This window comes from Engraulis encrasicolus, chromosome 3 (assembly GCF_034702125.1).
Source record: "Engraulis encrasicolus isolate BLACKSEA-1 chromosome 3, IST_EnEncr_1.0, whole genome shotgun sequence".
Classification (NCBI taxonomy): domain Eukaryota; kingdom Metazoa; phylum Chordata; class Actinopteri; order Clupeiformes; family Engraulidae; genus Engraulis; species Engraulis encrasicolus.
This window is the reverse complement of record NC_085859.1, coordinates 5,999,411-6,071,499: the sequence shown is the minus strand read 5'-3', so window position 1 is coordinate 6,071,499 and position 72,089 is coordinate 5,999,411. Positions and strand designations below refer to the sequence as shown.

General features: G+C 43.3%; 2 protein-coding genes across 2 annotated transcripts in view; both read right to left on the bottom strand.

Moving 5' to 3' along the window:
• Positions 1 to 31,344: 31,344 nt before the first annotated feature.
• Positions 31,345 to 56,631, bottom strand: LOC134446481 (E3 ubiquitin/ISG15 ligase TRIM25-like). Its single transcript, XM_063195851.1, has 8 exons — positions 56,053 to 56,631; positions 43,116 to 43,211; positions 42,623 to 42,856; positions 42,364 to 42,535; positions 42,225 to 42,257; positions 38,085 to 38,171; positions 34,991 to 35,061; positions 31,345 to 31,845 (listed from the first exon to the last, which is right to left on the bottom strand). Exons 1-8 carry the CDS (start codon positions 56,629 to 56,631, stop codon positions 31,345 to 31,347), a joined length of 1,773 nt encoding a protein of 590 aa, XP_063051921.1.
• Positions 56,632 to 64,493: 7,862 nt separating this feature from the next.
• LOC134446480 (tripartite motif-containing protein 16-like) overlaps positions 64,494 to 72,089 on the bottom strand; it is a 43,821-nt gene continuing 36,225 nt past the window's right edge. Inside the window, exons 6-11 of the mRNA XM_063195850.1 lie at positions 69,425 to 69,520; positions 66,289 to 66,522; positions 66,028 to 66,199; positions 65,882 to 65,917; positions 65,130 to 65,186; positions 64,494 to 65,011 (exon numbers count right to left, since the gene is read on the bottom strand). Of these exons, the coding sequence (XP_063051920.1) occupies positions 64,494 to 65,011; positions 65,130 to 65,186; positions 65,882 to 65,917; positions 66,028 to 66,199; positions 66,289 to 66,522; positions 69,425 to 69,520 (1,113 nt within the window). The remainder of the gene's footprint in view (positions 65,012 to 65,129; positions 65,187 to 65,881; positions 65,918 to 66,027; positions 66,200 to 66,288; positions 66,523 to 69,424; positions 69,521 to 72,089) is intronic.

Below are 72,089 nucleotides of genomic sequence, written 5' to 3'. Positions count from 1 at the left end.
ATAGGGCAGTCTTGACCGACCTGATCTCACGCTCCCATGCCCCGCCAAAGTGAGGAGCTGCAGGCGGGTTGTAATGGAAGCTGATCTGTCTCTTGGCCAGGAGCTGTTGCAGGTCATGGCTCAGGTTGCTGTAGGCTTCTTTGAGTTCGGACTCTCCTCCACGGAAATTAGTGCCTTGGTCAGAGTAGAGTTCGGCAGGCTGACCACGACGGGCAATGAACCGTCTAAGGGCCATGAGGAATGCGTCGCTGTCAATGGATGTCAGGATCTCTAGATGGACCGCTCTGGTTGTCAGGCACTTAAAGAGCAGGCCCCACCTCTTCTCATTTCTGCGGGAGAGGGCCGAAGCAGTCCATGCCAGTAGAATGGAATGCTGGTTTGTACAGCCTGAGTCGAGGTGGCGGAAGGTCCATCATTTTCTGGCTGGCTGGTTTGGACCTCCATTTGCAGCAGTCTAGACAGGCTCGTTGGTGCCTACGTACTGATTCCCTCCCTCTGAGGATCCAGAACTTCCGACGAAGTTCCGCGAACACGCGTTGGGGTCCTGGGTGGCACAGCTGAACATCGTAGGCTTTTATGAGGAGACGAGTGTTAGGGTGGCTAGGATCGAGAACTATGGGATGGATTGTGTCCGCGTCCAATCCTTCTACGTGTCTCAATCTACCTCCAACTCTGATGAGCTGGGTGACATGGTCAAACTCAGGGGATAGACAGAGTAGTCGGCTACTTGAGGTGACTGTTTTTCCCTCTTGTAAGAGCTGATAGTCTTCAGGGAAACAATCTGTCTGGACTCTCCTCAGCACTAGGAGCTCTGCTTCTCTGAAGGTATCTGCAGGAGGATGACCAGTCAAACCCGCCGCCCCATGAAGCTCCTCCGCTACTGCTTGCAGCAGGTCTTGCCAGCTGGAATGCTTGCGCCCATCGGTGACAGGTGGAAGGGTAAGGGTTAGCCCACAGAAAACTGTCTTCCTCAGTTCTGTGTCATCATCTCCAGCTGGTTCGACAGGATTTGAAGGCCATTCGCTTGGTGGCTGCAGGAGGAATTGTGGTCCTTGGATCCACCGGTTAGCGCCTAATAGCTGCTCCAAGGGCTTCCCTCTAGTGACATCATCTGCAGGATTTCTGGCAGAATCTACGTATCTCCATGCTTTCAGATCAGTCAACTCCTGTATCTCTGCCACTCGAGTGCCTACAAAGACCTTGAAATGGCAGGACTCAGAGTGCAACCAATGGAGGACAGTGGTAGAGTCTGACCAGTAGGTGACTTCTTGGATGGGCAGCGTAAGCTCTTTCAGGAGGACAGCGGCTAGTTGAGCACCTGTGAGAGCCGCACAGAGCTCCAACCGAGGCATGGAGTGCTGTTTTCTTGGAGCTACACGTGATCTTGCCAGGAGGAAGGCTAGGTGTACATTGCCATCAGTATCTGTAGACTGCAGGTAAGCCACAGACCCATACGCTTTTTCTGAGGCGTCACAGAAAACATGGATGTTGTGGGTCGCCTGTGGATTGTCCAGTGTGGATGGTAAGTAGCACCTTGGCAGGACCATTTGAGGTAGGTACTTCAGCTCGGATTCCCACTCTACCCAGGCTTGCAGGAGGTGTTCAGGGAGCAGGGGGTCATCCCAATCTCGATGCTTGTCCCAGAGCTGTTGGACTATGACCTTTGCTCGTGTGGTAAAGGGCAGGAGGACTCCAAGCGGGTCATATTGAGTGGCCAACACTCGGTAGATGTTTCTCATTGTAGGGGCATTGTAAGACACAGGCCTGTGTTTGAAGCCTAGGGTGTCGGTGTCACAGAACCAACTCAAGCCCAAGGTGGATTCTCTTGCTTCTGCTCTGTCCTGTGAGAGCCATAGCTCCAGCTTGGCCGATCTAGCATCAGGTGGGAGGTGGCTAACAACCTCTGGCTTGTTGCTGGCCCACTGTCGGAGGTCAAATCCTCCCGATGCTAAGAGGTCTCGCAGCTTGTCGAGCAGATGGCGGGCTTCTTGGCTGGTTCTGAAGCTCTGGAGACAATTGTCAACATAGAAGCACTTCTCCACAGAGAATCTGACGTCTTCTTCTGCCGTGCTGTGGGATGTGACATGTCTCTGCAGAGCAAAGGTGGCACAACAAGGGCTGCAAGTTGTCCCAAAGGGCAACACTTGCCACTCGTAAATGTCAGGGGGGTCGTCTCTCCTGCTGTCGCGCCATAGGAAGCGTAACAGAGGCTTGTCTTCAGGCAGGAGTAATACCTGGTGAAACATACCTCGTATGTCTCCGCTGATGGCCACGCTATGCTGCCTGAACCGAAGGAGAACTCCCAGGAGGGAGGGGCTGAGGGTTGGACCAGGCAGCAAGGCTTCGTTGAGGTTGAGACCCTTGTATCTGAAGGAACAGTTGAATACTATCCGATCTTTGCCATTGTGATTGACAATGAAGTGGGGAATGTACCAACTTTCCCCTGTAGGGGTGTTCTCGGAGGACAGCTTGGTCACCACTTTCGCGTCCACTAGCTTCTTGACCTCTACATTGTAGATTTCCGCTCTGCCAGGGTCTTTCGCGAGACGCCTCTCCATGCTCCTGAGGCTGGGCATGACAGCTTCCTTGGGTGCCTGGAAGCAGGGAGTGCTGGCCTTGCGCAACAACGGGGTGGCATAACGAAGGACTCCATCCACCTCTACTCGGGTTGTCTTGGCCTCCAAACAGCTTATGGCCTCTTGATCCTCCCTTGACCTTGTGACTTGCTTCTCGCAATGGTAAGGCAGGACATCAAGTTGCCAGAGGCGTTCCACATCCCTTTTGAGTTCCAACTCGGCAGGACTCAAGGAAAGGAAAAGGCACTGTGGCGACTGGAGCTGTGTTTGGAGTAGACAGACTGGACCCTGCAACACCCATCCAAGCCGGGTTTGTACGGCAGCTGGGCCACCTGATGGTCCGAGACGAACAGGTGTGATGGGTGTAATCAGATGGGGGTGGTCCGCACCGATGAGTAGCAGGGGTGATGCATGTTCGAAGGGCTGCAGAGGCAGGTTTTGAAGATACTTGTACTTGCTCTGAATGGCGGCAGGATAGGAATGGTCAGCTAGTCCAAGGCGCTCGGCAGTGAAGGCTGCTTTAATCTGGTATGTTCTCTGAGGCTGGTTTGCAGGTGACAGTTGGAAGGAGACTGTGGAACCAGTAAGGGTTTGTACATCCTGACGTATGGTTCTCAGTGTCAAACTCTCTTCTGAGCCTTGCATGCCCAGCTTAAGCGCAGCAGCTGCGAGCAAGATGGTTCTCTCTGATCCATCATCGAGCACTGCGTAGGTTTCGAGAGTTTTCCCTTGGTAGCGAATCAGCACTTTGGCAACCTTCAGGAGGACTCTTTTACTGACTGTAGGCTGGTCCAGGTAGAGGGTTTCAGTGGCTGACCTCACCTGGCTTGGAGGCTCTTTGGGGCTGGCGTCTTTGGCATTCACCTCATGTAGAATCTGGAGGTGCTTACCTTTGCAGATACTGCACGGCTTCTTCAGTGTGCACTGCGCAGCCTGGTGAGTGCGTGCACACCGCCAGCATCGATGGTTGGCTTTTATCCAGTTAGCCATCTGTTCTTTATTGAAGGCTTTAAACACTGTACACTGGCTGAGGTAGTGTTCGCTACTATTACAGTATGGGCAGAATGCCTGTGATGTGGCTTTCTTCTGGGCGGAGTCAGCTGACGTAGTGAATGAGTCAGCTGCTGGTTGCTTGGACACTTCATTGGCTCCATGCAGTACTGTAGCGGAGCGAGCTGTGAGTTTGGCTTCGCGCTTGCGCTCAGGTTTTGGGACTGTTTTCTGCCCTCTGTCTGGGTTCGTAGCAGGCGTCTCCTGACACCATGCCTCATAGTGCAACCACTGCGACAGGTCATTGAGTGTGAACACTGTTCCTCGTCCTCTTCCCATCTTGCGACGGAACTCTGACCTCATCTCTGCTGGTAGTTTACTCAAGAGACGATCCACATGGGAACCACATCTCAGTTCCACTGCGCCTTCTGGACCCAGAGTAGCAAGCATGCCGACAAGAGCTCTAATTTCCAAGGCAAATCTCTCAAAGGCAGCAGTGTCTCCTCTTCGCACATCTGCTGAATCCATCACGCTGGCAATTTTCTTGAGAGCTAGCTTATGGGGCTGGCCATATCTCTCAGTCAATGCAGCCATGGTGTGAGAGTAGGGGAAGGGAGAGTTCATGTAAGAATCTGCCACCAGACGTGCTTCCTCGAGTTTCAAGTGATCCAGGAGAATTTGGTATCTGAATAACTCTGTAGAGTCAGGCGGTAGAAGATTGTCAAGGGCTCTCTTTAGACGAGTGAACTCGCCAGGATCTTTGGTGACAAAGTTGGGTATTGTCGCTTTAGGACCCCTGTACGATTTCTCTTGGCTGGGGTATGTAGGCGCTTGTACGGGATGTGTAGGATATGGCTGCTGTGGAGGGTATCGAGGCTGCGGTGCTAACAGTTGAGGTTGAGCATACGCAGGTCTGGGTGGTGGCATCTGTGGTTGGGAATAACCAGCAAATGCAGGCTGACTGGGCTGGAAGCCAGGAGGTGCTTGAGTAAATGACTGGTGAGGCTGCAGTCGGTATGGATTGGTTGGCTTAGTTGAGGAGTGACCATACAGTGGGATACTAGCTGATGGAGGTGGATGTTTAATGGGAGAAAGGGATGCAACTTGGTCTTTCACTATCTGCAGCTCTGACATCATTCTCCCTAAGAAGTCAGTCAACATCTGGTCTCTGTCTGTGGGTTCTCCAGGATTCGTAGGCTGAGAGGAGGAAGGATAATAAGGCTGTTGACCAGTTGTCTGAGATGACTGCATTGGGCGGTTGATGGTGGGCTGAGAAGGTGGAAGCGTCCGTTGCACTGCTGGAGTTGAATGAGGTCGCTGAAGTGTTAGTTGAGGTATCGGGGATGCATGTCTGGATGCAGGATGAAGAGAATTTTGCTGTATATGCTCAGTAATGGGCTGGAAACTGTGTTGGCTAGTAGGCACTAATGGTGGCTGCAATTGCTGCCCTTCCCATGGTTCGTGGTAGGGAGACATGGGTGGATGATGGTCAATCTGTGACAGAAAAGGACTAGGACGGCCTAAGTCAGGCAGCATTGGATCCACGTTGTGCTGTAGCGCAGGATGCAACCCGTCTTCGTCAAGAGGAAGCAACAGTTCACCATGTCTGTGAGGCGTTTCAGCTCTTGAAGTATGCCGAGCCTCCATTAGGTCATCTGGCATATATTGTAGCGTCTCTTCAGTACCCTGTGCTTGCTGGTGCTGTGCTGCTGAGGGGAGCAATGGGAGGGAAAGTCTTCGGCCACCCGTCAGATCATAGTCTTCAAGATATCTAGGTGGATGAATCTGGCGTTTAGGCCTGACGACTTCTGGTTGGGGTGAATCAGGATGCATATCTTCAGGATATAACTCTTTCCAAGGCTGACACGAAAATCCGGCTCGAAGGACCTTTATTGCAACGGGCGTAGCTCAGGAACTAGAGGGTGGACTGTATTATAAACTTGGGAAATATGTGCGTGTCTCCTTGGTGTGTCGGTCAGAACACAGGACAACAATGTGAAATGAAAGGGGGTTTAATGAAAGTCTCTTGGTGGTAAGGCAATACAGTGAATGCAGCACAGCAAAGCACCAGGGTACACTTGAATGTAATTCCAAATAAATCTTCTTGAATAGGTCTCCAAATTATTCATATTTTAAAGGTAACAAAAAGGCATTTGGATGTGTGTGGTCTACAAGGGAAAGAAACAACAGGAAAATATCTCTCAGTTAAAGCTATACTGGTGCACTAACACATACATATACAGGACACATGACAATCATGGAGTAAGATCGCCCTCTACAGACAACTAGCGGTAATACAGGCAGCTGGCAGCTCTGGAAAGTTCCAGCATCTCCACTTAAATGAGTACAAATACCCAACGAACTTTTGCATCAACATTATAAGCTCAAAAATGGTTAATAAAGGACAGATTCATGACACACTACACTCGAAATTACTCTACACATACATAGGTAGCAAATATCACCGAAAATCAGCAGTAATTACACAGTATAAGTCAAGCTAAAATAAAGGAAACTTAGCTGGAAATGAATAGACAAAAAACGATCTCTAAAACTTCTATCATTCATCTCACACATTACATACACGGTAAATACAGGCTAGACATTTAACATTTCAACAGGATTACTCACATTTTCTTCATTTACGCACACAGGAAAAGGCAAACTTCGGCAGGACTTCTGCAGCAAGCGGCATCAATTCAACTAACGGACTTAAAACTCGTGCCCGGGAACATGAATAAACTACCTACCACACTCTGTGCACGTGAACCATGAATATTAATGAGGATCACGACAGGGGCACATGCACAAACCCTGGCCTTTCCAACAGTGTGTGTGTGTGTGTGTGTGTGTGTGTGTGTGTGTGTGTGTGTGTGTGTGTGTGTGTGTGTGTGTGTGTGTGTGTGTGTGTGTGTGTGTGTGTGTGCGTATGTGTGTGTGTGTGTGTGAGAGAGAGAGAGAGAGAAATAGAGGCCCCACATGAGCAGCATTTACCCATTGACCCTGTAGGGGCCTCACAACAGCTTCACTGATGATCCCCAACCCCAATATAAACCAAACCCAGGGTAGAGTGTGTGTGTGAGTGTGGTGTGGACTCTGTGCAGGAGGGTCATTGTGTCTCCAGAGATGCTGTAGAAGGCCAGAGTTCCTGCCCTGTGATCCACATACACTCCTATTCTGGAGCTGGTCACTAGAGGAAGTTCAGTCTCTTCAGCATTGTGCCCACAGACATCATATAGGAAGACTAGATGCGTCGTCAGCGTTCCCGTCATCCAAGTCGAACGTCCGCGCATGGCGGCCATGTTAAAGCAGCCTTCTGGCTCAACCAGTTGCAGTGAGTTTTGGGTGTTGTATACTCTTCAGATGGCCATAATTCCCTCAAATTTATATCGATTTTCGAAAGGGTTGTTTTTTTATACAGTATAAAAAATTCCAAACGAAAGTATATGTTGATACTGCATAGTGATGAATATTCATAATATTATTATATTATATTACATTATATTATTATGTGCATAGGTCTAAAATCATGTATAATATAGTTCAGTAGGCTTATTCATGTAATTAAATAGATCCCATAAACAAATGCACACCGAACCTTATATATTTTCAGTAAAATAACAAATAAACGTTATTTGTAGTAGGCCTATATGCTTTGGTTTCGACAGCTCCACCTTGTGTTCAAAATGAGTCGTGACGCTAAAGCCATCCAGATAGAATGAACTTGTTGCGCTGTACATCTCTCTTCCAGTACGTCATCTCTGTCGTCTTTAATTTGGTGCAATGAATATATCCATGCCGTCAACGTAATGCACAGCAATGGTTAAAATGTGTATTTGCTGTAGGTCTATCTAAATGTTTGGACAATAGGCTAGAGGGATGCATCTCTTGGGCGTTTTACCCCAGTCTACACTTAAGTTTTAAGGAGCCCTACCATTTATATACACGTGTCAATATTTCAGCGAAGCAACAGTATACATTTTTAAGTATCTCGACGTTTCAATTCTTCAGTTTACTTCAGGTGTAACGGGGGTCTGTGGAGAGTTTAGGCTGCGCTAATATGGCCGACCTGTGCGGACGTGCTTGAAATACGCGATGACGTATCTAGACTTCCTATATGATGTCTGTGATTGTGCCAGAAAGAGGAGCTGGAGCTGCAGAGGTCCAGACACCAGGACTGATCATTACGCCCAAACACACACTCAATACCCGATCCTTTCCTGCTGATGCTTTTAAATGACACTGCTATATCAACCCTCTTACTCCTCTCAACCTCCCAGTAGCAGCGTGCAGACAAACCCTCTCTACACAGCACTTGAGCATACACATCAAATCTATCTGGATGATCAGGATATGACTGGGGGGCCCCAGGTCTCCACTCCACCCTCCTGTTCCCCTCAGACAGACGGAGCCATGTGTTTTCTGTGTTTGGATCCAGAGTGAAGTGACAGGAATCTGATGGAGGAGAAGACAGGAAAAGAACAAGGTTATGGATGGATAGCTTAGCTCTGTGTGTGTTTGGTGGGGGTTACATGTGTGCCTGTGTTTGGGGTGGGGGTTGCGTGTGTGTCTGGGGGGGGGGGGGAGTATGTGTGTGTATGTGTGTGTGGGGGGGGGGAATTACAGTATGTATGTGTGTGTGTGTGGGGAGGAGATTATGTGTGGGTGTGTGTGGGGGGGTACCTGTGTTTGTGTGTGTGTGTATGTGGGGGGGGGTGTTACCTGTGTGTGTGTGTGTGTGTGTAAGGGGGCAGTTACCTGTGTGTGTGTGTGTGTGTGTGTGTGTGTGTGTGTGTGTGTGTGTGTGTGTGTGTGTGTGTGTGTGTGTGTGTGTGTGTGTGTGTGTGTGTGTGTGTGTGAGAGGGGGGGTGGGTTACCTATGTGTGTGTTTGGTGGGGGGGGGTTACCTGAGTGTGTGTGAAGCATGCAAGTGACACCCTTTCACATTGATCAAATTTGCTAAAATGTGTTTTACAAAGACTGTATGTTGGTATAAAGGAACAGCACTGCAAAGGACTGAAGTATGAAGTGCCTGTGTCTCTGTGTGTGTCTGTGTGTGTGTGTGTGTGTGTGTGTGTGTGTGTGTGTGTGTGTGTGTGTGTGTGTGTGTGTGTGTGTGTGTGTGCTTTGAGGTGTGTGTGTGTGTGTGTGTGTGTGTGTGTATGTGAGGGCAGGAGATTTTGTGTGTGTGTGTGGGGGGGGGGTTACAGTACGTGTGTGCTTGTGTGCGGGGGGGGTGTTACCTGTGTGTGTGTGTTTGTGGGGGGGGGTGTTGGGTTTACCTTTGTGTGTGTGTGTGCGCGGGGGGGTGTTACCTGTATTTTGTGTGTGTGTGTGTGTGTGTGGGGGGGGGGGGGGGGTTTCGGAGGGGGTTGGGGTTACCTGTGTGTGTTTGTGTGTGTGTTGGGGGGGGGTTACCTCTGTGTGTGTGTGTGTGTGTGTGTGTGTGTGTGTGTGTGTGTGTGTGTGTGTGTGTGTGTGTGTGTGTGTGTGTGTCATATGGAAGCATGCAAGTGACACCCTTTCACATTCATCAAATTCGCTAAAATGTATTTTACAAAGATGTTATGTTAGAACTAGATTGCATTCTCACAGAAAATGCTGGAAGCTGGCTTGCCTTTTGGGGCAGAGATGAAACAAATAGGCCGTAAGGTGACCCTCGAAAAGTGCTTCAGAAACCGAACTTCGCTCCACAGCCTCCGAACAAACAGACATTCAGTTCATAAAAAAGAAAGACTTATATAGAGGATTTAAAACCTCTGTTCGGAATAGTCCGCACTGCAAGGCTATTCAAATTCGCAACGTGTAATGACGAACTACTGTCTCCGAGGCGTATGTAGATATTCGGCCGGCGTAATAATACTTTTCGCCTCGAGAGGTGCCACGGTTGAAGCGTCATCAGAAGGAACGAATCAGCTAACTGCTATGTCAGCTGAGATGAGGAGTAAACGGAAGTAGCATGGCTACCGAAGGAGCTGGCATACATCTATGGGAGCTGGCCGATCATACCGAGGAAGACGAAATCTCGACCGAAAATGTACAAAAAAAAGACATCTTCGAAACGCAAGTTGTGTTACATGCATATATCTTCGGTCAAGCATGAAGAAACACAGCATTTCACCAATATACGGTGGAATACATATCGAAATTTTCGGCAGCGGCTAGAATTGAAGGGTGAGTGCAGAGACGTAGCAGAACATTTTAAGCAATGTATTGAGTTGGAGTTTGACGAAATTCCCGAGGATGCGGCTCTCCATCCCACATGCTACCGGAGGTTTATTGACAAGCGGGAAATTGAACGAGTCACACGGCGTGTCTTGCGAGAGGCAGAGAGGGGAGATGGCCAACAAGACCCCCGAACTAGCCAGGCTACCTCCGCTTTATCGGCTGTGACCACCACACCGACCAGGAAACTGCGATCCAGATCAAGCTTGGCCATCACGAGCTCTGGCCCCGTTCTTCCTGCTGTCTGCATGATTTGCAAGAAAGACAGCAAATTTATCGTCGCGAGTGGCAGACGTCAAAGAGAACGAAAACACAGACTTTAACCGCAGGTAAGATTACTCTCACCCCCACCACACAGTCTATGCGAATGCATCCCATCCCCCAAATCACACACACACACACACACACACACACACACACACACACACACACACACACACACACACACACACACACACACACACACACACACACACACACACACACACACACACACACACACACACACACACACACACAGATGTTAGTAGAAGTTGACTGACTATCTAGCCCACACTGCTGCACAATCATTGTTTTTTTGTCTAATTCTAATATGAATGCACGTGTGAATTGGCATAATGTGTTATGTGTGTGGGTGTGAAATTACATTCCAATAGCCTGCAAAACATCCCCATGCCTATAGTACCCCCAGTGTTTTAGGTTTTAGATGTTTAAATGAATCACACTTTGTCTTAAATAGGATAGGGTATGTTTATATGGATGTCAAAGCATGCCTGATGTTGATATGACTCTGAATATCTGTTCAGAAATGTGGCTCCTCAGCCTGATGACCTGTCTGGTTAAGACACTGCTTCTGCCATCCCATCCCCCGTGCCATTCCCCTACCCCCCACTGCCCCCCTCTCTCACTTGTACACTTGGGATTTTTCCGCTTCTGTCCCTGGGCAGCCTCAGTGACCAGGCTCAAGAGGTGTGTCCTGGCTGTGCTGTACATCTGTGTGCTTAACCCCTTAGCACAGCACCTATGTTATAACCTTACTGTCACCAAAATTTTAATATGTATGTCTTAATCTGTTACTCTGCACTGTCATAGCAATGTTGTTATGATGTAGTTTTCAGCAAATAGTGAATAAGCCCGCTGGCAACCCCATCTGCACTGCAGTAAGAGGCTACGGAATGCTTTTTTGGGGGGTGCAACACCCATCACCATTTTTTTTTTTACAATACCACTCCACCAGGAAAAATGTCTAATTGTTTGCCTGTCTATTTATTCATTCTTTTTTCTTTTCTTTTGTACAAGGCAAGTTGCAGGAAGCAGCTGAAGTAAAGGAAGCCAAGAGCATCCTCATTCACATCAAGGACAGAGACTGTGTGGCTCTGGAGGTGCAGGACCACAGAAGTTGCTACAGAGAGTACACAAGGTTTTTGAGTGAGCCTGTCAGAGCAGAGAAAGAACAGTAAGTCGATCTTAATTTTATATAGAAACACAGTACAATGTGTGTCCTATGATTGAGACAGTTTGTTCTCACAACATGGATCTCACAAAGAAAGCTCTCACAACACACATCTTCTTCTATATTTTTGTAAGGATTGGGCCAACATTTGATCTGAGCTACAAGTTATTCTGCGAGAGGGTAATCCGCTAAAGGCTACTGATCAACCAAGAGGTGCAGTCAAGTGAAGGTGTTGATGCTTCAACCTACAGGTAATTGCAAGTCAGTGTATTACGAATTTGTCAAATCCAAGGGAAAGTTCACGCATGTGACTTAAAGGACCACTTCAGTCAATTTCAATATGCTCTTGTATTGCTCATACCCTTAACTTGTCAGTACCCGGTGATGGCACATTTTTCGGCTCAGCCCTTTCCGAGATATGAGCTATTCTAATGGGGGCAGCATTTGTTTACATTGTTTACAACATAGGCCTACTCCAAATATTTAAAGGGTGTCGCTGTTTGCTAGTTGTCGGCTGATGTTGTATAACCTTTTGGATGTTTTGGGAATAAATAAAAATGTTTTTTGAAATGTAAACAAAGCGCTGCCCTCATTACAATGACCAGAATCTCGGAAAAGGCTGAAGAAGAAGAAAAAAAAATCTCTAGTACTGACACGTCCAGGGTAGTGTGAGCATTACAACTGCATGTTGAAATTGACTGAAATTATTCTCTAACACTCTGCTTGTCATCTGCACATACTGTACTTGTAATATTTTGAAATAAGGAGGATGGCAGTATTCTTGATAGTGTGATGTTCGTTACAGTATGTGCTTCCCTTGGGAATACTTGGTATTATATCTGTTGCATAGCAAGTAAACTCCACCAATATTATTTATTCACTCCGAGTTAATGTGTGAGGGTGGCTATTGCATATCAGCGACTACATGAAGCCCCACTATGCTTGTACTGATATGCCTCTTTTTTTGTTGATTTGTGTTTACAGACAGGATATATTGAAGAAGAGGCTCAGTCGTGATTTTCCTCAGCTAGTGTTCCACACCCCCGCCAAACGCAACACATCTGAACTGGTTTTTGCTGAGAACTTGTCGACGAATGCAGTCTTGGACTTGTTACCATCAGGTGCGGAGACGACTCAGTCCAGCGAAATGAGCCAGACAGACAGCGACACAGAAAGGAGAAGTCAAAGCAACCAACCACAGCAGAGGAGACACGGACACTTTACACAGCAGCTTTGCTTTTGAAGAGGCTGCTTAGTCACAGTCCTGGCATGTCATGCCCATGGCCCCCAACTGCAGTAAACTTCAATCTCACTGAAGTCATTTGCTGTGGCATGCGCAAAAGATGTGTACCTGGATGCTTTCACACAGTTCATGAAAATGCCAGTTCATGTGTATGCCACTTGTTTTGATTTTTTTATTTGTTGTATAGTTATTAGTGAATAAATGAATACATGAATACCTGAATGGTCCTTATCATTGATCATTAGATTATTTCCATTTATTAATGTGAATATGAAAAGGTAACCTTATCATCCACTTGCATAATAGTTGTTGGTGCTATAAACAAAGCACTGTTACAATCACTTAGAGGGTTATCAATAGCCTGGGTTATCTATAGCCTACTTATTGTAATTGTTTCCATTAATTGCTCAAAACCACAGTATGAAATGTCAATTGCAAAATTGGGCCTTGTGCTGTAAATAAAGCACTGTTTATGATTTATTTAGAACTTATCCCAATCCAGAGATATATGCATGAGTATTATTTTTGATAATTGTTATTATATGTGAACATGAAAAGGTAACCTTATCATCCACTTGCACAATAGTTGTTGGTGCTATAAACAAAGCACTGTTTGGAGTTACAATCACTTAGAGGGTTATCAATAGTCTGGGTTATCTATAGCCTACTTATTGCAATTGTTTCCATTAATTGCTCAAATCCACAGTATGAAATGTCAATAGCATAATTATGCTTTGTTCAGTAAATAAAGCATTATTTATTATTTATTTAGAATTTGTCCCAATCCAGAAATGTAGGCACGAGTATTATTTTTGATAATTGTTATTATATACCCTCTTCAAAAGGGTATTTTGGGAGATTCTTATAGGTAGGTCAGACAGACGGCTTGTCATTATTTTCAGTTTTTCAAACGGCTTGCCACTTTTTCGCCGTAAATCGGCTACGTGATTGGTTTAAAACGGTCACATGGTGTCCAGTGACGTAAAAATCGTCATTCCCTACAGAGGGTAAGATTTCTTACTAAAATGTCACCGTTTTAATTACGTGCACGATTACATGAAGCGGACATTTCACGGTAAGTTGAACATAGCTTTGGTCGTTTCATCATCTAAGGGACCTGCTGTTCGGAAGCTGTGGAGCGAGGTTGAACGAAAAGGGCTGTCACCCTACGGCCTAAAAGTACTATTGAGAAAATAAAGCTAAAAGAAATGTTGGGAAAAATCCATCCACCCAGTCAGAAGTTATGGGCCAAACAATTCAGCCATCTTGGATTCAGCCATCTTGAAAGTGTTGTAGCTCTGCGTTTTGGGGATATACGAAATGACATACATGGTATTTTAAGTTGGCTAAGGAACACTGCATATGATATAATTTTGAAAATCAACACGGCTTTGAGCGGGATTCGAACTCACAACCTCCATATCTGTAATCCAGCCCCTTTGCCATTGATAGTAAATGACATACAATACATGATATTTGAAGTTGGCTAAGGAACACTGCATATGATATCATTTTGAAAATCAACATGGCTTTGACTGGGGTTCGAACCCCCAACCTCCATATCTGTAATTCAGCACATTTGCCATTGATGCTAAATGACATACATGGCATTTTAAGTTGGCCAAGGAACACTGCATATGATATAATTTTGAAAATCAACATGGCTTCGACTGGGGTTCGAACCCCCAACCTCCATGTCTGTAATTCAGCACATTTGCCATTCATACTAAATGACATACATGGCATTTTAAGTTGGCCAAGGAACACTGCATATGATATAATTTTGAAAATCAACATGGCTTCGGGTGGGGTTCGAACCCTCAACCTCCATATCTCTAATCCAGCAGCATGCATTCCTGTTAGGTTCAAACCCTTAACATTTGTAAATATGAAACACCTGAAATGAAAGACACAGAGAATCCTTAATTAAGTTTCAAACCGGCTTGGAGAGCGGATGGGGAGAACCGTCAGCTACCATTTTCCCCACTCGTTCTAAACGATGTAATAGCCATAAGTCATATTTATTGAAGGATTTTCCCTGATAACAATTATCTCTATCCGCTAAGGGGAAAAGGGGGCGTACCCGGATAGAGATTAATTCATTCACACACACACACACACAAACACACGAACACACGAACACACTAGCCAGGCTGCGCCCTCCTAGTGACGCAACACCTTCGGCGGCGCTGCAGATCGAATCTCGATTGCAAGTCTATGATAATCAGGCAAGGAACACACAGTCCTTGGCCTGCCATGTGGAGATGCAACTCTGTTGTTTGGGCATTCCATTGTTCTGGTACAGATAAAGTCCTCGCACAGTCCAGTAATCTTCTGCAGCCTTGAATAGGAATTCTTGAATGCGAAAGGGCACATTTGTGCCACGGCAACATGTTTGCTCTCATATAGAATAAAATACAGTTCCAACAATTCCCATTAAGCCAAGCAGCTAGCTGTCATGCACAGTCCAGCAAGACTATATCACATTGCATTGAAGAGCTGAACAATAGACTTCTAGAATGGTTGCTCGCACCTGCTCGTTAAGAATAGAATCTTGAGACAGTGACAGTTGAAATGGAACCCTTCATTGGCTGCACCTGTTGTGATTGACTGAAAGACAGTTAGTATTGTGCTCTAAATAGGGGATAGAATGAGAATGAGTTTTTTGTCTTTACACGGAGAAGCCTATGACTATACGGGATCTCCAAGCCGAGCCGGTCGTTTTAGTGTTTGAACGGTGTCTCTATCTCGAAAGGCCTAGGAGGAGAACCATTTTCTATTTTACTGCCCTACACAAGAGAACCAAGAAATAACTAGATTGCATTCTCACAGAAAATGCTGGAAGCGGGCTTGCCTTTTGGGGCAGAGATGAAACAAAGTACTATTGAGAAAACAAAGCTAAAATAAATCTTGGAAAAACTCCATCCACCCAGTCAGAAGTTATGGGCCAAACAATTCAGCCATCTTGGATTCAGCCATCTTGAAAGTGTTGTAGCTCTGCGTTTTGAGGATATACTAAATGACATACATGGTATTTTAAGTTGGCTAAGGAACACTGCATATGATATAATTTTGAAAATCAACATGGCTTCGAGCGGGATTCGAACTCACAACCTCCATATCTGTAATCCAGCCTCTTTGCCATTGATATTAAATGACATACAATACATGATATTTGAAGTTGGCTAAGGAACACTGCATATGATATAATTTTGAAAATCAACATGGCTTCGACTGGGGTTCGAACCCCCAACCTCCATATCCCTAATTCAGCACATTTGCCATTCATACTAAATGACATACATGGCATTTTAAGTTGGCCAAGGAACACTGCATATGATATAATTTTGAAAATCAACATGGCTTCGACTGGGGTTCGAACCTCCAACCCCCATATCCCTAATTCAGCACATTTGCCATTCATACTAAATGACATACATGGCATTTTAAGTTGACCAAGGAACACTGCATATGATATAATTTTGAAAATTAACATGGCTTCGACTGGGGTTCGAACCCCCAACCTCCATATCTGTAATTCAGCACATTTGCCATTCATACTAAATGACATACATGGCATTTTAAGTTGGTCAAGGAACGCTGCATATGATATAATTTTGAAAATCAACATGGCTTCGACTGGGGTTCGAACCCCCAACCTCCATATCTGTAATCCAGCACATTTGTCATTGATAATAAATGACATACATGGTATTTTAACTTGGCTAAGGAACACTGCATATGATATAATTTTGAAAATCAACATGGCAGGGGTGGGGTTCAAACCCTCAACCTCCATATCTCTAATCCGTCAGCATGCATTCCCATTAAGCCAAGCAGCTACCTGTTGTGCACAGTCCAGCAAGACTATATTACATTGCATTGAAGAGCTGAACAATAGACTTCTAGAATGGTTGCTCGCACCTGCTCGTTAAGAATAGAATCTTGAGACAGTGACAGTTGAAATGGAACCCTTCATTGGCTGCACCTGTTGTGATTGACTGAAAGACAGTTAGTATTGTGCTCTAAATAGGGGAGAGAATGAGAATGAGTTTTTTGTCTTTACAACATCGTTGTAAAAAAACTAAAAGGAGTTGGCACGTGTCCTTTTCACAGATCGGAGTCATGCTTTTGATCTCTCTAACAGTCTTTGAATGAAGTTTATAGGTTAAATGGTTCAGGCACAAATGGACCTCCGTGTGGGACATGCGCTGATCTCTTGAAAAATGCACTTTTGGAAAGACTGGGATTCTCCATAGACCCAGGCCTGTTTTTTTTACAAACCTGCCATTTAAAAAGTATTGGGAGTTGGGAGATGAAACTTTCACAATTTGGAGACATCCCATAGAGCTCGCTAACAACGCGTCAACTAAACTTCTAGGTGAAAGTGTTGATGTTTTATGACCGAAAAAGCCTCCTACACTCTAATCTCTAGAGTGGCGGAACCTTGGTTCATGAAGGTTCCACCATTGTTTTCAATGGGGACCCAAGCTTTCACAAAATCGCCAAAAACGGGAAAACGACAAGAGACACGGAAAAGCCTATTGATAGAAATGATCTCCAAGCCGAGCCGGTCGTTTTAGTGTTTGAATGGTGTCGAAGGTCTCGAAAGGCCTAGGAGGAGATCCATTTTCTATTTTACTGCCCGACACAAGACAAATAATAAAATAATAAAGAAACAGGACTTAGAGATTACTATAATCGGGCCTTGCTCTGCAAGGGCCATGCTCTGCATGGTCCTTGCTCCGCAAGCCCGCTTAATAAAGAAACAGGACTTAAGCCTGGCTCAAACTACACGACTATCGCGCCGATTCTCGGCTGAAAACCCCCCTTACGACAATCGCTGGAACGTTACCCCCCAGGACCATCGCAAGCGATTGTCGGGAAAGATTTCCTCGTCGTGTGCGACGTTCTAAGATAGAACTTTGGCAGAGTCACCGATCGCAAATCGTAGAAATCAAACAGTGTTTGATATTTGCGACTGGAAATAGAACGTCGGGCATTGTCTCTGTGACTGCAAGCAGCGACAAGATTGACAGTTGCGATTCTCTTCTATTGTGCGGTGCACCCCGACGCCAAAATCGGACACACAATCGCTAGTCGTGTAGTTTGAGCCTGGCTTTAGAGATTACTATAATCGGGCCTTGCTCTGCAAGGTCCTTCCTCCGCAAGCCCGCTTAATAAAGGAAAAGTACTGCAAAGAACTGAAGTATGAAGTGTGTGTGTGTGTGTGTGTGTGTGTCCAACTCACACTGCAAGAAGTCATCTCTGGTCACTGGTTCAGCAGCAACAGCCTGGCCATCAGACACTGAGAAAGAAAACATCACATTGGCCTAAATAAGTGCATCAACACCACAATATGAAAACATCACATTGGCCTAAATAAGTGCATCAACACCACAATATGAAAACATCACATTGGCCTAAATAGGTGCATCAACACCACAATATGCTCAACAATCAATCAAAGCAGTGAAGATCACATGACAAAGTGACACTAAGAGCCTTCATATTTAGACATCTTACAGGACAGTATCTCCTGTGAAACTGACAGGTAAAGACATCAGGGCAGCATCTCCTGTGAAACAGACAGGTAAAGACATCAGGGCAGCATCTCCTGTGAAACAGACAGGTAAAGACATCAGGGCAGCATCTCCTGTGAAACAGACAGGTAAATACATCAGGGCAGCATCTCCTGTGAGACAGACAGGTAAAGACATCAGGGCAGCATCTCCTGTGAAACAGACAGGTAAAGACATCAGGGCAGCATCTCCTGTGAAACAGACAGGTACAGACATCAGGGCAGCATCTCCTGTGAAACAGACAGGTAAAGACATCAGGGCAGCATCCCCAGGTGAAACATTACATCACTCCTGTTTTAGCCTCACTGCACTGGCTCCCAGTATGCTTCAGAATTTGACTGACATTGCCCGGCAACTGTGCTAGCAACTTGTTGGCATGCTTGAATTAAAGTCTGACACTGCGCTGTGGAGGCTGTTAGAGGTCCTCAGTAATGACTTACTGTCTGGTGGCAGGAGACCCTTGCTGTCTGCTCTTCTGACTGGGAGTTCAGGATCAGTATCTGCAGACCAACTCACAGACGCACATGCCTTCACCCACATGCATCTCACATCCAGTGACTTGGGAGGTCTGGGCTCCACTGGCTAAATGTAGATGAAGTGTTTGTAGCCTCCTACATGACCCTATATCACCCACATGCATCTCGCATCCAGTGGCTTGGGAGGTCTGGGCTTGACTGGGTATGAATACTCACAAATGTATACATGAAATATGATTTCATTGTGTTGTTTCTGAATATATTGCATTGGAATATTTATTAAATTGTTCAATTACATCCTTCAAATCATGCTGTATCATCATGCATACTCTTTCCTTTTCCCCATTGTTTGACTCTACTGCAGCAAGCCAATGTGTGTGTGTGTGTGTGTGTGTGTGTGTGTGTGTGTGTGTGTGTGTGTGTGTGTGTGTGTGTGTGTGTGTGTGTGTGTGTGTGTGTGTGTGTGTGTGTGTGTGTGTGTGTGTGTGTGTGTGTGTGTGTGTGTGAAAACCCAACACATGAAATATTTCCAATAATAGCATAGTTGAAATAACCCAGCATTTAATGGGTATATTTTGATATTTTATATCATAACTAAGAATGATTTACACAATGTATTGGGTTCAAATATAACTCAAAAGTGGGGTTATCATTATAACCCAATGATTAAGTACATTCTATGTAATTGTTTGGTTAGAATTGAACCAACAGTTGGGTTAAATGTTTTACTCAATCTGTTGGGTTAAAATGCATGACCCAATGCCCAACCCAATGTGAGGTTGGTCCATTAGTTACCCAGCTCAGGTGTTAAAATTGGGTTATTTTCTACCCATCCTTTTTTAGAGTGTGGTGACTTAGTTACATTGCAATTAAATCCTATCAAGCAATGTAACAGATGCTCTTCTTCTGGCAAACAGCATTAGAGCCATGCTTGTGTCCCAGCTCATCATAACTACTATCTCACTGCATAACCAGAAACCTGCTGCAGATTGTCTCCTCTGGTCAGTTCTCACCTTGAGAGTCTCCACAGCCTTCCTCAGCTCCTGCAGCTCCTTCTCCTTCAACTGGATTATCTGCTGGCATCTCCTCTGGCTCTGCCCCAAGTTCATCCTGGACCATCAGGAATCAAAATAACCCATTTTGAATTGGTGATTTATTTCAAAGGGTGCATCGTTGAGTGAGGTGAAGACATCAGTGGTTGATGCAACGTGACCTCGGCTATGAGACAGACTGGCAGAACCTGTATGACAGGTGTGTTGGGCTCAACCGCTGGGGTCGGGTGTCACTGACCCTAGCAAGACAAAAGGACACTTCTGGTGTGGGGGTTGCAGTATTTGAACTCACCTCAGAAATTCCTCTAGGTGTCACTTCCTACCTCTGAAGGGGCTCCAATCTCTGTCTTTCTCTCCCTCCCTCCCTCGGTCTCTCTCTCTCTCTGTCTATCTATCTTGGGTAAACTGTATTTGATTTCACTGTATCCCATGTAACCTACAGTAGCATTGAGTTAAATGTAATGTTACCTTGCAGTTGATAATTAAATTATCTCCTCATCTTTATCATGCTATTTGCCTTTCCTAAGTTAACACTGTTTCTGTTTCAAATGCCCTCTCCTGGCCGTCATTGGTTAGGATTAAAGTGGAGGGAAAAGTTATATACTTTTACACAATCATTAGCAAACCTGAGGAGGCCGGGTCAACCATGCCATTTGGGAAACATTAATTGTTATGCTCTTGGTCAGACCAAGTCTCGACGACATTTGAAAGTCGATGATAATCAGGCTAGAGGCTACACTGAAGTTGGCCTGTCAACAGCATTTATCTAATATACAGATGGGGTCTGTTTTAAAGGAGGCTGTCTTCAATATGGGCCTAAAGTGCAGGTGCCTCGAAGGACTTTTTAATAGCCCTCGGATGAATTTTAAGTGGCCCTTCAAACGGAAAAGGTAGTGCACATGACAAGTCACTCTACTATTATTCAAATAGTGCACATGACAAGTCACTCTATATTCAAATAGTGCATTTTAACCCATAAGTTACTATAAGCCCCTGTGTTATATAGTTATAATAAAATGACATGACTGACTCACTGACATATGACTCAGAAACTGCACTATATTTTATATCACAATGTCTATACCCTTGCATGGAAAATTGGAAATGTAATTTCAATACTTTGTATGGCTATGTAAAAATAAAGCCGACTTGACTTGAAGTGTAAAATAAGATGAGTTCCCGAATACACTTGCACTTCCTAGTCTTACCTTACCCGCTGACGCCATGTTGTAGCTCTTCAGAAAACCAAGTGCACACTCTGAGAAGCAGCAGCGGAGTGACAGCTGACTTCCTCAGACACTAAGGAGGAGTCCAGGGAGGGAGGGGTTGGGGTATCAGCCAATCAGAAACATCCTTGTTATCAGGAAGAGGGAAGGTATAGGACCAGGTGAGGATGGATGTGGGTGTGGTCAAACAGGTGACTTCCTGTGTGTGTGTGTGTGTGTGTGTGTGTGTGTGTGTGTGTGTGTGTGTGTGTGTGTGTGTGTGTGTGTGTGTGTGTGTGTGTGAGAGAGAGAGAGAGAGAGAGAGTGTGTGCGTTTGGGAGGGGGAGGGTGGTCGACCAGGTGATTTCCTGTACACTGCAAACCCCAACAGTCTATGAATTTATAAATAGTTTAATAATAGATTAATAATAGATTAATAGTTGAAGACGGAGTTCTATACAGCTTAAATCAGTAGCCAGGACAACGCACCTCGTTTTTTACTTTTATGTGCAGCTGCACTTTTTTGTGTGTAACGGAGGCTAAGTAGCAGAGTTGGCGTGGAACGTTAGTAAACCTCCCTCCCAAAGCCTCTTACAGTGTCGATGCCATTGGGCTGGAGGACTGATTCTTTAGTCCAGCGGTATCGTACTGTGCCTCCCATTTCCGAACCGATGTAGTTCGCAGGTTCGCATCCCCGAGGGGGGCAAACAGGTGCAAGATGACCTTCGTCACATGTGTAGATCAGTATTTCTGCTGTAACACTCACATTTCACATTCAAACTCCTTTCTATGTCCTTGTTGCAAACCTATTACAATTAAAATATGGGAATGAAACATAAATCACCAGGACAACAGGTATGGGGAAAAAGGTGGCGATAGCTTATTTTTCAAAAGTCAAGGTTTAACAAAAAATGTCGTAGGACGCCTGGATCAACAAAGAACTAAGAACGTTTCTTGAGGAGAAAAAAAGAGCCCTATTGTAATACCTGAACTGAAAATCCAAAACAATCTAGCTTCCCCTTCTCGAAATAAAATAACGTGAATCTTCCGGAGCCTTACCTAACTCCCTAACCAAACCTGACTTGTGCACTGTAACGAAACAGAAAAACAAAGTTTTCCACCCTTAGAAAGATTAAAAAAATCTACAAAATAAAAGACAACAATAACAAAAAGATGGGTCTAAGAGTTTAGTTTGCCAACAGCCTCTGGAGCGACGTGCAGCGTGGGAGCAGCGCGCAGAGAGAGAGAGAGAGAGAGAAAAGTGGAGATTGGGCCTGGAGCTTTTATGCCAACCTCTATCCACGGCTCGGCCAATCACACAGCGGCTTCCACGGGCACACCTGCACACATTCACTCAATCACACCAAGCAGATAAGAGTGCCAAGCAATCATAAACTAGGAAGTAGAGGGCGTGACTTAGGTGCCAAGTAGATAAGAGTGCCAAGCAATCAAATGGTTAGCGACAGTCGGCAGCACAATGAGTGGCAATTAAGACACAACACTGGTGGCAAAGCAGGGCCTCGTAACACTCCTGGAATGTAATATTATGGCACGGACAACTGAACAGTGTGTGCACATACCAGGAAGGTTGTGTGTGTGTGTGTGTGTGTGTGTGTGTGTGTGTGTGTGTGTGTGTGTGTGTGTGTGTGTGTGTGTGTGTGTGTGTGTGTGTGTGTGTGTGTGTGTGTGTGTGTGTGTGTCAATTGGCAGGGCTACCCTTTGCTAATCAGGCACTCTCCCACTCTGTGCTGTCCAACCACGCAGTTGGGGAGGACATAGTCATTTTTGCTATTAAAGCACGCCTTCAGATCCTCCCGACAAGATATAACTTGGCTACCTGGTACCCCTTAAACCATGACCCACACTGCATTCTCCACTCTTCCACAAATGAAAATGAAACAATAGCCCATATACTGAACGGCTGCAACGTTTACAAAGGGCTTTACACCGCTAGGCATGACAGACTGGTTGACTTGGTTGCAGACAGTATTAAAGAAACGCTTGGGGAGTCAATAAACATGTATAAACACAGTGCAGTGCAAATCCACTGGTTTAATACTGAAAACATCAATGTGGACATGAATAACTTTCCAAATAGCCCTGACATAACCATCATTAATGAAGACAATAGAACTGTAACACTTATAGAAATAGGATGCTCTTTTGACCTGTATATGGACATATGTTTTAACTCTAAAATGTTGAAATATCAGCCATTACTCGATACCATTGTGGGCCTTGGGTATCAATGCAGATTAGTTGTTTTAGTATTTGGGAGCCTTGGGCATGTACACAAACTTGTCTTAACAGGACTGCAACTATAAAAGAATTTATCAATTGCCAGTCCACACATGTTGTGTACATGTTGAAGTGTCCATGTGGATTACTGTATGTAGGTCAAACAAAACGCAACCTAAAAATGAGAATTGCTGAGCACAAAGGGGCGATAAGAAATGGCAATATGGACTACGCCATAGCCAGACATTATAAAGCTATGAACCATGGATCAGCCTCTACTTTAAGATTCATTGGCCTTGAACGGGTACAACCTAGCCCACGAGGGGGCAACCTAATTAAACAGCTTTTACAGAGAGAGGCCTTCTGGATAAATGAACTTAACACTGTGGAACCACATGGCCTGAATGAACTACAAGATTTAAGTGTATTTTTGTGATTCTGTTGACTTTTTAATATAGGCCCCTACTGATGATGATTACAGACCTTGACTGTTTTGATGATCCTATAGATTGAGATGAAGGGATACAACATGAATTGTTAATGTATAGATTTTAATGTATATATGTATATATTTATTACACACTGCATCTTTGCACATTGGGTTTTGCACTATGCACTTTTACACAGAGGTTATTAAGAGCAACATGACCCTAAATGAACTATTTGAAGCCCTTCTGATAAATGTTGTATATTTCTAAAATAATTTGCTTGCCAGGCTAAATGGGAATTAATGTAACAAATGTATCCTCAAAGATAGTGGCTGTAGTGTTATGAAATGTGAATTTCTATTTATATTACTATTTTTATTGTGATCTGTCACGGTATTCTGGTGAGGTCATGTGACCCGGTAATCACCTATTTCACCTGTGGGAGGTATGCGAATGTCAAAGTGAACCTGACGAAGCGCAATGCGAAACGCGTTGTTCACCTAAATAAAAACAGCAAAAACTAAGTCCACCAGTGTGCGGTGATCCTTCTTTTTCTACTATGGATTACTGATAACTGCACTTCACCAGCACCTGGAACCTGGCTGTGCATAGGAGTTCCAGATCTTTAATAATCAGTTGTTGTTTGGATAAAATAGCCTTGAGGTGGAGTCAAAATATTACATTCTAAACACTGAAAAAAATAATTAAAAAGAGCCAAAAGAGCCAGTTTTTTGAACGGCTCTTTGAAAGGAACGAGCCACTAAGATCCGGATCCCGTTAAAGAGCCATCTCTAGTGTGACGTGTTTCCTCCATGTAATTAGCATAGCCAAACATTAGCCAGTCATTACAGAAGCCATCATATCTAGGGCCTACTAGAGAAGCTAAAACCAAACCAAACTAATTGAGTGTATATAGGCCTATGTGTAATAAGACGCCAATATGGAACTCACAGGATAACAAGAATGTGCAAGAAGTTGCATTCATTTGTTTCTCTGTGTTATCCATGAGGCGCGAAGCATAGCATGCTGGGAGCTGTAGTCCGTTTCCGAGCAGATTGGCACTATTTCTATTTTTCTTAAAAGGTCAAAAAATGACAAGATTTTCACAGGCAATAGTTCTTTTCCTATTGGATCAAGTAGGCAGACATGGAGAAAGACAGCCATTGCGCGAGTAGGCCTACTTGTACTTTTGTACTCAAAAAGTACATTTAAAAGTTAGTACTTAGGACTTTTACTTAAGTACATTTTTGGTGTACAACTTTTACTTTCACTTGAGTATTTTTTTCGCAGGGTACTTCTACTTTTACTTAAGTACACACTACACAACTTCAGTACTTCTTCCACCTCTGTTAGTATTCCAGAGTGGAACTGTGGGTATTACTCCAGAGTGGAACTGTGGGTATTATTCCAGAGTGGAACTGTGGGTATTAGTATTCAAGCTACCAACCCTCTGGATGGAGAGGCAAGAGGGGTTGCCCCCTGAGGTTCTTAACCTTTTTTGAACAAACGCCCCCTTGACCTCATCACAAGCCTCCCAACGCCCCGTTTAGTATTTAAAAAAATAAACAGACTAATGCTCCCCAATGGCACCTAAGCACCACCCCCTCTCAGATGTATCCTTCAGAACGCCCCCCTAGAGCTACCCACCGCCCCTGTTGAGAAACCTAAGGTGTAGGCTACTTTATTTTAGTGTGGGACTGTGGGTATTATTATCCAGTTTCCAACCCTCTGGATGGAGACACAAACACAAGTCCATCTCCCATTTCCAGAGGGGTTGCCCCCTTAGGTAGTGGTTTCAGCCTATTCTTTTGAACAAATGCCCCCTTGACCTCATCATAAGCCTCCCAACGCCCCCTTGACCCCATCATAAGCCTGCAAATGCCCCTTTCACCTCATCATAAGACTGCCAACACCCCTTAGTATTAAGGTCAAGGTCAAGGTCAAGGAAAAAGTTATTATCCCCCAGGGGGAAACTCAGGTGGTCAACATTTCACATCTCCTCAAGACATACTATAATACATAGACAGTAGACACTGGACATACCACATTAAAATAACTAGACTGCCTGTGCAGTCGCCTTCGACTGCTTAAGGTATATCCCCGAAACGCGACGCTTCCAGTCCCCCATCATTCCTACCACTCCCGTCCACCATTTCTTAAACGTATATGATACATACAGACGTGACATGACGTGCATAGGCTTAAAACCAAACGACTATTGTGAAAATGAAGCAAAAAATGGGGCAAATGGTAATACTGTTTTAATGGTTCAGTGGATGTACCACATACAGTGTAATAACCAGTGTAACAATATTTAATACAATGTAAAAGCAGTGTAACACCGCCATTTTTTTACTTACATCATGTGTTTGTGCGTAAGTGATATTACATGGTATTGCATATTGTTACACTGGTATTACACTATATTACATGGTATTGCATACTGTTACACTCGTTATTACACTGTACCTGATATTGCATATTGTTACACTGGTATTACACTAGTATTACATGGTATTAAATATTGTTACATTGGTTATTACACTGTACCTAATATTTATTTATTTTTATTTATTTGACCTTTATTTAACCAGGAAGGTCCCATTGAGGTAGAAACCTCTTCTTCCAGGGAGTCCTGGCCAAGACGGCATTGAAACAGTGGAGGCACATGCATATTATGACATAAAAAAACAGATTTTTTTTTTTTTTTTGGGTAAAAAAAGCACACGTAAGGATAAAAGACATATCAGACATAGGGGCAAACAAAATAGACACTGGACAAGACTAACAAGTAAGAACATCAATCACTAAACAGTAAGAACTAACAAACTAATAAAATCTGACATAAAAACACACACACAAAACCTCTGTAAAACTGAGTTTAAAAGCAGTGACACTCCTCTACTAAAGTTGTTTTTAAAAGATTTTTAAAACTCTCTACAGAGGGCACAGATGCCAAGCTTAATGTGTTTTGGAGGTTATTCCAAACATGTGGAATATATGGTATATGGTAGATTCACTGAAATGGTGAACCATTAGAATAAGGTGTTACCGGGCAAATCAATCCACCCAGTCAGAAGTTATGGGCCAAATGAAAATTCCGCCATTTTGAAAGTGTTGTCTTCCAAACTCGAATCAGTTCATGAACCTACCCTAGAGCATTCACACACAAAATCTGGGACAAATCCATCAACCCGGTCAGTAGTTATGGGCCAAACAATAATTCGGCCATCTTGAATTCAGCCATCTTGAAAGTGTTGACCTCCAAACTCGAATCAGTTCATGAACCTGCCCTAGAGCATTCACAAACCAAATCTGGGACAAATCCATCCACCCGGTCAGAAGTTATGGACCAAACAAAAAAATCGGCCATCTTGAATTCAGCCATCTTGAAAGTGTTGACCTCCCAACTCGAAGCAGTTCATGAACCTACCCTAGAGCATTCACACACCAAATCTGTGACAAATCCATCCACCCGGTCAGAAGTTATGGACCAAACAAAAATTCGGCCATCTTGAATTCAGCCATCTTGAAAGTGTTGACCTCCAAATTCGAATCAGTTCATGAACCTGCCCTAGAGCATTCACCCAAAAAATCTGGGACAAATCCAAACATCCGTTCAAAAGTTATGGACCAAACAAAAATTCGGCCATCTTGAATTCAGCCATCTTGAAAGTGTTGACCTCCAAATTCGAATCAGTTCATGAACCTGCCCTAGAGCATTCACCCAAAAAATCTGGGACAAATCCAAACATCCGTTCAAAAGTTATCGCGTTAACACGAAAGACCTTACGCGGCGGCGGCGGACGCGGCGGCGGTGCACGCAAAACCATTACATCCCCGACGCTCCGCGTTTCGGGGATATAATGCACGCAAAACCATTACATCCCCGACGCTCCGCGTTTCGGGGATATAAATAGGGGATAGGAACATGGGATGTAAAATAAACTAACAATAACAATAGGAAATAAAAACAGAAGATAAAAACAGAATTCAAAACAGAAATAAAAACAGTAATGTGTAAAATAGATTAAATGCATAAAATAAACTAGACTGCCTGTGCAGTCGCCTTCGACTGCTTAAGGTATATCCCCGAAACGCGACGCTTCCAGTCCCCAATCATTCCTACCACTCCCGTCCACCTTTTCATGAACGTCTATGATAAATACAAAATATAAAATAAATATATTTAATATCTATACATAGATCAATGACATGCATAGGCTTAAAACCAAATGACTATTGTGAAAATGAAGGAAAAAATGGGGCAAATGGTAACACTGTTTTAATGGTTCACTATTACAGTGGATATACCACATTAGGTACAGTGTAATAACCAGTGTAACAATATTTAATACCACGTCATACCAGTGTGACACCATGTACCAATTTTGTACTTATATCATGTAGGCTATTTGTGTGTAAGTGGTATTACATGGTATTACATATTGTTACACTGGTTATTACACTGTACCTGGTATTGCCTATGTTTACACTGGTATTACACTAGTATTACATGGTATTAAATATTGTTACACTGGTTATTACACTGTAGGCCTACCTGATATGGTAGATTCACTGAAATGGTGAACCATTATTACCGGGCAAATCAATCCACCCAGTCAGAAGTTATGGGCCAAATAAAAATTCCACCATTTTGAAAGTGTTGACTTCCAAACTCGAATCAGTTCATGAACCTACCCTGCAGCATTAACACACCAAATCTGGGACAAATCCATCCACCCGGTCAGAAGTAATGGGCCAAACAAAAATTCGGCCATCTTGAATTCAGCCATCTTGAAATTGTTGACCTCCAAACTCGAATCAGTTCATGAACCTACCCTAGAACATTCACACACCAAATCTGGGACAAATCCATCCACCCGGTCAGAAGTTATGGACCAAACAAAATTTCGGCCATCTTGAATTCGGCCATCTTGAAAGTGTTAACCTCCAAACTGTAATCAGTTCATGAACCCACCCTAGAACATTCACACACCAAATCTGGGACAAATCCATCCACCCGGTCAGAAGTTATGGACCAAACAAAAATTCGGCCATCTTGAATTCGGCCATCTTGAAAGTGTTAACCTCCAAACTCTAATCAGTTCATGAACCCACCCTAGAGCATTCACACACCAAATCTGGGACAAATCCATCCACCCGGTCAGAAGTAATGGGCCAAACAAAAATTCGGCCATCTTGAATTCGGCCATCTTGAAATTGTTGACCTCCAAACTCGAATCAGTTCATGAACCTACCCTAGAGCATTCACACACCAAATCTGGGACAAATCCAAACATCCGTTCAAAAGTTATCGCGTTAACACGAAAGACCTTACGCGGCGGCGGACGCGGCGGCGGACGCGGCGGCGGTGCACGCAAAACCATTACATCCCCGACGCTCCGCGTTTCGGGGATATAATAATGCTTGGTGAGAGAACTTAAGTGCAGCAGTTGCTTTGGGCTTGCTGTTATATAGCCTGATCGCCGAAACTGGATGAAGCTACAATCAGACTTCTTTTGTGTCTAAGTGTGTGTACAGATTTTTAAGAGGAGGAGTGCAGAGCTGAGAGTCCATTAAATCCATAAGAGTTCTTCTGACCTTATATAGACAAATACCAGACTGATATTAACAACATTTATTTTACATTTATTTTATGTATTTACATGCATTGACAACAACCACCAGTAAAAGTAACATCATTCCACCACCACCATACTAAAATACAATATAAATCTTTCATAAATGAAAATATAGTGTTATACCACCAGTGGTGTATTTGATTGTATGTGATATTAATATATCATTACCATTACCATACCATCATTACCATTACCAATATATTAATACCATTGACATCAACTATAAAAGCAAAATTACTAAATTACAATATAAATGTCCAAATGTGTCAAAAATGTTGGATAACAAAAGTGATGTATGATCTAACTCAACTTGGAAATGACACTTAATAACGTCATCATTGACATTAACTAAACCAGGAATACAGATGTCCACACAGATACCCTAAAAAAAAACTGGTGTGGACCCCGATGACCCGAACAACTACCGCCCCATCTCCAACCTTCCTTTCCTAAGTAAGATCTTGGAAAGAGCAGTGGCGGCTCAACTGCAGCAGCATATGTCCCACCATGAGCTCTTTGAATCCCTACAATCTGGCTTTAGAGCCCACCACAGCACCGAGACTGCTCTCGTCAAAATCGCTAACGACCTCCTTACTGCTGCAGACAATAGCCACATTACCATCCTCATCCTCCTGGACCTCTCAGCAGCTTTAGACACAGTCTCTCACTCCATCCTTCTGAAGCGTCTCTCTGAGTTCACTGGACTATCCTGCACAGCACTTCTCTGGTTCCAATCATATCTATCACACTGCCAACAATACATCACACTGAACGACTCCCGCTCTCCTACACTAACCATCAACCACGGCGTTCCGCAGGGTTCGGTGTTGGGTCCCCTACTCTTCACCATTTACATGCTGCCTCTTGTACGAATCATTCGCTCCCATGGTCTCAGTTTCCACTGTTATGCCAACGACACACAACTTTACATCAGCACCAAACCCTCTGCTCAGCATACATCTCTATATTTTCAGTCTCACACCAAGGAAGTTACCAAATCTGCTTTCTACCACCTCAAGAACATATCAAGACTCAGGCCCTCACTCTCCAAGACAGTCACAAAGACCCTCACGCATGCCTTCATCTCCTCCCGTCTAGACTATTGCAATGCCATCCTGCTTGTTCTACCCAATAAGGCCATAGACAGACTGCAATATGTCCAGAATTCTGCCGGCAGGATTATATCAGGCACTAGGCCCTGGCAGCACATCACCCCCGTACTCAGACAGCTACACTGGCTGCCTGTCAAGTCTCAGATCATATACAAAGTTCTCCTCCTAACCTTCAAGTCCCTCAATGGTCTGGCACCCCACTACCTTGCCAACCTCCTCCACTCCTATGACCCCTCAAGATCACTGCGGTCCTCCTTCAAGGGCGAGTTGGTTATCCCCCGGACTAGACTCAAGGCCACCAGTGACAAAGCCTTTCATGTGGCTGCCCCACTCCTCTGGAACAACCTACCCAACCACATTCAAAATGCCTCTTCACTGGCCATCTTTAAACAACTCCTTAATACCCATCTCTCTTTGGAGGCCTTTGACCTCTAGTGTCCACAAGCACACACCTACACACACTTAAGGCGGGCGTACACTGTGCAACATTTTCAGTCATGGGTATTAAGCTCCTTCTCACACTGCACGAGGGAATTTGACGATTTAAAAGTTCATACCTCACGACTCACGTCCTCACACTATACAAGCCGACAGTCGGATGCGAGCAGAATGCTCCCACTGTATGACATGACAGGCATGTTTCCGGGGTCTGCAGAGGAGGGAACATGCACACCTGAGATGGAGATGAGGACACGCTCAAGAGTGAATCGTACTACTCTATCAGTTTGTGCATGTGTAGTTTCAAATCGGGTCGTAGCACTGCTTTAACTTTGCGATTTACTCACGAGGGACGATCAGAATTTAAACAGTTTTGATGTCCTTGGGACCCTACGATTGTTCAATCGTGAGGTGAAATCGCTTATCGTTACCCCATGTACACTACACAATGCAAGACTCACGATTGATCTGCAATTGAGCAAGAAATTGGTCCGACTGTGGCCAAATTGGGCAAAAAGTCGCACAGTGTAAGCCCGGTTTTACACTGATATTATGTAAAGCGACCTTGGGTGTCTTTAAAGGCGCTATATAAAACGGCATTATTATTATTATACAGATCAGGTGTGTGTGTGTGTGTGTGTGTGTGTGTGTGCAGAGGCCCCACATTTACATGTAGGGTCATCACAATAACTTCACTGATGATTCAGGATCTAACACAAACCCAGGGTAGAGTGTGTGTGTGAATGTGGTGTGGACTCTGTGCAGGAGGGTCATTGTGTCTCCAGAGATGCTGTAGAAGGCCAGAGTTCCTGCCCTGTGATCCACATACACTCCTATTCTGGAGCTGGCCACTAGAGGGAGTTTAGTCTCTTCCTTATTGTGCCAGAAAGAGGAGCTGGAGCTGTAGAGGTCCAGCCTCCAAGACTGATCATTACGTCCAAAACAACACTCATAACCCCGTCCTTTCCTGCTGATGCTTTTATATGACACTGCTATCTCAGCATACTCTCCACTCCTCTCAACCTCCCAGTAGCAGCGTGCAGACACACCCTCTCTACACAGCACCTGACAATACTTATCAAATCTGTCTGGATGATCAGGATATGGCAGGTCCTCATCTCTCCACTCCACCCTCATGTTCCCCTCCGACAGATGGAGGTGTGTGCATGCTGTGTTTAGATCCAGAGTGAAGTGACAGGAATCTGATGGAGGAGAAGATGGGGAAAGAACAAGCTTATGGATGGATAGCTCTGTGTGTGTTTGGGGTGGGGGGGGGGGGGGGTGGGTATGTCTGTGGGGGGGATTACATGTGCAGGTGGGGTGGGGGTGAAGTGTGTGTGTGTGTGTGGGGGGGATTACCTGTGTGTGTGTGTGTGTGCGTGTGCGTGCGTGTGTGTGTGTGTGTGTGTAAGGGGGTGGTTACCTGTGTATGTGTGTGTGTGTGTGGGGGGGGGGGGGGGTACCTGTGTCAGGGTTCTAGCTAGCGCAAAAGTGCGTGACGGCCCGTTACGCTATAATTTTGGACCGTGACGCTTATTTTGGACCGTTACGCTTATTTTCAATACAGCGTAACGGCATTTTGTCTGTATTATGTAGGCTACAGCCAGATCAATGCCACATCGCCCTTCTGCCAAACCTGACACATGTCATACTCACTGTATTTAAATGACAATATAGCACTCTACTACTACTACTACCAGCCTACTATTTTTATTTGTCGCGGGGTTTTGACGGCTTTTATTAATCTCTGTGACAAGCGTATGAAACAACAACACATGCACGTGTAGCATCGCATCCTTGTTTCTCCAAAGCGTAGTTGCCAACCTGTTAGCAGTGTCAGCAGTAGTGCTGGGTTCGTTACTTGTTACCATACAAACAAATCAGGAGACATGGGGCGCTAAGCGCTGACATTGGGAGTTGACACTATTCGAAAGAGGACAAAGTAGGTGGGAGAAGACGTGACATCTCCGTAACGGTGAGAGGCACTTTTTTCTAAGCTTGCCGGTTGACATAGCGTGACTACAAAAAAAACCCGCATTCGTAGCAAAAGGAGCGTCTTCTGTGGCTAGTTCTAGGCTAATTGCATGCGAAAGGCACCCGGCACCAGTCCTGTGGTTTTAGGACGCGCAAGCTGTACAATAGCGCGAGCTCGGAAAATGTGTCAAACTGCACTTGTCTCGGAATCGGATCACTCGGACATTGATATGCCCTATTATTAAATGCACACACGGTTCACAGTGCTCCTCAACGTTTTCAAAACTAGTGCAACTGTGAGAAGGAGGGGACACCGCGACACACCTCTCTCTTCCTCTTAATAGATCTCTATTTGCGCGTATGCGCCCGAGAGAGGGAGTCATATTTACCTCTCCAATCGCAAAAGTTCACAGACAACAGTGTTTCGTTACCAACTTTTTAGTAGTAACTCGTTAGGCCTACACTACTTTTATCAGAAAAAAGTAGTTACATTACTGCAACCCAACACTGATAATTTACCTTTTAGGTACCCCTAGAATGGCCTATTTTTACATTAGATTTTCAAAATTTCCCCACCGCGGACGGGGGGAAAGCCCCCTTCCGCACCAACCCCCCCTCTCGGTCGCTTCGCTCCCTCGACCGCTACGCTATAATTTCATCCTAGCTAGAAGCCTGTGTGTGTGTGTGTGTGTGTGTGTGTGTGTGTGTGTGTGTGTGTGTGTGTGTGTGTGTGTGTGTGTGTGTGTCTGTGTGTCTGTGTGTGTGTCTGTGTGTCTGTGTGTAAGGGGGCGGTTACCTGTGTGTGTGTGTGGCGTGGGGGTTACCTGTGTGTGTGTGTGTGTGGGGGGGGGTGGTTACCTGTGTGTGTGTGTGTGTGGGGGGGGGGTGGTTACCTGAGTGTGTGTGAAGCATGCAAGTGACACCCTTTCACATTGATCAAATTTGCTAAAATGTGTTTTACAAAGACTTTATGTTGGTATAAAGGAACAGCACTGCAAAGTGTCAGTGTGTGTGTGTGGGGGGGGGATTGGGTGTCTCTCTGTGTGTGTGTGTGTGTTTGTGTGTGTGTGTGTGTGTGTGTGTTGGGGGGGGTGTATCTGTGTGTGTGTGTGTTGTGTGTGTTGCAAGACTAAGCACATCTCTTGCAGCCTTCAAGAAACAACTAAAGACCTTCCTCTTTCGAGATAATCTACTAGACTAATGCTTGGGGGTGAGGGGGTGTTACCTGTGTGTTTGTGTGTGTGGGGGGGGAGTACGTGTGTGTGTGTGTGTGTGTGTGTGTGTGTGTGTGTGTGTGTGTGTGTGTGTGTGTGTGTGTGTGTGTGTGTGTGTGTGTGTGTGTCCAACTCACACTGCAAGAAGTCCTCTCTGGTCACTGGTTCAGCAGTAACAGCCTGGCCATCAGACACTGAGACAGAAAACATCACATTGGCCTAAATAAGTGCATCAACACCACAATATGAAAACATCACATTGGCCTAAATAAGTGCATCAACACCACAATATGAAAACATCACATTGGCCTAAATAAGTGCATCAACACCACAATATGAAAACATCACATTGGCCTGAATAAGTACATCAACACCACAATATGAAAACATCACATTGGCCTAAATAAGTGCATCAACACCACAATATGAAAACATCACATTGGCCTAAATAAGTGCATCAACACCACAATATGAAAACATCACATTGGCCTAAATAAGTGCATGAACACCACAATATGAAAACATCACATTGGCCTAAATAAGTGCATCAACACCACAATATGAAAACATCACATTGGCCTTAATAAGTGCATCAACACCACAATATGCTCCACAATCAATCAAAGCAGTGAAGATTGCATGACAAAGTGACACTAAGAGTCTCCATATTTAGACATCTTACAGGGCAGCATCTCCTGTGAAACAAACAGGTAAAGACATCAGGGCGGCATCTCCTGTGAAACAGACAGGTAAAGACATCAGGGCAGCATCTCCTGTGAAACAGACAGGTAAAGACATCAGGGCAGCATCTCCTGTGAGCCAGACAGGTAAAGACATCAGGGCAGCATCTAATGAGAAACAGACAGGTAAAGACACCAGGGCAACATCTCCTGTGAAACAGACAGGTGAAGACACCAGGGCAGCATCTAATGAGAAACAGACAGGTAAAGACATCAGGGCAGCACCTCCTGTGAAACAGACAGCTAAAGAAAGACATCAGGGCAGCATCTCCTGTGAAACAGACAGGTAAAGACATCTTACAGGGCAGCATCTCCTGTGAAACAGACAGGTAAATACATCAGGGCAACATCTCCTGAGAGACAGACAGGTAAAGACATCTTACAGGGCAGCATTGTTACTAGCGGAATCCCAACTAAAACACACATCTTACACCCAGGCACAGGTCTCTTGCAACCTGGTGACATCTCAACTAAAATACACCTTACACATAGACACACAGATACAGGTATGTGGCAGCCATGCCATTATGGTTGGGGAGGTCTACTTAGGATCAGAGGGTTGCAGGTTCGAATCCCACCCTCACCCATGGCCTTAACCCATTGACGCCGGTTGTTGCGTTACGCAACATTGGCCCTGACGCCGGTTGTTGCAAAACGCAACATTATTGATTTGTCAATATTTTCAAGACGCATGGGAGACGCAATGCACAATATTTTGTTCAAATACACAAGAGGTGGGCGTGGGTCTCGATTTTTTAAAGGTCATGCGGCAAAAAAAAGTTTGATTCGTCGACAAAAATGTCAAACAAAATCAACCATGCTCGCTTCTGCATGCGTGCGTTGTTTAGCCATTTCACACAGTTAAAAAAAAAAAAAGGCTTTGGTTCGCGAGAAACGCTGTTACAGCGAACGTGATGTTCAGTTGAAAGGTAATGAAGAGATTTTAATCGAGGAAATATGACTGAAGACCCATTAGATAGAGAGCAGGAGTGTGATTTGCCGCGGCCGCATGAAGAGGTATGCGAGTGGCTTCCAAATAGACAGCAGACAAATAGATTTCGCCCCCGACGTTACCAAAAATTCACTCCGACACTCGGGGCAATTGGCGGAAGGTGCCAATATCTGAGGAAGCACGTCCTTTAGATATAGGCCTATTTCAGAATATTTTCACTGAGGAACTTTCGGATATGGTGATAGCCTATTGGTGAGGCAGACAACGGTAGACATGCGGATTATAGACGCGCGGCCACACATCCAGCTCAAAGTGGAGCCCCGTCTCAAAATAGGATGAAATTGCTCATCGGTCTCTGCATAACGTTTGGAGGAATAAAACGGCCATACTCGCCGGTGGGAGAGCAAGTGGCTGGATTAGACAAATGTCCCCCGATTTATGGCAGAAATGACTGCCTAATAATTATTATAATAATGATTATTATGATTTAGTTATAGTCGGCTATTGTAACAATAGCCTAGTAGCCTAATAGCCTATATAATAAATAGCAGCATCAAGCATTATCCTGAAAGCACATGAAACTTTTTTCAATCATTTGATTATGAGATATGATTTTTTTTAAGGAATATGTGTTAGTGTTAATGCTGAATGAGCATAATCCATTGAAAGCAGAGGATTTTAGAGAGAAAGAAGAGGATTTAAATGCAATTTGTCCCATGTCCCTATGTGTTCCAGAGGCTGAGATATTGATTTTTTCATAGGAGTTTCCAACCATTTTTTCATATCTCAAAAAACCCTCAGGCATTGGGGACATTTTCTAAAAACTGGCTCAGGCACCAATGGGTTAAAGAAAGGCACCTAACCCCCATGGCCATAGACTAGCCACATATGAGGTAAGGGAGATCCTTTTAGAGAAAATAATATATTTCTTCAATGGCCAACTTCCGATAAAACACAGTTTTACTCACTCCTTTTGAAAATCGGACAGTCACCCCAAGTTAAACTCACATGCAAGGCTCTCATAGCGGTGCGTCACCTCGACTGGCTGTATTTCCCGGTGTTTCCCAATTATCATAAACAATGCAGAGAAACGAGTGAATCACGTAAGCCTTTCTGTGTTGCGTCACATCGAAAGAAGGCGTTGCCAACAAAGGTTTATTTCGACCCATTTTTATAAAAACATGTTGAGTATTTTTTTTTCTGTTTTTAAAACAGGACCAACGCGTAACACATTCAATAGCAATGGGGAACACAGCTAGCCTGGTGAACCAGCGCCACCCACTGGACGGCAAGGTTTATCAGGCTAGAACACAGCAATATTAATGAAATGACGAGAGGACATCTTTAAATCTCTCAATTTTTGCATACATGTTTCAATTAACGTTTGTATTTACATAGCTTTTGTGTATGGTTGAGTGTTTCGTACCATTGGAAAGGTCTCTTTCTGCCCTTTCCAACGATATGTGTATGACATGTGTGTGTCCCTGACACAGCAATTAACGTCAAGAAACATTAGTATCTTTGTATGAGTATGAGTATGAGTATGAGTATGTGTATGACATGTGTGTGTCCCTGACACAGCAATTAACGTCAAGAAACATTAGTTGCAAAATTAACTGGTCATAGATAATCAATTTCTACGGCCATCCTGCTGCATACAGGCCATGTCATATACTGACAGAATATTTATGCCAATTGATCAATATTACTTAAGGTAGTTTGTTTTAGTTTATATCCAGAATTTATGCAATCGTCACTGTAATTGAATGCAGTCATTAAAGATGAATACACAAACACACTGAGAGACCAAGAGAGCCGTCTGTGTTTGGCACTGTCCACAGGGCCTGGACCACGATGGACATCAGCTTGGAGACCGGTGGCGACAAAACAAAACAAAACATTACATTACATTACATTACATTGCATTTGGCAGACGCTTTATAACCAAAGCGACTTTCAAAAGAGGACATAATCAAGCCAACATCACAAGCAAATACAAAGTGCACAGGAGATATACAGAACAACAAGTGCAGTTGCAAAGAGGGTTAGTTTTTTTTTTTTTTTTAAATCATAAAGAGTAAATAACGAGTACACACACACACAAGCACACACACACACACAAACTAAACTAAACTAAACTAAACTAAACTAAACTAAACATCATGTCAGGAGTCTGCCCTGGGGCAAAACAATGTCTTAAATTCTTTATAAACTTGCTGTTACCAGAATGGCAATGACCNAGTCATAGTGCATTACTAAAGAACCTGTGTTGTGTCATAGTATTGTAGTACTATGGTAGTTAACTTTCAATGACTATTACGGCGTGCCACTGGAGGTATGGCGTGCATTAAGGGGCTACATCCTTTTCACACTTTGAAATGTACACTAATTGTAATCATTACAATGAAGCGTTTTTAGGACTGGGTCAGGGGTAGCATAGGAAATCCCATGTTGCTTTGCATAATCTAGGTCAAACCAGGGCTGAGGCTGTGTTGACATCATGTCATTGGCAGCACATTTGAATTTAAAGGCTGTGGAGGCTGTTAGAGGTCCTCAGTAATGACTTACTGTTTGGTGGCAGGAAATCCTTACTGTCTGCTCTTCTGACTGGGAGTTCAGGATCAGTATCTGCAGACCAACACAGAAACATACATTCACCCACATGCATCATTCAATCCAATGGCCTGGGAGGTCTACTTCAATGGGTACGTACAGTATGGATGCAGATATATGGATGTAGAACGTAGACATGACTTCAGAAATAAATGTCTTGGCTTCACTGGGTACAAATATTGACACATGGGTATGGGACTATCAATATGGTTTCATAGTCAGGCTTTCCCCCAGCGCTTTCTTATCAAGGCGGCCGCCTTGACTAAACCCCACCCCCGCCTTGGCTACGTTCCCTTAAAAAAAAAAAAAAAAAAAAAGCGTCCGAGGGCAAAAAAAAAAAAAAAAAGTTGTAAAAAAAACACGTTGTAATGCAAGTTGTAGCAAGCTGCTGGTTATGTATTGGTTAGATAATTAGTCCCACGGTAACACAGAATGGGGGGAAAGCATTAGGAAGTGACCGTAAGGGTATTGCAGTTGATTCATGTGTACACACAAGTAACATCGGGTGAGTAACAGAACATGTGCGCAACGATGCGTTATGACGCGGCGATATGCGAAAATCTTCCTCCAAATCGCATAGTCGCATGCATCATCCATCGCTAACTGCGTTTACATCGCGTGCCGCGTGTAAGGGAAATGTTAGTTGTTGACATGTCTGGAATTCACATCAATTTGTGCTGTTTCTTGCTCCAGTTGTGGACAAAACGATTGGCCAAACTCACAACAGAAAGTCTTTGCTGTGCTACTGTCCCAGAGAGCTGAAAAAAAACTTCATAGAAGTCACTCTTAAAGTGTTTATGAAACGAAAACAAAGTAAAGGAATTTGACCATTTCCAGGACAGATTCTGAAAGTTCTAAGCCTTGTGAATAAAATGGGATATTGTCTGGGTGCTATTTTGTCCTAAAAGTCATGTTAAAACGTTCCCAAAAAGTGTTATGTTTACTTTTTTTGGTGACATGCAAATTTTATGCAAATGATATGCGTGACATATAAGGGGTGAGTTCACCTCATTCCACCTTGTTCAGATCAATGGCGGCTAGTACCAAAACAAAGCGCAGTGTCAAGCAGTGTGTTGCTGGAGGGCCGAACGGTGCCAGCTGCAAAAATGGCTACTTGACAGAAGGAATATCTTTGCACAAGTGACAACCACCCCCCCCCCCCCCCCCCCCCCCCCACCCCCCCCCGCCACGCCGCCCCCCAGGGACAGACTCGAAGCCTCACCACCTTGACTAACCAATTTCCTGGGGGAAACACTGATAGTTGTTACTGAACATATTGCAATGCAGTAATTATTCTGTTCAATCTTATGATTGGAATCATGCTGTATGTTTTTGTAATACAAAGATGTAAATTTGGTGTTTGTAACACTTTACAGCTGTAAAGAGATAATGCACGTATAACTATGTAGCGTAGCGTAGTGTAGTGTGGAACACACACGTCCAAAATATTATTTTCAGCAAGTGCCAATTTTTTAAAAAGTAGGCTATAGATATAAAATGTGCATGGAAACACATTCATGCACGAAATGTATCCTACAGGGACATGTATCATGTAAAGACGTATGTATCTCACCCTAACCAGACTGGCATCATGTTGGCGTATGTATCTCATGCCAGACTGGTATCATGTAAAGACGTATGTATCTCACCCTAACCAGACTGGCATCATGTAAAGGCGTGTATATCTCACGCCAGACTGGCATCATGTAAAGACGTATGTCACCCTAACCAGACTGGCATCATGTAAAGGCGTATGTATCTCACGCCAGACTGGCATCATGTAAAGGCAAATCTCACACCAGACTGGCATCATATAAAGGCGTATATATCTCACGCCAGACTGGCATCATGTAAAGGTGTATGGGTGGGAGACGTGACGCCTTGTTTTTTCGTAATATTGGTTAAAAACCTACAAAACTGTTATTTTTCCTTTAAAAAACATATGTCAATGAAAGAAGATGTGGTACATTATGTTTCATATTAGTCTAAGATGAGAAGAAACATTTTTGTTAAGATTCATGTACAGGTTTATATGTCAAATATCCTGCGGTGTGACTGTAACATTAATGAAACCTGGAATATAATATATATATAAATTAACCAACAACATTTTGAAAATGCTTTGAAGCATTTGGCATGATTGCATAAATATTATCCTTATATTAAAATATATGAATGTGGAAAAAAACTCAAGACAGTAATATTAACTACAAGTTCAATTTCGTAACAGAAATTGCGTCCTGTGGGGTGACATGTATGTCAATGTTTGTGAATGGGCAGCTGCAAGGCCAACTACAAGGGTCTTAAAGACTGGCTCCTAACCAGTCTGTACCTCAGTTATTGGAGAGTGCTGTGGAAGTTTAAGGTGACTATTAACCTCTTAATATGTCTTCATATTGCAATCTTTCTGTAATACAATGCTTAGGTTCATTTTATGGTGTCCTGTGGTGTGACTGCTCTTATAGAAGGAAAACAAATTTTTTTATAAATGAAAACACATATTAAGATTAAACACAATATCATTATCAAGTTAGCATGAGCTCAGATGTCAGTCATGTATACAAAAGGATTAAATATAATGCAGTGAATTCCTGTGGTGTGACTCCATTTTCCTGCGGTGTGACATGCCTATGCAATGTGTTGATGTTGGACACATTTCTCCAAAAATGGCAAAAAAATAAGGTGAAATTCCACAGACCACTAAGTGCTTTATTTTTTTTTCAAATTCTTTTTTCAATTTTTCTCCATCATTTTTTACAGGAATTTGAAGAAAAAAAAAAATTGTGTTATACCCTTTAACGTCAACCACCCATATATCTCACGCCAGACTGGCATCATGTAAAGGTGTATTTATCTCATGCCAGACTGTCATGTAAAGGCGTACTGTATGTGCATTATCTCACTCCAGTGCATTCCACATTGAGGTCCGGCGCCAGTGGTGTAGTGGGGATTTTTAAAGTGGTGGTACGCAACTTTTAACGTCATCAAATAATTAGGCAACTTAAGGGCCGTACACACACGTCGCTGCTAGTTACTCGCTCAGCGGATGAAGTCAATAGAATGTCTATGTGTTCCAGCGAGTCTCGCTGGCGAGTAGGCGAGGAGAGTACAAGCGATGCGATGTGGGCGGGTTCCGAGATAAACTTATCTTCGAGCGACGCGAGTTAAGCGAGTAACCAATTGGAATGCAGGATACAGATTATTGACAGGTGACGTTGTCCCTGTGGTGTTCTGACCACCCAACTTCTGCACGCCATCACACGTTGAAGTGTTGAGGAAAATACATCCAATACAGTGTGTACACCATCAAAGGCTCATATGCATGGTTGTGCACTGCACACGATCAACGTTAAACAGCGTAGTCCTACATTTTGTTTCGTACGGGCGTTATTGGCGCTGACAGCGGGAACCATGACAACCAGTAAACAAAATCACCCAGAGCGAGTGGCAAGTGAGCGAGTGAGCAAGTAGCGAGTAAATATCAGCGACGTGTGTGTACGGCCCTTTATCATGTCAAACCCCCCCCAACTGCCCTTAATCTACCGTCATTGCTTCTTCGTTTTTATCTGTTTGGTCAATCACCTGCAATACTGCTATGTGCTCATTCCTTTTTGTATTCAAACATGGGCAGAAGATCACTTCAGGAGAAGTGGGTGGACTGCGTGAGGTCCGGCACCTTTGCGAGTTAAGTCGTGGTCCTCAACGCAGTGGAAAAGCACTTTTGTTACGTGATGAGGCGAATTTCTGTTGCCTCGGCTAGTTTCTGTTGCTTACGCAGAAATGCTCCGCTGTGACCGGACCAAAACCATGCCTAACCCTGACCTGTCAGTACAGCCGTGTTTCTGCTGCTTCACTACTGCCAAGAACAGTGAAACAAGCAAGGGGAATGGCGAATTTGTTATAACCATCCCTACACCTAACTGTCACAGGACTTTCTGGAGACAGTTCAAATGGCAGTCATGATCTTACTTAATTTTATGATGCCATTTTGGGGCCAGTGTGTGTGTGTTTGTGTGTGTGTGTGTGTGTGTGTGTGTGTGTGTGTGTATTTATTAGATGGAGACTCACACTGTATACTCTCGATGGTCTGAATATTAGTCACTGCAACAAGAAAAACAACAACATATCAAATGGTCATGTCCCCCCTTAAACAGCAAATCTGAAATGCCAACGGTGGAAATGTTATCATTTTTCATTTTTATCAAACCTGCTGCAGATATCTTGACTATTTCCTGCTTGAAGACTGGATCTAATTTCTTCTCCAGTTGCGTCTTCAGTGCAGACAGAGATTTCTTCAGTGGCTCCAAGGAGAAGCTTTGGCTGAAAGTCACGCTGGATGAAGTTGTGCTGTAAGGCCTCCCAGTGATGGACACAATGTTCTGCACAGAGGAACACACACACTAGGGTGAGGTAGTCCTACTGACATGAGCCCTGTTTTGAACTCTCTAGAAAGTTATGTTGTCTACCTTGAGGAAATGGATGGGATCCTGTGTCAGTGAAAGCTGCTTCATCTCAGCATCTGTTCTCTTCAGCTCAGCAATCTCCTGCTCCAGTCGCTTCAGGAGTCCTTCAGCTCGACTCACCTCAGCCTTCTCCTGAGCTCTGATCAGCTCTGTCACCTCAGAGCGCCTTCTCTCAATGGAGCTGATCATCTCTGTAAACATCCTCTCACTCTCCTCCACTGCTGTCTGTGCACCAGACTGATGGGGGGGAGAGAGAGAGAGAGAGAGAGAGAGAGAGAGAGATCACTACTATTATGTAAGGAGGTCACTAATAAAATTGCGATTAAATCCTGGCAAGCAATTTAGCAGCCCAGGTAAGTATGTGGCTGTGAACGTTAGTTCCAGATGGCAAACAGCATTAGAGCCATGCTCGTGTCAGAGCTCATCATAACTTAACTACCTTGCTACATACTCAGAAAACTGGTGCAGATTGTCTTCTCCTCTGGTCAGTTCTCACCTTGAGAGTCTTCACAGCCTTCCTCAGCTCCTGCAGCTCCTTCTCCTTCAACTGGATTATCTGCTGGCATCTCCTCTGGCTGTTACCCAAACCATCCTGGAACATCAGGAACCAAAACAACACATTTAAAGGGCAACTCCTGTCAATTTCAATGTGCTGTTGTATTGCTCATGCTACCCTTGACTTTTCAGTAGCCGGTGACGCCGCAGTTTTTGGCTCAGCCCTTTCTGAGATATGAGCTATTCTAATGGGGGCAACTTTTGTTTACACTTAAAAATATATTTTTATTTATTCCCAAAAGCATCCAAAAGGTTGTGCAACATCAGCAGACAGCTAGCAAACAGAGATACCTTTTGGGAAAATATTTGGAGTAGGCCTATGTTCATTTTTTTTAAAAAATGCAAACAAAAGTTGCCCCCGTTATATTAGCTCATATCTCCGAAAGGGCTGAGCCAAAAACTGCGGCGTCACCGGATACTGACAAGTGAAGGTTAGCGTGAGCAATACAACTGCATATTGAAATTGGCAGTAGTCCTCCTTTAAGGGTGCTATAGGGTGCATTGTAGAGCAGGCCCATAGTCAGGGGGGGTTCGAGGGGTTCGTTCGAGCCCTCCTCCACTTCCCCACCGCAGGGTTCTAGCTAGCGCAAAAGTGCGTGGCGGCCCGTTACGCTATAATTTTGGACCGTGACGCTTATTTTGGACCGTGACGCTTATTTTCAATACAGCGTAACGGCATTTTGTCTGTATTATGTAGGCTACAGCCAGATCAATGCCACATCGTCCTTCTGCCAAACCTGACACATGTCATACTCGCTGTATTTAAATGACAATATAGCACTCTAGGCCTACTACTACTATTTATTTGTCGCAGGGTTTTGACGGCTTTTATTAAGGTGCCGGTATGCTTGCTGCAAGATACGCGAGCACGTGCACGATTCGTTCATGAACGCGTTAACATGCGTATTTAATGTCAATTTCGCGCGCGTTGGACACGGCAGCCAAATGCGTGCGTCAGGTGCAATGTCTTCAAACTCGCTGGGGGCGATTGTAAGATAGACTGCGCAGTTCCACACGTGTGCTTGATATGAAAACGACAATGGCAGCAACTTTTAAGAGCGTCTCATTGAGTTTGTCCGAAATTTCAAACATTTGTGATCATACTTCCTTGTTGCACTTTGAGAAAAGAAGCATGCACATACAGGAGTATTAGCAGCATTCTTTCCTTGCCCAGGGAGCCCCTCTTTTACTTTTGTTGTTTTCCTTGTCATCTGTGTTCCCAATTTCCGCATCCCAATGCTGCGTGCTCTCTGCCCCCTGGATGATACCGCCAGTATTTTGCGTCTTGGTCAACTGCTTTTGAAGCAAGCATTTGCTGTCTGTTGCTCGCGGTGACGCGCGTAATTTACAGCTCGCAGCAAGCATACCGGCACCTTAAATCTCTGTGACAGCGTATGCCAGCACCGATGCTTAGAAACAACAACAAATGCATGTAGCATCGCATCCTTATTTCAGGGGGTTCTCCAAAGCGTAGCCTAGTTGCCAACCTGTTAGCAGTGTGGGCAGTACTCATTACTTGTTACCATACAAACAAATCCGGAGACATTGGGCGCTAAGCGCTAGGGCTGTCAAAAGTAATCGATGCAGCAAAGGATCGCGATCCAGGGCATTGACGATCCAGCATCGATTCAGCCACAAGCCAGATCGATTCGGTGTATTAATACATTTAAAATAATCATACCCGCGCCTCCCATTTTGCCTCTCCTCCCTCCCTGTCTTTTCTTTCAATTTCGGTTGCGCGTGCATCACTACATCCAAAGGGTTGGTGCTGCCCACTCTCTCTCTCTCTTTCTCTCTCTCCACATGAATTTCATCAACCTCTAACCTATTCCGTGTCTTGTTCTCCGTTCTCCCAATAATCAACGTCTTTGAAAGCCTGACATTAAATCGGCATTGCGCGTCATACATTTTTGAAACAAATAGGCTATGGGCACCGCTCGTGCTTATAAATCAACGTGGATCAATGACCATATTCATAGACCGTGCTCTCCACATTAATTTCACCTAGGCCTATCTAACCTATTCCGTGTCTCGTTCTCCGTTCTCAATAATCATCGTCTTTGAAAGCGTGACATTAAATCGGCATTGCGCGTCATACACGTTTGAAACAAATAGGCTATGAGGACAGCACCGCTCGTGCTTAATAAATTGACGTGGATCAATGACCATATTCATAGACTGCGCCCTACATCAGCATGACATGAACCTATGATTGATAATGCAAAAAAGCTTCTGGAATCTTTGTCTTGGAGCACTTTTGTGTTCCCACCAATGTCAAAATCAAAGTTTCGCCCTTGGTGCCCATGCATGGTGACAGGTTTAATTTTCCCCGTTGTGGACGAATGGGATAACACGGCTTGGTTTCATTTTTCGAGTCGATCACACTAATTTGCAGGCGTTTTACTGCCATCTGGTTACTTTTCTTATAGCATCCATCTTAGGTCGAGAAACTGGCACCAAATATTTGGAAATTAAGATACCGACCTCCAAAAGAGACACAGAATAATAACACAAAGTAGACCCATGCTTTACAAAATATCTACAGGCCTATATTGTCCTTGATTTCCCTCGGGATTAATAAATGATAGCCTAAAACAGGTGATGCTGTGCATCACACGGTTGAGTTAAAGCTCCCCGCGCTCGTGTTTGCATAGAACTAGAGCTAAAATGCCACTTTGGACCTACGTCCCCCTCTGGCTCTAAAGGGGGGTTTAGAGTCGCGCGTTCGCGGGGGTTCTGCACAGAGAATGAGCCACAGCGCCCCCCTGTGCAGCGACAAAACGACCCCTGGCTGCAGTACACGCATGTTTCTCCCAGGCTGAAATGTCCGTGAGCTGAGCTATGCTTGAAGACGGTGATTGGTCAATGCGCTTACAGCAGTCCGGGGGGAACTCAGCCCTGATAGGTCAGTTGTGTTCTATTCTTCTACCCTACCGCGGAGGTTTGAAGGAAAACGAAAAACACGATGCAGATGACTTGGCAGGAAATCACTGGAGTTTACTTGACAGGGAGAAGAGAAACTGTTTTATTTCAGTAGTACAACTTCCAAAAAATCAATTAGAAATATCCATAAAAGGCCATCATGGAAATGATATGTTTGTAGTGTGGTAGTAGCAAAGAAGCCTCTTTGTTCTTTTGTAGTGTGGCAGCTAGCTCATTAAAAAAGGGTTCGCTAATGTCCTGTAGAGTTTGAATGGGTTTGGCTGACAGTTGCTGAGCTAGCTGTTAATTAGATAGGCTATCTATTGTATTTAAAAATGGCTTTTGTTTCATTTAACCACCTCAACTGTAAAACATGAATAAAGAGAGACTCTTGTATGCTATCATCCATGTCTAATTACGCCACAACTTTCTAAATTAATAGCAAGAAGCCTCTTTGTTGATACAGTATATAGTACAAGTAGTGTGGCTAGCTAGCTTCTAAAACAGGGTTCGCTAATGTCCTGTAGAGTTTGAATGGGTTTGGCTGACAGTTGCTAAGCTAGCTGTTAATATGGCCATTAGATGTATTGTATTTAAAACGGCTTTTGTTTGGCATTTTAACCACCTGAACTGTAAAACATGAATAAAGAGAGAATCTTGTATGCTATCATTCATGTCTAATTACGCCACAACTTTTTAAATTAATAGCAAGAAGCCTCTTTGTTAGTGGTAGAATTACGTTTCAGGTGGCTAGTCAACTAGCTTTGAGTTTGTAATGACTGATTTAGCTGGCTAGCTACTACTAGGCCCCAGGTGTGAATGGCCATTCATGCTGTCTATTGTCTTTTAAAATGGCGTTTGTCTTGCATTTAATCTCATGTAGTACTTGACCAAAAATAAACTGATGTTGTACCATCTAATTATGCCCCAACTTTTAGAAGTAGGCTACTAGTGGAATATTACGTTTTACATAGCCAGCTGATTAGCTTTGTGATTCATTCTAGGGACTGGGCTCAACTGAATGAGTTAGTTCGCCCCCTGTTGTCACGGAGGTGAATTGACGTCATTAAAATCTCCTCCTCCCTCCCCCACTCTTGAATTTTCGGCGGGAAAAAAAACACCACGCCCTTTCGCACGCATTCGCATGTAGGTCGACTATGAGGCAATACCCCCCGCTGACAGTACGTCTATGCTTTACCCCGCAATCGGCACCGCGTGACTATGCATCAGCCTTAAGCCCACGAAATGTAACCTATAGCGCAGCTTTGCCGGTAGGAGGGGGGCGAGACTAACGAATGGCTGAAGTTAGGTCAGGTGTCTATAATGGTCGCGACGTGAAGGCATGCGGCAGTCAAATATTTGTTTGCATGGATCAACTGATTATATCAAACAAGCTTCGTTGAAATAAGACAACTTAAGGTAAGACAATAATGGGTTAAGCGCCAAGGAAGGCTTTGTGGGGTTTTTTTGTATTATGCGTTGTTCCCCCATTAATCCTTTTTAACGCATTGGTGCAGCAACCAACTTTGGCAAATCGCATTGAAACAAGCTCGTGAAATGCACTTATGTGGTGGTTAGCCCTGCGCAGTGGCTATTCAGCAGATAGGCTAGGCTACATATTCTGGGCCAGTGTGTAGGCTATATCGCCTACAGTAGGTTGCCGATTTCAGTTATAGTCAAGTAGGGCCCAAGTTATTTGACAACTGTTCAGTTCCTCCCTCCCGACCCCTAAACATTTTACTTAGCTGCTCCCGAAAAATTGCCCCTTTCGTGGCATGCAGCATCTAAAGTTTGACCATCTTTCATCACATTAAAGGAGTAGTCCGGTGTGAAATGGTTTACGTTGTGTCAATATGTGATGCTGAGCGCTGACGTTTGCCTCATACCTCGCATCCAAGGTAACCTGGCTCTCACTCAGATGGATCTGCATTCCGAAATCCGAGTGGTAGGCGGGACCCCGCGAGCTAGGTGAAATGTAGCTTCTGTTGGGAGGTCGTGGCACCTGTGTTAGCCATGGGGCTAAATCTTTACTTTACACCCATTTACGAGGCTCAAAGTTGCAAAAATGTTGATCCCGTAGTGTCGGGTGGTTGTTGACATGTAAATCCAGGCACTGAGAAGTTTGATAGTGCACCGTTGTTTTAACTACAATTACGTTTTTGAAGGCTGCGCCTCGGAGGACTCTGCCGGGCGCCGCCATCTTTTTTTCTAGTCGCGATACGTCAACAGGTCATGTGATACATTTATTGGACTGCAGTCGGAGACCGTCTAAAACTGACTTCAGCTTCAGCGACAAAATATTACAGTACTTATAGGTTTTTTTTTTTTTTTTAATATACAATGGGTGTTTTGTCGCTGAAGCTGAAGTTGCGCATTTACTCACTTGTTTACCACCACACATGCTTGACACCATCTAAAGCAAATTTGTTTATCTTGGTCTCTTCAGATCACACAACATGGTTCCAGTGATCCATATCCTTGGTCTGTTCATCTCTCTTGAGACCAAGATAAACACATTTGCTTTAGATGGTGTCAAGCATGTGTGGTGGTAAACAAGTGAGTTGTACAAAAAAGGTGTATCCTCTCATAAGCCAAGGCAAAGGTTCACTAATAACGGTGTTTCGTTACCAACTTTTTAGTAGTAGTAAGTTAACTCGTTAGGCATACACTACTTTTATCAGAAAAATGTAGTTACATTACTACAACCCAACACTGATAATTTACCTTTTAGGTACCCCTAGAATGGCCTATTTTTATTAAAGGGACACTGTGCGAGATTTTTAGTTGTTTAATTCCAGAATTCATGCTACCCATTCACTAATGTTACCTTTTTCATGAATACTTACCACCACCATCAAATTCTAAGTATTCATTATGACTGGAAGAATTGCACTTTTCATACATGAAAAGGGGGATCTTCTCCATGGTCCGCCATTTTGAATTTCCAAAAATAGCCATTTTTAGCTGCAAAAATGACTACTTGGAACATCCCACATGAAAAAAAACTATAGTTTACTATAGTAAATAAACTATAGTATACCCTATATTTACTATAGTAAATTCTATAGTGTTTTTGAACCTTACTATAGTTTTTTTACTACAGTAAACTGTAGTTTACTACAGAAAACTGCAGTTTTGTTACTACAGTATACTACATGCATATTACCACAGTATGCCTACCACAAAAACTGCAATATACTACAGTAAATACCAAAATGTTTACTATACTTTTTAGTATAGAAGTTTACTATAGAATACTATAACTTTAATACTATAATTGTAATACTATAATACAATAACACATTACATTATGCCATTTTAACCATAACACTACCAATTATTAACTGCATACAAAATAAGACCACTTACCCTTAGCACAATGTTTTTACAGACTGCTAAAATACGAAAAATGAGAACCAAAGAAATCAACATTCTTTAAACTGGTGATCATTTATTGAATAATAATAGCATTACATTTCAGTGTTATTTTTAGTTTTCAGTGAACAATTATCCTGTTGCAGCCTGCGGTTCTCCTCTCTCAGCTGCTTCCAATCTACTGGATGGCACTGAAAAAAAAAGTAGTGACAATTACACATGGGCAAATAAAAAAAACAGTTTGAGTACGCACAAAGTTAACAACTGATTGAATACAAACCATGATTCTTGTTGTTAACCCGTTAGCATAACGCTAACCGTTAACATAACGCTAACCGTTAGCATAATGCTAACGGCAGTAAACCAGACTGCCCATGGTGTTAACTTTATGATGTAACTTGAACAGGACATGTTATACACTTAAAAAACGAAGTTACATTTATAATAGAGTCAATTTCTAACAAGAAACTAGCTCTCAACATAGTTGTGAAGTGGCAGTGGGACCTACCATAACTGTGTGCAGTATGCGAAGTCATTTCAAATCACTATAGCAACCATAAACAATACAACGGTTGCTATCCCCTGTACCAGAGCGTGTACGTAATGAAATTATGGGGGAAAAAAAGACATGGGACTAAAACAATGAACTTTTAAGTTAACTTACCTTACGGGCTTTAATTTCACCGACTTCTTGAACATTTTCTGCAGCGTGGCCCATATTGTCAGTTGAAATTTGAAACAATCTTTCACGGACATCAGATTATTATATTATTACTATTATTATTATTATTATACAGTGAGATGAAATGTAAATACCACACTGTATTGTAGTAAATTATAGTATTCTGTAGTACACTAAAATGTGTAGTGGCTCACTATAGTATTTACCATAATATACTACAAACTACTACAGTAAATCCCACACTGCAGTGTAGTACACTATAGTAAACTATAGTAAACTGTAGTATAGTAAAATATGTAGTGACTTACTATAATATTTACTATAGTATACTACAATGTCTAGACAACTACTATAGTATTTTCCACACTATATTGTAGTATACTATAGTAAACTACAGTATTCTATAGTATACTGTAGTAAGTGCTGTAGTAAACTATAGTATTTTTTCCCCTGGGATACTAGGAAACATTTGTTTATTACTTTCAAGTAAACTTTCAAGTAAAGATCAAATTTGGCAATAGGCAGCCCGGTTTCAATAAGCAGCATAGTTTCAGTTTTGACCATTTCCTGCACAGTGTCCCTTTAAAATATCAAAAACTCCGCACAGCGGAAGGGGGGTTTCCAACCAACCCCCCCTCTCGGTCGCTTCGCTCCCTCGACCGCTACGCTATAATTTCAGCCTAGCTAGAACCCTGCACCCCCACTCGAACCCGAACTACGTTGCATCCCCCAACTTTGACTGAAAGGCCATTTCATTCCCCTCACTAAAATAAGCCTTTGAAATAAAATAATAAACGTTTGCCTGTTAAAGTAAGAATATTAAAAATGTTTGTTGTCATTTGCCCAAGTCTAGCCTTGAGAAAGCTGGTCCAAACCTCGCTCCAAAACACAGCCACTGATCACCCACCCGCACACAGAGAACCCCACTCTGAGTCCCTCTCATGTCTTGTCTGAGTTAGAACTACAGCTAAGGCAGCTTTGCACAGGCTAAACAAAACTGTAGCATAATCACCTGGCTGTTGTCAGCAATTGCAACTCTGAAAACAACAATATAATGTTGACAATATATCATATATTTAAATGGACGCCTTTACGAGCAAGTTCAAAGACGTGGGACATTTCGGCTCAGCTGCATTGAGCAGGATTCTCATTCGAACAGTGGATACTATCGGATTCTGAAATGCATCTTCCATAGGAAAACAGACAGGCAAGAGGAGGTAATGTAACCCAAACTATTTAAATTGCACGAAATAAGACAAACAAAATCTGAATACTAGGCATTTGTTGGTTTTAGGCAGTAAGAAGCCAACACAGTGAAGTCAAAAAAGTAGCCTGCCATATCCACAGAACAACCCAAAACAACTAAAGAGGTCGTAGGCTATTTAGCTACCTGTCGTAAACTAGCATGAAATAGCTAACTTGTTTTAGCCAGAAAGGCAGTTTGACACTATGGATTCAGAGCAGGCCCGTCACTAGGTTTGAGAGACAGGGGGGGGGCTAAGCCCCAGAGGAAGAGAATGCGCGCGCGTAGTGCGCGGCAACATCTTTTCAGCTCAGCTGCTAAGGTTTTGTCTATGAATTCATTATTTTAAGAGCAAAGAAATCCCGCACTCTGTCCATTCCACCAACAAACTTTAATACATTGTTTCGGTCATCCGACCTTCTTCATGTTGTATTAAAGTTTGTTGGTGGAATGGACAGTGTGCAGGATTTCTTTACACTTGAATGACGACCCCACTGGGATAATATCCTACAGAGGTGTGCAATAGGCCTGGGTCGGTACAGAAAAGTCACGGTTCGGTATGTGCCTCGGTACAGACCCCATGGTACGGTACATTTTCGGTACAGTACAGGGTAAAAAATAAATAAATAAATAAATAAAAAACATTATTATTATTATTATTATTATTATTATTATTATTATTATTATTATTATTATTATTGTTATTGAGCCTTGTCCTTGGGTATCTTTTATTGAAAGGTGCTTTAAATATTTTAGACTATTATTATTATTATTATTATAATTGGGATATTATTATTATTACACATAATCAAAAACCTATTAAATGCTATTAAATCAACAATAATTAGAACTTCCACATGTTGAAAAGGTCAGAAACACTGGTTGTCAGTGTAGTTTTGACAAATTACTTCTTTGATAGTCTTATATAGATCTTCAAGGACAGTCTTTACATAGCTTTAAGGACCTAGTCAGTCTGTCACAGCTATTAACACATTCCTGCATTTGGAACACGGCTAACATTTACATTGCAATGACGAACCAAATAAAAAAAGTATCACTTCGTTCTACTCGATTTTGTCAGGCAAAGTAGTTTATATAGCACAACACCTTTGAGAGCAGCTTCAAGGACAGGGGGGATGCCCTTGCGCGACATTGGAGTTAAACGTTTTCAGGCAGTGGATTCTTTCCCCGTGTCTTGTTAAATGTCAGGTTAGACTACTGCTATTTATTTCACAAGATTAAGGAACGATATACCGCTAAACTGATTAACTTGATTAGCAGTAAGACCGTGTTTTTGTTTGTTTTCCATCGCGCTGGCAGGCTTGTTTTAAAAGTAGTCGCGTTCACTCGGCAGCTGATTAATTCGCTGTTATTAGGCTGTCGGCAGCGTAGTCTATCGATTTAGAAAGACTTTGAACTGCTATTTAACTGTCAAACACCAGTACACAAACTGCTCGACATGGCACAAGGTGTTGATAAACTGAAAATATACTACTTCAGTGACATATTACCAGGTGTTTTTTCAAATCCCTGTCTCCCCATTCATGCTCGCATGAAGCCGAATGCATAATGTAGGCGTAGCAAATTTGAAGGCGGGTTTTGGATGGCAAAACCAATCGGGAGTGCACAGATGCAGTGGTTACATGTGTTCTTGCCATACACATTAAAGAACTCCGACGCAAAGTGCTTGCTTGCGCGGAACTCTTCTCTCACGCGCCACAAACAGCTGCTGCGCTTCCCATATAAATAATTTCATAGCGTACCGAATGTATTCTCCGTGACCCCCGTATCGAGATCGGTTCTATACGAATACATGTACCGACCCGGGCCTAGTGTGCAAAAGCGTGTTCTTGAACAATTATTTTAAGAGCACCATACCGATTTATAAACACTAGTTACAGTGATTTTTTTATTTTATTCATATTTTAATGAACATTCCTTATATGTAAGCTAAACAAAACATTTCAAAATGTTTCAACTGATGAATATTATGTACGGAAGTTAAAATGATTAGATAAAAATGCAGAGAGCATAATTTACACAAGGACTAGGAACTGTAGCCTCTTAGGCCTACTGCAGCAGGGGTCGCCGGCGACCCTATTCACTTCCTGAAAATGCTTAACTACATCATAACAACATTGCCATGACATTACAGAGAGCCATAGTGCTGCTACTAACTGCATCTCTAGGAGAAGCAGTGGTCAGGAAGCGATTCATTCAAACAGGTTCCTTACCTGGAAAACTATGCATCCCCGGCAGATATTGGGTCATTTTTACTCCATTAGTAGCTTTTTTTAATCAGTTCATCTGTGTTTTCAAACTGTTAAGACAAATATAAAAGCTCAACTATAATTTCAAGACAATGTCAAATGGATTTATTACACTGGTATTGTGAGTGAAAATTGGTACTTTGGGTCGAAAGATTTCATCCGTGTAAGTAATTACACTTTTCTTGAGGTGTTAGTCACAGAGCACAATCCTCTACCTGCTTCCCCCCGCATAACATATTGCTGTGCAGTGCACCCTGCTTTTATTGCTGTGCAGTATAAGTGGCATTAAACAATAAATAAGCAAACAGGAACTTGTATTCAGATTAACTTACCTTCTTGGTGGTTCGTATTCAGTGCTTTACTGCATTTGTTTTTGGAAAAATGTTAAAAAAAATAAAATATATATATATATATATATTTTTTTTTTTTTCAAAATCGTTAAAGGGGGGGCTAATACCAATGTAGGGGGGGCTAAAGCCCCGCTAAAATAGGTCTAACGACGGCCATGAATCAGAGAGCAATCGAAAATTATGTCACTTATGCAAAAGGACACATACAGTATAATCCAACTGCAACTCCAAGTTGAAGTTAAAAAGAAAAATGCTAAATGATCGCTAATGTTGACTGCTATCCACTAATAAATGTGGATTAAAGATAGCTAGCCAGCTGATCACTGGCTCATATGGGGAAGCCACAGCCTTGCAAAAGATAGGGTGACTATGCACAGTCACATTTTCATAAAAACAATGTCTTGTGAATAGAAGTTGAACATGATGCCTGTGTGCTGTTTCATAAGGATTGTCAAATGTCAACCCTCATATTTCTCTTTGAAATGACAAATGCATGTTAGGCCTCCTGATGTCTTTCCACTTCCAACCTCGTCAAATGGAAGTCAATGTTAGGAGAGTCATTCTAGCCAATCAGACGCTAATAAAGGCGACAGCCACATAGTCGTCCTGTGTTTCGCAATATTGCGCACAGCGACGCTGCCAACACAAAGGATATGAAAGAAAATGTCAATATATATGGACAAAATAATGATCAACTAACAGTGCATAGTTTAATATTTAGCTGAGATGTAAACCTTTTAGAAAATATTAGTTTGGGAGTTTTAAACCAATGTATGACAAAGAAATGACACTCAAATTGTGAAGTGTGCCAACTAGCCCCGGTCTTCCCTAGTAGCCCAGGGACTGCCTGTTTTTAGTATGTGGGCCAGTAGCTACAGGCCCGGGGGCCCAGCCAGAGCTCAGCCAGCACTCAGCAATCAAATACATGTATCTGGGCCAGCACTGGGTCAACAGAAAATTGAGTCATTTTACAGTCTCTGGGCCAGACTGGCCCAACATGGATAATAACTGTCAGATAGCTGTATCTGAGCCAACCCTGGGCAAAAACTATGTGGGGAGACAGCTCAATTGAAGCAATTCATGTCCATTTATGTTATGAGTGGGGAGCAACAAACATTACTGTAAAGGGACACTGTGCAGGAAATGGTCAAAAAGGGTACTGCAACTATACTGCTCATTGAAACTGGGCTGTCTATTGCCAAATTTGATCTTTTCATGAAAGTAAAACATTTTCTAGTAGGCCTATGACCCAAGTATAGTCATTTTTTCAGCTAAAAATGGTTATTTCTGGAAATTCAAAATGGCGGACCATGGAAAAGATTATGTAAGTTCATCAAGTTCATGTATGAAAAATTGAATTTTTCCTGGCATAATGAATACTTAGAATTTGATGGTGGTGGGAAGTATTCATGAAAAAGGTAACATTGGTGAATGAGTAGCATGAATTCTGTAAATAAACAACTACAAATCTTGCACAGTGTCCCTTTAAGGACAGCAACAACAAACTCACGACAAACTTACGAAATATGTCTAAATTAAACGTTTTGAAGTGTGCTCGTGTATTTGGGGGCCATTGGAGTAGGGAGCCAAATGAAGAACCCCCCCCCCCCCCCCCCCCCCCCCCCCCACCACCACCACCCCCACCACCACAATGCACCACAATGCTGGCTACGGGCCAGTAGAGTGAGGTGAAATTGTTTGGCACAAATTCCTCACTAGCAGCTGATGCAGCATGACCTCAGATTGACATTAAACACGCGACAGACTGGCAGAACCTGTAAGACAGGTAGGAATTAGGCTACACTGAAGTTCGTCTGTCAATGTTTAACAGAATGTCAGACATTGAACCATTTTATCTAATAAACTCTCTCTCGGTTAAAACCAAAGTCGCCTCGTCAATGGGGCAAAGACAATTATTCTTCATGTTGCATTTTGTTAAATTATGCGAATGCGATATGCTGCAGCATAATCATAAAGTTACTGCATTAAAAAATAAAAATTACAGCCAATAGCTTTTCTGTATTTCCTCGTCTTACCCTTTTCTGACTCCACTCTGCTGTAGCTGCGATCGTGTCATGGCCTTTATGATTGTCCATCGTACACAGATAGCAGATGCAACTCTGGTCGGTGCGACAGAATATTTCCAGAACCTTCTTATGACGAGTACAGATCCTCTCCTGTAGCTGGCCCGTGGCGTCGACCATTTTGTGATTCCTATCTATAAGTTCATTGTGGGCTTTTAAATGAGTGTCACAGTACGACTTCAGACACTCCAGACATGACTTCACAGCTTTCCTAGTGCAGACGTTGCACGCCACATCTCTAGATCCAGCATAGTAAGAGTGAGCAGGAGCGGCAGCTTGGATGCTGGTCCTCCTGAACTTCTCCACCATTTCAGCAATCAGAGGGTTTTTGCGGAGGACAGGCCTGGAGTCGAAGGTGTCTTTGCACAGGGGACAATTATATTTTCTTTTACTATCCTCCTGATCCCAGCAGCCCTTAATGCACCTCATACAGAAATTATGTCCACATGGAATAGTCACTGGATCCCTCAACAGCTCTAGGCAGACTGGACAAGTGAAGGAGTCTTCCTCCTGACAAGAAGCAGACGCCATGTTGTAGCTGTTCAGAACACCAAGTGCACACTCTGAGAAGCAGCAGCAGAGTGACAGCTGGCTTCCTCAGAACACTAAGGAGGAGCCCAGGGAGGGAGGGGTTGGGGATTAGCCAATCAGAAACATTCTTATCAGGCAGTGGGGGGGGGTTGGGGATTAGCCAATCAGAAACATTCTTATCAGGCAGTGGGGGGGGGTTGGGGATTAGCCAATCAGAAACATTCTTATCAGGCAGGGGGAAGGTGGGACCAGGTGAGGATGTGGGTGTGGCCAATCCTGTGACTTCCTATACACTGTAAACTCCAACAGCCTACAAGGTTATGAATACAGGGTGCTATAAACCTAAAACCATGTCAATGTACCTTAAAAACTAGGTAACACTTTCAATGAACTTGCTTTCATAAGACGGTAAATTATAACTTTTATGTGCAGCTCATAACAGTCATAACACTCACATTTCACATTCAAACCCATCCTGTATGTCGAGGAATGTAAGAATATTGACACAGTCAACTGAACAGTATGAACACATATCAGGAAGGTTGTAAATTTGGAGATGAATATCATTTTGTCACAAATGAGCATGTTTATTAAAAAAAGAATGAGCAGAAAGAAGCCCAACCAGTTTTTCTGTATTGCTCTGACATTTGCACATACACAGTCACACACCTTTCAGTGTGTGTGTGTGTGTGTGTGCGTGTGTGTGCGTGTGTGTGTGTGTGTGTGTGTGTGTGTGTGTGTGTGTGTGTGTGTGAACCAGGAAGCAAATTAACAGTGTGGGGGTGTAAACAATAGGGACATGCCACAGGCTGAGTCATAGGTGTATCTCAAAGACGCCATATAATAGTCATTAAAAACACAAGCAAAGAGATAACAGCAAAAACAAATGAGCTTACCTGGGCTGCGTTTCCCAAAAACTCTCAAATTTAACTCTTATTGCCTAGACAATATATCATATCACCAAACGTTTATGCATAAAATAATTGTATTTTTCCTACATACAATGTTTTGTTCTGGTACATGCGAATAAAATGCTTGCTTAAGTGCATGTGTGAGGTAAAATAGTATATTTATAAACTTTTGGTGATGATATGAAACCTAACATTTAATAAATAAACACCCTGCTCAAAATGGGGCAAACACTATTACAAAAAGCACAACAGCATGCAGACAATAAAACATGAATGACCCAGGCAGTAATATACCAATCCATGGATGTTGATAGCCTATTTGGATGGGGGAAGACACCCTATTTAAACCAACCCTATTTAAAACGTAACTATCCGTGAGTGATGTGTTTTTTTCAGAAGGTCGTAATGGAACACGTGGTGGCTGGTGAACAAGGAAAGAACCTGCACTGAAAACCAGTACAACCACTGTGTGTGTGTGTGTGCGCGTGTGCGTGTGTGTGTGTGTGTGTGTGTGTGTGTGTGTGTGTGTGTGTGTGTGTGTGTGTGTGTGTGTGTGTGTGTGTGTGTGTGTGTGTGTGTGTGTGTGTGTGTGAGGGTTGGAAATAAGCACCCGTCCACCCGCCAAGGACGGGTAAATTTCAGGGCTGACGGGCACATTTTTCAACCCACCAGTCACTTTGAATGGTAAAAATAGCTTGTGACTGGTAGATTTTAAAATCTACCTGCCACAGTGACTGGTGGGGAAAAAAAAAGTTCCAGCCCTGGTATGTGTGTGTGTGAGTAGGTTATTAGTAAAAAAAAAATACTCTACTGAACTGAACCACGTATATATAGCAATCAATGGATGATGATATTTGGCTATTTGGCCAAAGAGAACATGTCTATAAGACAGAGGGCAGAAAGGTTGTGTGTCTGCTTCAGTGTGTGAATATTAAATGACAGGAGCCCAACCAGTTGTTCTGCATTGCTCTGATATGTGCACATACACACACACACACAAGTGTGTGTGTGTGTGTGTGTGCCAAGTGCGTGCGTGCGTGCCAAGGCCAGTGTGTGTGTGCCAAGGTTGCAGTGTATGCAGTGGTTGTTATAGGAAATCTGAGGCCCTGGGCAAAGACCAATGTGTGTGTGTGTGTGTGTGTGTGTGTGTGTGTGTGTGTGTGTGTGTGTGTGTGTGTGTGTGTGTGTGTGTGTGTGTGTGTGTGTGTGTGTGTGTGTGTGTGTGTGAAAGCCCAACTGGGAAACTCCAACTCCCATTGTCATTGAGCCCGTTTATATGGCCGCAATAATTGGGTTATTGAAATAAACAGGTTATTGGAGTAAACGGTTTATTGCTGTTTATATGCAGTCCGTCGGTTGCCTGTGTTCCACTAAAGTGTGTGACACGAAGCTAGAATTTAAGGCTTGTGATTGGCTACTTCTAGAATGTCAATAACCTGATCATAACCTGATTATGCTGGATACATGACACGAGAAATCAGTTTATTAGTCAAAAACCTACCTGTGCGAATCGGATTTCTCATAAACAGGTAACGGCAATAAACCGATTATGAAAACTGTTTATTCAGTTTACATGAGCGCTCGAATAAACCGGTAACTCCAAAAACCTGATCATAAACGGTTTATTGATGCGCATATAAACGGGCTCATTGTGACACAGCACTCCACAGCACACAAGTGAACACTGTACACTGCACACAACGAAATTGCATTTATGCCTCACCCGTGCAAGGGGGCAGCCCTCAGTGGCGCCCCATGGGGAGCAGTGCGGTGGGACGGTACCATGCTCAGGGTACCTCAGTCATGGAGGAGGATGGGGGAGAGCACTGGTTAATTACTCCCCCCACCAACCTGGCGGGTCGGGAGTCGAACTGGCAACTGTGTGTGTGTGTGTGTGTGTGTGTGTGTGTGTGTGTGTGTGTGTGTGTGTGTGTGTGTGTGTGTGTGTGTGTGTGTGTGTGTGTGTGTGTGTGTTCAGATCATGGTACAAGAAGTCTTCTCTGGTCCAGCTATAAAAGCCTTGCTATCAGACACTGAGACAGGAAACATCACATATAGTCAAGGAGGTCTACATAAGGGGAGAGGGTGGTTCCATAGAACTCCATTCCACGGTTTTGATGTATCATTGCATACAGTAGATCATGTATTGCATTCATTATGCCTGTAGCGAAGGGGAGTAGAGTTGCCCAGTTGGGACTCAAACCCAGTAAACTGGGTCGTTGGCGTAACAGTCAGAACACACCCACAACCCTAGTGATGGTCACTCCATCACACTGCCTAACTCTTAAGTCATGTCTGAAATGTTTCCTTTGTTGTTACCTGACATGTTTTGACGATGTAACCGTCCTAGTTTCAACATATCAAATATTCAAATCATTTTCAGATAATACTTTGTTGTCATCACGCTCACAGTATACAAATGTTTACAATATGAGCAGATTAAGAGAATGCTGAAAGATAGATGCTGATTGATGTGCTGCTGATATAAAGTAAACATGGTGTCACCATACTGCTCCTAGTTGCTGATATATAGTAAACATGGTGTCACCATACTGTGCTCCTAGTTGCTGATATATAGTAAACATGGTGTCACCATACTGTGCTCCTAGTTGCTGATATAAAGTAAACATGGTGTCACCATACTGCTCCTAGCTGCTGATATAAAGTAAACATGGTGTCACCATACTGCTCCTAGTTGCTGATATAAAGTAAACATGGTGTCACCATACTGCTCCTAGTTGCTGATATATAGTAAACATGGTGTCACCATACTGTGCTCCTAGTTCACTTCACCCAACCATGTGGATGGGGATCTCCAGCTCCTCCTACGGACCATCAACACCAACTTAAACCAGTGGTTCCCAACCAGGGGTACGTGACCCACTAGTGGTACGCGAACACACTGCAGGGGGTACGTGGGAAAAATGTAATAATGACAAATATTTGAAGTATAGTCACATTGGGATAGAGGAACAGGTATAGAACATGAGTGAAGGGGTACTCATCATATGACAAAATTGCTTAGGGGGTACACAAAACAAAAAAAGATTGGCGAAACACTGACTTAAACTATCTCCTTATCCTACGCATACATAAACTCACTTTTTTGTAGTGCGTATACTGTATATTTGAGCATTTGTTGAGGTGGGTATACTGTATATATTTGTGCTATTCTAAATAACGGATCAGTCAATTTTAAGTGGATATACTGAAATCCCTGAAATTTTGAAGTGGGTATACTGCGTATACCTGTGTTCTACGTAGACCACAGCACTGCTTGTTACTCTGTTTCTAGAAAGTGGTGACAACATGATATTATCACAGGTTTGCAGTCCTGTAATGTTTGGATTAGAACCAACAACCTTGAGGATGCAGCGTCCACAATGCTACCATTAGAACCATCCCCCTCCCTGACTCATGAACCCATTCTGGAGAGTGGTGACAACATGACATCATAGAATAAGAGGCAGCTCTGTGTGTTATTGCTGGTGATAGAACCAACAACCTTGAGGATGCAGCGTGTGTTATTGCTGGGCACAGAACCAACAACCTTGAGGATGCAGCGTCCACAATGCTGCCATTAGAACCATCCCCTTCCCTGAGTCATGAACCCATTCTGGAGTGACAACATGACATCATAGAATAAGAGGCAGCTCTGTGTGTTAATGCTGGGCATAGAACCAACAACCTTGAGGATGCACCCCCACACAGACAGACAGATATATTGACATCATCAGGCACAAGTTTTACAGTACAATGTGAAAAAAGACCCAAGTGGCTTCGTTGTTTAGATTTGGACTGCATTCCATTTTATTCTGTATATGTATACTGTATATTTGGCACAGAGGCAACAGTCACATCTAGTGAACACTAGTAGTAGTGTCTGTAGATTACCCAGAAGAGAGAGAGAGAGAGAGAGAGAGAGAGAGAGAGAGAGAGAGAGAGAGAGAGAGAGAGAGAGAGAGAGAGAGAGAGAGATAGAGAGAGAGACAGACAGACAGAGAGAGAGACAGAGAGACAGAGAGAGAGAGAGAGAGAGAGCGAGAGAGAGAGAGAGAGAAACATAATCACAAATCAGGTATTCCGGCTGTACAAAGATGAGGTGGGCATTCCCTTAAAGGTATAAAACACCATTGCAGTGTACTGTATGTGGGTAGATGACAGATAAGCAGCAAAAAACTATTTTTTCACAAAACATTTTTTATGAGGCAAAGAATTATGTGTCGATGGAGTGTGCCAATTAATCTTTCAAAAAATCCAAGTGGTCACAATGTTGGTCTATTAATTGATTATTTGTTTACGTTGCTAAAGCAATTAGCTGTAAATATATATATTAAATAATGTTGAAATGGCTTGAGGGAGTTTTATATACATTGTTACACTCTTTGTATTTAGTGCAATATTTTAAAGTATTAATTTAATGAGAAATAACCATTTAAGTATTTTTCCCCCATGAGAGGCAAGCTTATTGGAAACCTTCAAGGAAATACAGGGATAACTTTCTGTTTAAATATTCAAAATTGTCCAAATTTATGCTAACATTTTAGGGAGTCTAATTTGCTGTTCCCTAATGCAATATTCAGTGTTAATCAAACATATTGTTAAGCTCAAACAAATATTTGTGCGTTTAAAAAATGTCACACCGTAGGACATTCATGTCACGCCAAAGGACAAAAATGCAAAACTGAGCCAGAAACAAATGTATCAACATGACTATTTTGTCTTTTGATCATAATGTAATGTTGTAGTCAATATGGACCTAAACTCTACACTTATAAGTCTAGTCATAGATTATCAGCCTATCCTAACACTTAATGACAGTCATGTGGTCATTAAATTTAACCTGCAGAGCTCATAAGACTCATACTGAAGTGTGACCTTGGCATGACCATCACACCTCACCCTCTTTGTACTGTAGGTATGCCCTGACTGTCACACCATTGAACCTGTAGTGTGTAGCGGCCAGTGCCTGTTTGGTATCTCAAGCTGGACAGCACATTTATGCTATATTGAGCTCTCCACAGCATACTTTATTCATCTATACTTCTCTATACTCTCTCACTCATCTTTCCTTCACTGTTACCGTTCTATTTTATGGTTTCAAAGGACCATTCATGACATTTCATATCCTTTGACAGTCTCTAAAATCAACAGGAAATACTCATCAACAATGCATCAAAGTATAAATTCAAATGGCCAATAAAGGAATAAGTTATTTGAATACACAATAGTTATCTAATCAACAAATCATGTACAACCAGTTGTTTTAAAAGCCATTTCTCATATATCTAGTCCTTTGGTGTGACCTGTTTTTCCTTTAGTGTGACTCTCCAAAGTGTCACACCATAGGACTTTTACCATCACACCATAGGACTTTTGAGCTTTTGAGTTAATTTAAAGCCCTGTCGTTGCCAACTGAAATGCAATTTCACATTTAGTAAGATGCATTTGCATACATCTACATAAGAAAAATATATAAAAAATACACTATTGTCAAAATGTATTTTATGGCTGTCACACCAAAGGACTACAAAACTAAGACATCTTGTGGTGGCAAAACATAATTGATTGATTGAAGAACTCTGAGAGAAAAACCTAAAATCCACCCTTGCCATTGGCTTCTTAAGGGTCTACAGTCACAATTTATGTACAGCTGGACCTTCAACAATAGATAATTATCCATAGAATTACCCATGTTAGTATGTCACACCACAGGACATTGTTTTCTGTGACAAAGTTTCATAACTCCATACGCTCTCAGAAAAACAGGGAAAAAATTAAGCATTGTCACTTGCTAAAATAGACACCTTGAAAAACATGCCAGGGTTGTTTAGACAAATGACTGAGCTTTGATTATTTATCTAAAATGTTTTAGTATGGAGAACCAGGCTTGTGACAATCACACCATAGTTCAAATGTGACATTTGACTCAAAATTGAGTATACTTATTTAAACTCTGGATTAATTACACAGTACTTTTTCACAACATAGACTTAAGTTTAACCATTTAAAACATTAACAATTTTGAAAGCATGAATTAACTTCATTTTAAGAGCCTGTGACAGCAAAATTCACACGTCACGTCATCTACCCACGTAACGGTATTCACTTTAATCTACAGATTTCATAATTCAGTAAAATGTGTTAAATGCCACTTCTGTATGTATTTTGATTTGTTCATTTGTTTTTAGTGGACTTTCTTTCATTGCATCAACCACAAATTAGTAGTTTTGGGTAGGGTGTGCACATCCAAAAACACTTTGGCACTTGCAGGTGCCAGACAAAAAAGTCAAACAATTGAAAAAGCTAGGTCCCCACATTTAATTGACACCCTTGGGTTCCTTGCCTGGGCGGGTGTATGAATGGTCACGTGATATAAGTAACTGCTTCTTCCTGTTACCCATATGCCTGATGAAGATCCAGCGCCATTGAAACGTTGCTTTTTAAGTAATAAAGTTTATTTTTGGAGCTTATCGGCAGTGTGCGGACCAGCCTTTTTCAACCATCTACCATTATTGTTTTTTTTGTTACTCTTGTTGCACACTGAAGAAGGCACACGCCGAAACGCGTCTGTGCAATAAACACACTACTATGCAAGGTGCGGCCTCCTTCTTAAAACAACCATCAACCACCAATTACTAATTAATTTATGGGCATTAGTTGTTCCACCTGACGCCTTAGCCCCAAAAATGTCTTTCACCCATTTCTGTGCTAAGGGTGCCGGAGCAAGTTTTAAAGTGGTGGTGCATTTTTTTCCTTCATTCTGTATCTCGTAATAATGTTGCTACTGCTGCACTGCACTCATTTGTTTGCAGTAAAGGTTGAGGAAGCGTCATGTAGGAAGCCCAAAAGTGGGGATGCAAATGCACCACTGCATCCCCCTTTCCGGCGCCTATGGTGTGTGTAATGCAGTGGCCGCACAGTAGCAGCAGGGTACTGCCTGTAGGGTCTTCACAACAGCTCCACTGATGATCCATCACCTAACCAAAACCCAGGGTAGAGAGTGTGTGTGAATGTGGTGTGGACTCTGTGCAGGAGGGTCATTGTGTCTCCAGAGATGCTGTAGAAGGCCAGAGTTCCTGCCCTGTGATCCACATACACTCCTATTCTGGAGCTGGCCACTAGAGGGAGTTTAGTTTTTTCATCATTGTGTTCGAAATAGGAGCTGGAGCTGTCAAGGTCCAGCATCCAGGACTGATCATTATATCCAAACACACACTCACCACGCCCTCCTTTCCTGCTGATGCTTTTATATGACACTGCTATAGCAACATCTCCACTCCACTCAACCTCCCAGTAGCAGCGTGCAGACACACCCTCTCTACACAACGCCTGATACCAGTCATTAAATCTGTCTGGATGATCAGGATATGACTGGGCCTTGTGTCTCCTCTCCACCCTCCTGTTCCCCTCAGACAGATGGAGTTCTTCATGTGCTGTGTTTGGATCCAGAGTGAAGTGACAGGAATCTGATGGAGGAGAAGACAGGAAGACGAAAAGAAACAAGTTGTAATATGTGTGTCTTTGTGCATGTGTGGGAGAGGGGGTGGTTGATGTGTGTTGATGGGTTGTGTGTGTCCAACTTACACTGTAAGAAGTCCTCTCTGGTCGCTGGTTCAGCAGTAAGAGCCTGGCCATCAGACACTGTGACAGAGGGGCAGATGGACAACGAGGTTCTCATTAATATTGTCCCCCATTGTTTGACTCTACCAAAGTGGTTCTCCACCTGTTTGGAACAAAAGCCCTCTTGACCTCATCATAAGCCTCCCGACGCCCCCCCCCTCGACCTCATCATAAGCCTCCCGATGCCCCCTTGACCTCATCATAAGCCTCCCGACACCCCCCTTGACCTCATCATAAGCCTCCCAAAGCCCCATTGACCCCATCATAAGCTTGACAACGCCCCCCTTAGAATAAAAAAATTAAATAGACCAAAGCCCCCCATTCACAACTAAGCGACCCTCTCAGCCGTCTCCCCATCGCCCCCTCACAGCTCCCTTGTTGGGCTCTACAGCCCCCGTTGTGAGACCAAGTTACCACGACCTCATCATGGATATGTGGCCCTCGCTGTGGTGTCAATATCCTGTGTCTAGGGTTCCTTATGTTCAGGTGAACTACCGCCCACAAAACTCACATAACATCTGCACTGCAACGCATTCAGGCACAAACTGTTCAGGTGTGCACCCTGCAGCGAGCGAGAGAGCGAGCCTGTGTGTGTGTGTGTGTGTGTGTGTGTGTGTGTGTGTGTGTGTGTGTGTGTGTGTGTGTGTGTGTGTGTGTGTGTGTGTGTGTGTGTGTGTGTGTGTGTGTGTGTGTGTGTTTGTATGGCAGATACTCACTCTGTATGTTCTGGATGATCTGGACATTTTTCGCTGCTACAACACAAAAAAAAAACAAATTATGAAATGGTCATTTTCACCTTACACAGTCAATGGATAATACATTGCTAATGGTGGAAATGTTATAATGTCTAGGGTCGTCAAACCTGCTGCAGATATCTTGACTACTTCTTGTTGGAAGATGGAATCTAATTTCTCCTCCATCTGCATCTTCAGTGCAGATACAGATTTCTTCAGGGGCTCCAAGGAGAAGCTTTGGCTGACGGTCACGCTGGTTGAAGTTGTGCTGTAAGGCCTCCCAGTGATGGACACAATGTTCTGCACAGAGGAACACACACACACTAGGGTGAGGTAGACCTACTGACACGAGCCATGTTTTGAACTCTGTAAAAAGTCATGTTGTTTACCTTGAGAAAATGGATGGGATCCTGTGTCAGTGAAAGCTGCTTCATCTCAGCATCGGTCCTCTTCAGCTCAGCAATCTCCTGCTCCAGTCGCTTCAGGAGTCCTTCAGCTCGACTCACCTCAGCCTTCTCCTGAGCTCTGATCAGCTCTGTCACCTCAGAGCGCCTTCTCTCAATGGAGCGGATTATCTCAGTAAACATCCTCTCACTCTCCTCCACTGCTGTCTGTGCACCAGACTGATAGGACACACACACACACACACACACACACACACACACACACACACACACACACACACACACACACACACACACACACACACACACACACACACACGCGCCTATATTACTATCTGTGGTAGTTAGACCACATTTATTAACATTCATGGTTAACGCCTCTAGGGGGAGCTCCCTACCTATATAATGCAAGACTTATGGGGACATATCCGTTAGTAGAGAGAAGAAGATACATCAAGCCACTAGCTAGAGACTTGTTAGGATGTTGTATGAGTGTGTGAAATATTAAACGGCACGAAGCCAAAAGAGACAACCTTTCAAGTGTGATGATTGCTACAGCCACCGTAGGATATCACACTATCATTCAATACAATTCTATGGGGTTGTGTAATTGGTGACTTAATTAAATTGCAATTAAATCCTGGTAAACAATGTGACCTATATACCGTATAGACCCCTTTAGAGTTTGTAAACAGATATGACGGAATTTGGCTGCGTGCGCATTGTTGGAGCAAAATCGACCATGCGCCATTCACTTGTACAGAAACTAGCCTTTTTAGATGCGTCCAGCATCTCTATAACAGGGTCTGTCTGTCCGTCCGTCCGTCTGAAACGCTTTCATTACATTTCCGTCCGTCTGAAACGCTTTCATTCAATTGTTGTCCGTCTGAAACGCTTTCTTTAAATTGTTCCTTCCTGTGGCCACAAGGCGGCAGACTACGGAGCGAATGCGTGCAAGCATAGCCTTTCTATACTAAACCGGATGCTAACGTTGGCGAAAAGTAGCCTAGCCACAGGCTAACTGACAAACGTGAGGCCAACAACTCAGCCGATCGTGATGTACGCCACAAATAGACCAATCGACCTCATATTTAGACACTACAATGTTGATTTCTGCCTTCGATTTTCATCAGTTAAGAAATCTAGCGTCGGATTAACACATTATTAAGGTAGTAAAGCGAGTTGCCGCCATGTTTGTTTTCCAGAACCACCCGGGTAGAGAGCTCACGTGCAGCATTCTGGGTAATTGAGTTTCACTGCTTTGTGCCTTGACGGTGAAGCTGGTATTGAAAAAAGTCCATAATTCAATGGTGAACCATTGAGAGTGGGGTGAACCCATAAGCGCATGATTCACCCAAACGGTTTTATTTATTTATTATTTGTCGATGTTTAGATTCTTTCCCACATGCACATAATGCTGAAATGGCGTGATACTAAAGGTTGTTAGGCCTAATAAATGTCTGGTAATTTGTAATGTTCACTTCATCTAGGCCAGTGATTCTCAAAGTGTGGTCCGCGACAGAGCTCAGGTGGTCCGCGAAGGGATTTCTACTTTTCCAAGATAAGCTAGCAGTAATAGCTAGGCTATATTTTTAACATTTTAATGTTTTCAACACAATAATACAGACTTATAATGTAAATAAAAAGTAAGTGCTGCATAAAAGATCTGCATAAAAATTAGCAGTGTCAAATTAGCATCCATCAACTGCCAATTCAGTTGACAGGTGGTCCCCGATATTTTTTGGGGGGGACAAAGTGGTCCTCAGTCTGAAAAAGTTTGAGAAACACTGATCTAGGCTATGTGAAATTTCAAATCATAGCCTATGGTTCTTTTCCAAATCCAAGAATGATGATAAGCTTATTATACCCTAAACTGCAAAAAATAAAGCCATGTCTCGCCATTTTGCTGCCTTGCTGCCTGCCACAATATTTGGAGTGTCCATGATGACCAATAAACAAAAAGTACATCCTCGGGGGGCGTTGACAGGCTAGGAGGAGGCCAGGGGGGCGTTTGGGGGGGGGAAATGGCATAGTTGGAACTGGCATAGAGGGACGCATCTGTTGTCCGCCTGTCGGCCTTGTTTACATACAGCCTCCCCATTCCCTATTTTACCCATGCCTGCAGTTCACCTAGGGGGCGCTGAGTTTGTAAACAGATATGACGTAATTTGGCTGCGTGCGCATCGCTGCCTCAGAATCGACCATGCTCCGTTCACTTGTACAGAGACTCGACAGGTGTTTTTTCCGAAATAAGATAACGGATGCTCGCGCTAACTTCAGATATGCAGTGGGCACCACAGACACGGGCATTCCTGGCGATGTCATCAGTCCAGTCAGTAGTTTAATGTCTTGTAACAAACATCTCCTATGCTACTGGAACAGCCTCCTCCCTCTCAAAATAGCATAACTAGTGTACTTTTCGGAATCTCTTCTTTTTTTTTAATCAACGTACAGTGGTGCTCATATGTTTACATTCCCCAGCAGAATATACGTTTTCTTGGCAATTTCTCACAAAATATGAAAGATTTCACAAAACCTTTTTTTCACTCATTGCTAGTGACTGGCTCAAGATATTTATTAGCAATCTTCCGTGTTTACTCTTTCAAAAGCATGATCACAACCCAAACTACCAAAATGACCCTGTTCAAAAGTTTACATACCCTAGTTTCTGATGCTGAATATGGCCCTGTTTAACATCAAGGACCGCTCTAAATTGTTTGGAGTCTGAATGGAGTAGTACCACCCAGAAGAGTGGAGTCTCGTAACATCCTTAAAACATCTCTGGTGTGTTCGAGTCAACGATGCGTACGCATTCATGAGGACGACGACTCTGAACGGGTCTATAGAGCCTGCATTCCTCCGTTGCGGCCCTAGCGTGCAGTACCACCCGGAAGAGTGGAGTCTCTCGAAATACCCTTAAAACCTCTCTGATGTGTTTGAATCAACAATGCGCGCACATTCAGTGATGACATGAATTCTGGATGGGTCAATGGTTGTTGACATTACTTCCTCAGGAAAACAAAATTAGAGTCATGCTTATGTGACAGCTCATCATAACTACTATCTCATCGCATAACCAGAAGCCTGCTGCAAAATGTTCTCTCCTCTGGTCAGTTCGAACCTTTAGAGTCTCCACAGTCTTCTTCAGCTCCTGTAGCTCCTTCTCCTTCAACTGGATTATCTGTTGGCATCTCCTCTGGCTCTGCCCCAACTTCTCCTGAAACATCAGAGGTCAAAGCAAAACATTTTGAATTGATCATTTATTAGAGTGTTAGAGGGTGCATTGTTGTGTGAGATGAAATTGTTCGGCACAAATTCTTCAGAAGCAGCTGATTCAACGTGACCTCATGCTAGACGTTAAAGGTGTGCAAAGGTGAGTACAAATATTTTTAGCAGTTTATTTCCAAAATGCATGTTGCCCATTCACAAATGTTACCTTTTCATAAATAAGTACCACCACCATCAAATTCAAAGTATTCATTATGACTGGGAAAATGGAACTTTTCCTGCATGAAAAGGGGGATCTTTTCCAGAGCCATACAGAGGGGAGAGTCGGGCAATCTCCGCCATGTGCTTAGGCCGACTTCCTCTTTAGCAAAATTAGCTGTTTTAGCTTCTCAGTACTGCTCAGCGTTGCGAATGTTAGTTCCTAGCAGTGGGCGTAGCACATAGCAAATGCAATGCAGGGAATATGACAAGACTTGCTGTTCATAGTAATAACTTCAGATAAACATCACAGATGGTAAACTGTTGTGATTATCACCACCGAGACTGTTGTTGGTTTACATATTTGTGGTGATTACCCCGCAGTATAGTTCGTTAGTCCTTATTTTTGGCTGTTAATGTGGTGGTTCTATGTTGAGTCTATGGAAAGACAGCCGCTTTAGGAACACCCTTATCTCGCTGAAAGGCGGAGCTGCCATTTAATTCCTGGTCCTCCAATTGACCTTTCCGCGAACTCCTCCCCCCTTTGTAACGGTTGCTATGCGAGTCAAGCTTTCACGTATTCCACGTTCTCAGCATTAGAATGAATGGCATGCGACATGTTTTCACCTCTGTCAATTTCGGCTCTGCCCATGGAAATCACAAGCAATTTGTTGAGAAACAGCTAATTATAAGATAAAAGTTGACAAAAAGGTCTGCAGCAGGCTTAGGGTAAAGTAGGCTATAGCCTACAGATCCCAATATAGCCTAAGAGGCAAGCATCTAATAATTTACAAGAGCAGCAGTGCTTATGTAGGCCTAGACCTAAAGCAGGGTAGGTCACCTTTATCACACGTTGCATTAAAATGCACATGATTATCATATTTGTTGCATTAAATCCATGTGATGGTAACAGATGCCAGATGTAGATATTAAGCCCATACGACTTTGTTGCTGACGACCAACGTTGACGGAACCATGTGAGCGAGAACTTGTTGTCACGATGTGGGTGTTATTAAATACAGCGCATTTGCAGTCGGCCACAAATATGAACGAGACGATGAGCTCGCACCGGTTTGCTCTACTAACACACCACGTGTGAGGAGTGGGGGGACAGGCAGTGAGGAGGAGCTGAAGTGGGGACCTGCGCAAACTTGTGTAGAGGTGTGAGACAAGACCCATATACACACGTGAGTGAGTTGTTGACCAACCAGTTCATGGGCGCGTGACCTCGGAGGCAGTCCGCCGACGAGCAGTGTTGCCAGATTTTCTACGACAAATAAGCGACTGACGTCCTAAAAACAAGCCCAAAAGAAGCGACTGAGGGGCGTCGTGAAAACAAGCCCAAAAGAAGCGTCAGAAAGGGTGGGTTGTCAGTCGCGTGCCTGGTCAGGGAAGACCTTGCTCTTTGCGGGGATCTGCGTGGCAGCTAAAATCCCCACAAGTGACCACAGAAAGTGGGAGTTAACGATAGTCGTAGGGTCAATTGTAAGGATGAGTGAGAAAAAACTAGTTGCCATTGAGAAACACATTCAAATCACCACCAGAGCAGGAGAAAACAGCAAGCCCAACTCTGAAAAGAGCAAGCCCAAAAAAACCGCAACCCGCGACTTTACAAAATCAAAAGCGACTGCTCAAAAAAAGAAGCCCAAAGTCGCGTATAATAAGCGGACTTGGCAACACTGCCGACGAGCGTTGAAGGGGATAAGCAACTGCAGAGGTTGCAACTCAAGATCTGACTGCAGCCGCATTCATCCCGCGATAGTTTTACACCATGTGACATGTCACCTCGTCAACGCAACGTCGACGAAATTTCGAAGTTTGACAGGAAATCTAACCGTCATGCAGCATTTTCCATCCAGGGTGCATTGCTGTCTAAATGCGCATACATGCGTTGACACCATTGACAGTAAATAGAATGGACGCCAAATCAACGCTATTTGCCATTCAACGCTTTGAAGCCAGATTTGGGAACATTCCCAACTTACATTCCACCTTAGCAACGCCAAACGCAGGTGCTGATTGGACAACAACAAGACTTGTAACGGTCAATCAAACCATGTTCTGATGCTCATTGGTCAATTTAACTTTTTAATATCTCTCTAAAATAAAACATCACCACAAAAAATCACCACCCTGGTAAGTTGGAGAGCAAGGGGACCTACTAGTTGAGCGAAAAATGATCCCCCTGGAGTGGCATTTAAGGGAGATACAGGGTTTTATGTCTCTCATAGGAATGAATGGGATTTGGCCATTTTTTGGTCTTTTTGGGTCCAACCTTGGCTCCAACTTGGCTTCAACAATGAAATAGAATTTTGGCCTCCATTCTATTTACTCTCAATGGTTGACACATATCGAATGCA

Coding starts and splice junctions, on each gene's coding strand:
- LOC134446481 (XM_063195851.1), bottom strand. CDS start 56,631: ATGGCGTCTGCTTCTTGTCAGGAGGAAGACTCCTTCACTTGTCCAGTC. Junction 43,212..56,052: donor CAGAGTGGAGTCAGAAAAGG/GTAAGACGAGGA, acceptor CTGATGTTCCAG/GATGGTTTGGGTAACAGCCA. Junction 31,846..34,990: donor TTTTAGTTGGGATTCCGCTA/GTAACAATGCTG, acceptor CACTTCACTCTG/GATCTAAACACAGCATGCAC.